Source organism: Centropristis striata, chromosome 3 (assembly GCF_030273125.1).
Source record: "Centropristis striata isolate RG_2023a ecotype Rhode Island chromosome 3, C.striata_1.0, whole genome shotgun sequence".
Classification (NCBI taxonomy): Eukaryota; Metazoa; Chordata; class Actinopteri; order Perciformes; family Serranidae; genus Centropristis; species Centropristis striata.
In genome coordinates, this window is record NC_081519.1 from 12,101,444 (window position 1) to 12,172,963 (window position 71,520).

General features: G+C 38.4%; 4 protein-coding genes and 1 non-coding gene across 8 annotated transcripts; 2 read left to right on the forward strand and 3 right to left on the reverse strand.

The window, feature by feature from the left end:
- Positions 1-2,918: 2,918 nt before the first annotated feature.
- Positions 2,919-9,226, reverse strand: mdm4 (MDM4 regulator of p53). Of its 3 annotated transcripts, none has more exons than XM_059329239.1 (11): positions 9,037-9,226; positions 7,662-7,749; positions 7,480-7,554; positions 7,167-7,300; positions 7,014-7,063; positions 6,508-6,572; positions 5,220-5,316; positions 4,977-5,137; positions 4,615-4,797; positions 4,401-4,469; positions 2,919-4,311 (listed from the first exon to the last, which is right to left on the reverse strand). In XM_059329239.1, the coding sequence occupies exons 2-11, from the start codon at positions 7,731-7,733 to the stop codon at positions 3,742-3,744; spliced, it is 1,476 nt and encodes a 491-aa protein (XP_059185222.1). In that variant the 5' UTR covers positions 7,734-7,749; positions 9,037-9,226; the 3' UTR covers positions 2,919-3,741. The 3 variants fall into 3 exon arrangements, with proteins under 3 accessions (XP_059185222.1, XP_059185220.1, XP_059185221.1); XM_059329237.1 differs by having other exon boundaries at positions 4,615-4,812; XM_059329238.1 differs by lacking the exon at positions 9,037-9,226 and adding an exon at positions 8,881-9,029 and having other exon boundaries at positions 4,615-4,812.
- A 3,819-nt stretch (positions 9,227-13,045) lies between these two features.
- On the reverse strand, positions 13,046-47,868 carry LOC131968427 (sortilin-like). The gene is made up of 20 exons (XM_059329305.1): positions 47,587-47,868; positions 36,665-36,727; positions 36,517-36,590; positions 36,323-36,425; positions 31,352-31,513; positions 31,145-31,218; positions 29,075-29,124; positions 28,870-28,997; positions 26,989-27,133; positions 25,837-25,992; positions 23,360-23,472; positions 22,612-22,714; positions 22,347-22,515; positions 22,053-22,237; positions 20,892-21,081; positions 20,690-20,806; positions 18,580-18,688; positions 16,743-16,855; positions 15,158-15,284; positions 13,046-15,069 (listed from the first exon to the last, which is right to left on the reverse strand). Exons 1-20 carry the CDS (start codon positions 47,821-47,823, stop codon positions 15,055-15,057), a joined length of 2,433 nt encoding a protein of 810 aa, XP_059185288.1. The 5' UTR covers positions 47,824-47,868; the 3' UTR covers positions 13,046-15,054.
- A 1,556-nt stretch (positions 47,869-49,424) lies between these two features.
- Positions 49,425-53,199, reverse strand: psma5 (proteasome 20S subunit alpha 5). 2 transcript variants are annotated; one of them, XM_059329333.1, is made up of 10 exons: positions 53,094-53,199; positions 52,759-52,809; positions 52,231-52,297; positions 51,973-52,099; positions 51,607-51,674; positions 51,415-51,522; positions 51,035-51,093; positions 50,819-50,921; positions 50,515-50,601; positions 49,425-49,818 (listed from the first exon to the last, which is right to left on the reverse strand). In XM_059329333.1, exons 2-10 carry the CDS (start codon positions 52,785-52,787, stop codon positions 49,741-49,743), a joined length of 726 nt encoding a protein of 241 aa, XP_059185316.1. In that variant the 5' UTR covers positions 52,788-52,809; positions 53,094-53,199; the 3' UTR covers positions 49,425-49,740. The 2 variants fall into 2 exon arrangements, with proteins under 2 accessions (XP_059185316.1, XP_059185317.1); XM_059329334.1 differs by lacking the exon at positions 53,094-53,199 and adding an exon at positions 52,890-53,034.
- A 575-nt stretch (positions 53,200-53,774) lies between these two features.
- Positions 53,775-53,846, forward strand: trnae-uuc (transfer RNA glutamic acid (anticodon UUC)). Its single transcript has one exon. It is a non-coding gene; the product is annotated as a tRNA-Glu (tRNA).
- Positions 53,847-54,892: 1,046 nt separating this feature from the next.
- On the forward strand, positions 54,893-65,940 carry LOC131962579 (matrix remodeling-associated protein 8-like). Its single transcript, XM_059327530.1, has 12 exons — positions 54,893-55,109; positions 55,823-55,849; positions 55,970-56,275; positions 58,326-58,427; positions 58,514-58,647; positions 58,771-58,950; positions 59,844-59,985; positions 64,193-64,351; positions 64,433-64,457; positions 64,935-65,032; positions 65,118-65,189; positions 65,280-65,940. The coding sequence occupies exons 1-12, from the start codon at positions 55,058-55,060 to the stop codon at positions 65,300-65,302; spliced, it is 1,320 nt and encodes a 439-aa protein (XP_059183513.1). The 5' UTR covers positions 54,893-55,057; the 3' UTR covers positions 65,303-65,940.
- Positions 65,941-71,520: the final 5,580 nt, after the last annotated feature.

Genomic DNA, 71,520 nt, shown 5'->3' on the forward strand with positions numbered 1-71,520 from the left:
CAGAAACAGCATTTTTGATGTCACCCCACAAGTTCTCAATTTGATTAAGGTCCGGGGATTGGGCTGGCCACTCCATAACATCAATGTTGTTGGTTTGGAACCAAGATTTTGCTGGTTTACTAGTGTCTTTGAGGTCATTGTCTGGTTGAAACACCCATTTCAAGGGCATGTCCTCTTCAGCATAAGGCATCATGACCTCTTCAAGTATTTTGACATATGCAAACTGATCCATGATCCCTGGTATGAGATAAATAGGCCCAACACCATAGTAGGAGAAACAAGCCCATATCATGATGCTGCACCACCATGCTTCACTGTCTTCACTGTGGACTGTGGCTTGAATTCAGAGTTTGGGGGTCGACTCACACACTGTCTGCGGCCCTTGGACCCAAAAAGAACAATTTTACTCTCATCAGTCCACAAAATGTTCCTCCATTTCTCTTTAGGCCAGAAGTAAAAAAAGACAGTGGTGGAAGAAGTGTTCAGATCCTTTACTTCAGTAAAAGTACTAATACCACACTGTGAAATGACCCCACTCTGCTCATTTTAACTACCTAATAAACTTTTAAGTGGTTTAATTTATAAAAATAGCTAATCATTTTAAATGTATCATATTTTCCATTTTAAATCTTCACCTGAAAAGTAAGTAAAGCTGACAGCTAAATGTAGAGGAATAAAAAGTACAATATATGTCTCAAAATGTAGTGGAGTAGAAGTATACAGTTACATAAAATGTACATAAAAGTACCTCAAAATTTTACTTTAAGTCCTGAGGATAACCCTTTAAGTTTTTATTGATCGGCCCCTAGGTGGCACTGTGGTGGCAGTCTAATTTCATATTTGGTACCGTGGCCACACTATAACACTTAAGGCAATGAAGTTCATATAACTTTTTATTATGAGGGTCCATAGATGCTGTGTGCAAAGTTTGGTACAAAACAATGAAATTGCCTAGGAGGAGTTTACATTTCGCGAATTTTGCGATATGGCCTATACTATATCACGAGATTCAGCACAACTCAGTGAACGCGTGGATATAAGGTTTTTGAATGTGCGATAAAGTACGTGGGAGTTATTAGCCAAAACACACATTCCTTTATTATAGCGCCGCCTAGTGGTGGAAATTCAGGATGACAATAGATTATAAAATATTTCGCCAGGTGTGACTTATATTTAAAGTTTCATGAGTTTTTGGGTATGTTCAGGCAGTGAAAAATGCGATCATTTGGGTGGAAGAAAAAATAATTCGAAATACAATAGGGACCCCGCAGGTTGTTGCCTGCTTGTGCCCTAGTAAAGAAATCTGAAATACAAAATTAATGAAAATGTCTGTAATTTAGCTAATTCTGCAGGCTTTAGTGAACTTGTGTGGTTCCAGATGGTGGAGGGCTGCACAGGGGACAGGGATCCACATTCAAAGAGTATTCCCTCATGGGTAATTATTGTCTATATAGTACCCTTGGGTTACATGGTTCGAGTTTTTCGCACAAGTTAGAAAGCAGAAGTGTTACAGCAACATATACTAGAGGATATGGTGTCTGTTCCAAAAATAAGGCGGACACAAGGAAGCAGGACAGTGAGTAAGCAGAGAATTGCAGGTGCTGGAGCCCAGTCAAGGAGAGGACACATGACAGCTGGCCTGTCATACAATGACTTATTCTTCAGTCAAAACACACACACGCACACACACACACACACAAACGGTACTAAACATCAACTTTCTCTCTGGTCAGCAAGTGAACTAAATGAAACAAATAATTCTTTATTGCTTTACAAAACAACTTATTTTATTTCAGGACATGACATGTAGAAAAAAAACTATATTAGCTGTACCATGTTTAAGCACATTACAGTCTTAATGTCAATAATTGCAACAAGTCTGTCATTCTGAAGCAGTATCAATCATATAATATGTACTGAGACATTTTTATGAGGTCTGTATCTAGAGAAAGTTTGGTTCTTTTGATGCACAATTATAGCAATAAATTCAAAAGGCTACATTAATCTTTCATAGCTTTTATATAGCTAGTATAGCTCTCACACCAGCTGAGAGCCGGCTCTAGTCACGACGGGAGGCATGCTCTATATATGTTTTACATATTATTACTGGTACTGTACGGCTTTGGCGGCACCAGATACAATATTGAGAATTCTCCCCACCTACTGGCAGAAAGATTTAGCACATGTAAAGAGCAGATCAAAGCACTATTATATTCCCTCTACGCAAAGCAGAGCCAAGAGTTAAATGCTTACTGTCACTGAACATCTTACTTGTGAGTGTTGGAGAGCATACTGTATTAGTAGACAGCTCACAGTCACTGACAGTAAATTGTATCTACTCCAGCAATCACCAAATGACGCAGAGCCATCAAAATAAAATCTATAATATACAAATTAAAGTTCAGAGTCATTACGTGGCAGTGTAACGCTGAAATCAAACCTCAAACTCCCAATAAGTACTACGCAATCATTTCCACCAAGGTTACATTTAGTAACTTATCCCATCTCTCTAAAGACTTTCTGTACATCTTTCAGAAAATAATTTTTGCTTTAAAATTACACAGAGCTCTGTATCAAGTGCAGCCTTTTTCTGCTTCATTAGAGGTGGCGGTCATCTAAACAATTAAAACTGAATCATAAATAAATTAAATACAAAATATACAGATATTGTTCATCTATCATATGTTCAGGAAGAGATGTGGGGTATCCTTTCTGAATGACAACATTTTAACATTTACCTACAATTATATGACATAACTTACTGCAGGCATAACTGTCACCCAAGGCTTGGCAATTGTAAATACGGTATTGAATACATATTAACATCAAATTACTACCCCGAGAGGAGATTACAGTAAATACTTCAGCTGTGCATTCTCAAGCAGGATAAATTCAATTCTATATTTTAAAATACTATGTTGAGAGAAACAGCACTTAAGCCACCACATTTGTATTTTACAGTACATTCAATTATGCTGAAAAGATCTTTTTTTTTTTTTTTAAAGAAAAGCTTAGTAGGATACTTTCATGGAACTGCAGCTGTGGACATCTAAACCATGGTTTAAAACTATTTCATGTTCTTCCTTTAATCTTCATCACTCAGATCTCAGAGGCACAATTCCTACAGAACATAAGAGTTTGACTACAAGAAAATGTGGCCGAAAAGATGCTTAAAGAAACATTCTTGTAGTTCTATACCTGTAAATTCCATTTTTCCAGATGATGACTGAGGTGAACCTATGGGTAAAGAAAATCAAACAAAACTAACAAAAGCAAGCAACACAATTTAAAAATGGCACCAACCAAAGCAAAAAACCAACAAGAAAATTCACATAGCCTGGAAAAAAAACAAGCCTTCATGAAATCAAATAGCTCACAAACGTGTGCATCCTGATGTGATCGTCTAATAAATAAATAAATACTTCTGCCTTTATGTATGTCCCTTATTTAAATGCAGCACCAAAACCAACATCTGGTATGTCTCACTCTGTGTCCAAGGTTTCATCTAACAATACTTCAGAGGCAGTGTGATGCAGAATAAAACATGCAACCAAGAGCGAGCTTCACCAAGTGCTTTGTGTGTCTGTGTAGGTTCTGAGACTAAGGTGCACATTTTGTGTGTGTCTACAAGGAGAGTGTGTGTACTAGAGTGCATGCATCTGTATGGTTAAATGTGTTTCAAAATGTGTGTTGTTGTATCTTTTGTTGTTGAGGTCCCCAAAGTGGGTGTGTGCGTGCTTTTTAGAGAATGTATATTTTAATAACTTTTTGAATGATCTTCCCACATCCTGGACAAGGAGCCTGGAACTTGTGCAGCCTCCTTGCACACGGGAAACAGGTTAGCAGGTGAGCCGTGCGTCCGTGTATTATATTTCCGTTGCGTGGTCGCACTCGGCAAAGCTTGCAAGGCTCCAACAGCGCCTCAGGCCGTGCTTCTTCAATCTCCATGCCCAGATTTTCCTGACTCTCTCCTCCTGAGAGCTGCTCATCTTTGAGGAAGCTGGAGGGCCAAGGCCCCTTTCCTGTTCCTGACGCCATAGTGGGAAGTGGTCGGTCAGCTGTGGAGTGGGAGGGCAGGATGACTGGGTCTGAGACTGTTCTGCTGCAGTCTGGGACGTCGATGCCTGCATCACTGTCATCTTCCTCATCGTGGGTAGTAAGAGAGCTGCATGCTGGGATGTCAGGAACAGAAAGGGAATGGGCGAGTCGGGGGACATCTTTGTACCAGTTCTTACGTAGGGCCCAGCAGCGAACACAGTACCTTTGGAGAGGTGTGTTATACTTCCTGCACTCTGTGCACTGCCATGCATCCTGAGTTACAAAGTAGATACAAAGTCACACATCGGCATCATTTAAGTTTTAATCTATGGCTCATCAAAGTATGAAACAGATAAACAAACCTGTGTTGAGATCTCTGTATCCGTGTCATCGCTCAGACACTGCGAGTCTTCATCTGGCTCCTCCTGCATCTGGATATATAATAATATACATTTAGACATTTGGTCAAACATATCATGATAATATCCTCACTCCAGGCAAGTACATTTATTGTAGTAAGGTGGTTGGTTTGTATAAACCTGACCAATGGAGGCAAAATCCTAAGCAAACTCCTACCTCTCGATCTGCTTTCTCCTCCTTTCCTCCTCCATCATCATCGTCAGGTAGAGCCTCCCCTTCTCCTGCGCTCCCTTCCTCCAGTGCAGCCTCTTTCATTTCCACGCTCACCTGTTCACTCCCGCCCTCGGTCAGGAACCAGAGGTCGTCAGTCGTGTCTGACACGATAGCTGTGTCCTCCTCCTGTGCAGGAGACAGCTGACATATCAGTCAGACAACCACTGTTACGCTCCAATTTATGCCATTTGCCAACAAGTAATTATGACTGTTGGCATTTTTAAGCTTTAAATCTCCCAACTTAACCCTGAACCAGCTGTTGCTAGTGTTATTAGATGAACTTTCTAAGATGTGAAGTTTCTTACTTGGTTTGTGTGGATGTCTGTGGAGCCATTGCTCCTGCGGCTGTAGTTACTACGGAGATTACCCAGAAACCACCAGGGCAGGCCAGAAAGATCCCACTCGTCCAAAGTAACATCCAGTTTGGGCCGTTTGCAGGCTGATCGTGGCAGGCCTTCAAGGGAGTCTGGAGACGTTTTGGACAGTTAAATTAAGATATTGAGCAGGTATTTGGTCATTGCAGAGTATGTAACAAACGGTTTGCTTACCATCATCTGGCTCCCGAGGTCGTCGCTGGGAGGGGGTCTGCAGGAGAGGCCCATCATTGCCAGCCTCCAGCACTGCTTTGACCACACCTCCACACATCTAGAAAGGAAATGTGAAGGACAAAAATGAGAACACAAGAGCCATAACTGGGTACATGGAGGACTCGGAGCTCCTTTTCAAGATGGCCTTTGCTTAAAGAGTGGTGGTACAGGGAACAAGGGGCTGGGCAATTAGGGTGAGGGCAAGTGGGAAAGGGAGGTCCAAATTAATTAAATTATATTAAACAAGCATTTTATTGATAAAGTGCTTTTCAGGATACTCAAAGATATTTTACATAACATAAAATCAGTATCCTTTAGGAGCTAAAGGCTCCGATACCATGTAGAGCATAAAAACAGAGATAGAGAAAGATGAGGTCCAGTTAAAACAGTTTTAATGTGTAATATGTGAAAAATAAATCAGAGGAGCTAAGTAATGACATATTAAGATATGAGGATATCACTAAGATATGATCCATAGATATATAGTCTTCAAGATAAATGAGAAAGAAATCAGAAAAAAAAAAGAGGGCATCTCATATCTACAATTGGTGACTATTTATCATTAAGCCGATGGATAAAATATGTACTTTTGAAAGAACATGTTGGGAGTATGATCAGATCCTAAATTTTAAAACAATCTTGAAGTGGATTTAACGCATGCAGTCATTGGTAATACAGTAACTCAACCAGTGAGGACAGACCAAAACCTGACAATAGCTCATAAATGGTTTAAGGTGGATTTTGGAGGGCGTCGGAAAGAAAGGTGTAGGAACACGGGGCAGGGTTAAGAGGTTTGGGGTTATTGTTAGGCCCATGGCTGGATCAGGAGCTGCGATCCTCCAGTTTCGGAGCAGAGAAGAGAACTCTGTGACAGACAGAGAGGGTGACTCTGCCCCCCATCCACTGGGTGGTGCTGGTGGATTGCAAGAGAGTGCTGGAAAAGCCACCAGACCAAACCAAGGATGGGGCTGTACAGAGACGGTGCCACTCTGTACAAACAGCACACCAACGAAGACAGCAGCCCTTCCCTCCCCTCCTCATTACACACAAGCAGACTGCAGCTAATTTTATGGTCTTAGGGACTTGGTGATACACAAAGGCCCACCAGTCTCAATCCAGCACTGTGATAAGTGCATGTTACGTCCAATTACAAAAAACGTTCTGTCTCTTTGTATTCACAAGTGTTGTGTGCAATGAGGTGAGAAACATTGGGGTTCTGTTTCTTCTGAGCACCATGCTTCAGTTTTACCTGACCGCGATCCTCCACTCCGCCCTCTACACATTCACGGCCCACAGAAAGATTCTCTGCAGCGTCTGCATTTCAGATAAAACACAGTAACAGAAAAAGGACACCCCCACCCTTTAATTATAGCATAACACATTCTCTCACTAAGGCCTTCTTCTGTTGCTTTGTAGGACAAGCTGGAAAATGGTGTTTTTCAGGTCCCTGCATCCTCAAGAGATGCACATACTATCACAAGCACTCACAATTTATGAAAAAAGAAAGAATTCTGCATATATGTATAGATAGTCACCATATACCCCAGGTTCTTCACTTCAAAAAATATCATGTTCAAGACGAAAATGACATTTTCAATTAATCAATGACAAAGGGAAGAGGAAAAAGACAATTGGATTTAAAAGTCATCACAAATATGCAATATACTAACGATACAAAATATATTAATTCATGATGCCCACTGACAAAAACATTATTTCACATATCAAATTAATAAATCATAAAATGTAACTTACCAGAACAACCAAGCACAACTAAGTACTTCTTGAGCATTTCATACACCGGACTGTAAAATGAGAATAGTTTAGAATTAACCTCCTCATTTAAGGTGTATAGTTGATCATCAGTGAGTGTTTACCAGAAGCTCCAATTTTGCTGTGGCTGTTTACCTTGGGTTTTTGACAGAGAAGCTCTCCACCTCGAGCAGCTCTCCCAAAGGGTCATCCTGACAGTGGACGATGTGCTGCCTCTGTTTGTCATACAGTTGCTTCCCCATGATGTACTGACCCAAGTAGTGCATCACCTACACGGAATAACACCAGATATTAGATATCTACAGGGTACATTTTTACCAGTAGGAAACCAGGATAAAGGACTACTGAACTGTGGGAAAACCACTTCTCAGATAACGCTTCATCATAAGCTGGTAAAACAGGCCACATATTAGAAAAAACATACTTGACATTTCACCTGACAGCTCACCTCTTTGAGTGTGAAGACTTCTTCCTGGGCTCCGGCAACACGCAGAATCTGCAGGAGAGGGGCTTTTGGTTGCACCTGTGGGAGAAAAACAGTACCACCGCTTAGTGTTAAATATAAACTATATTTGTGAAATTGGATACTTGTACAGGCAAAGCAGCTGTCTTATTTTGGTGTAATGGTACCTGGTTTCCCTCTCCAGGTAGCGTCCTGCATGATGAGCTTGATGCCGGAGGCTGGGCTGATAGGGAGCTCATAGTAAACGAACAAAGTCTGAAATACAGAATTACACCCTGTAAAATAAACCAGTCTTCAAGTTCCCGAACAGCTTGTATCACATCGTCACCCTGTTAAAATGATCGCCAACTCATTTTTTAAAATTTTGCAGGAAACACAAAAAAATTCACCAAAAGTGTAATATATTAAATTTATTTATATGGTGACACTTTATTTTGAAGGTGTCTACATAAGAGTCACACACGCCTGTCAGAAACCTGACATGACAAGTATCATGAGCATTAATGTTACTTCAAAGTTTCATTAATGTTCATGACACATCCAATGTCATTTACATTTACATTTAGTCATTTAGCAGACGCTTTTATCCAAAGCGACTTACAGGAAGAGTAAAAGCAAACAATCAAGGTATACTGCAATAAGAGCTATTAGTGCGTCAATAAGTGCTGGGGACAAGTCATGTTTATGACACGCTCGTGTCACTCTTGTGTAGACACCTTCAAAATAAAGTGTTACCATATCTTATTTAAGTCACAAAGGCATGTTCAAAAAATTGCCTAAGTCACATTTTATTTTGACTCAGGCATAATAAATCCGCTTAAGTCACACACTTGACATAGGCCATTATCTTAAATGAGTAAAGTCACATGATCTGATCAACTGAGGATGTAGGCGATTTTTCCATAGGTGGCCGGTGTAATCAGGAGATGATTTTGGGGGGGGGGGGGGGGGGGGGGGGGGGGGGAGCAATTTTGACAAAAAATTGCTTGGCGATTATTTTAATAGCGTGACAGCATAACGCTGGTGTCTTGGTTTAGATCTTACACGTAATACCAACGCCCACGATGCTACATTGACTTATCACTGACATATTGGTAAGCTTGAATTATTTATTAACGTTACATTTAATGGCAACACCTAACGTTACGAGACCAAAACAATATATCAATGTCACATGTCGTTTGTCTAATTCAATTGAAGCTAAACAGGCTGCACCAAAAAGAGCTAGCTTACCAGACAGCTGCCTGGATGGTTTCCTTACTTTTTCTTATGTGACAGTTCAAATAACAAGGCCACAATGCACAGGAAAGCCGAGCTAGCGTTAACGTTAGATAAACGGATAAAATGTTAGTACAAGCAAAAAAAAAAACACTACTAGCTACTCACATGTGAACTGGAGCATCTGGGTAATGTTAGCAGGTGCAAATCTTCTATCGCTACTAGCAAACGTGTATGATAGCTAACCTAACGAAAGTGCTACCGTTAGCTCACTTAGCTGGCTAGCTATTTCCTGAAGAATACGTTCGTTGAAAAGGGTCTCACCGTGATGAGTTGACATTACTGCACCGCGGCTACATTGTTCCAGACGCACTATTGCCTTAACAACCCCCTGACATCTTGTAGATATACATATAGTCAATAAATCTATGGGTTTACAACTCTAGCTTGCTCTTACTAACGGCAGCCAGTTAGCATAGCTGAAGTACAGATTCAAACGATGAATATGGCGACACAACTTCCGGCTGCACAGCGACACAAGCCAAGAGTTGTGACGCCCCCTATAGTTCAATAAACAGCACACCCACCCTGTTAAAATAATCGCCTAACCTATTTTATACAGTCTATGCGCCTAACTCATTTTTTCAAGTTTTGCAGGAAACACAAAAAACTTCACCAAAAGTGTAACATATGACATTATTGATCATTTCACTCAAAAAGGATGTAACAAAGGATGGCTATTGGCATAGTAATAACACTGTGTGTAAATTATGTAACTTAAGAGAAATAAATGACTATGGCAAGATATGGTAACACTTTATTTTGAAGGTGTCTACATAAGAGTCACACAACCCTGTCAGAAACATGACATGACAAGTATCATGAGCATTAATGTTACTTCAAAGTGTCATTAATGTTCATGATACATCCCATGTCATGTTTATGACACGCTCATGTCACTCTTATGTAGACACCTTAGAGTAAAGTGTTAGCAATATTAGTGTCAACAATAAAAAACTGATAAACTAAACTGATAACTAAACAATCTCCCTCTAGCTCTTCTTTGCTGGCTTCTTATCTGATGGCTATGAATGTGGCAAATTGTCAAAGAAGTGATGATCTTAAAGGGGTAAAATCACATGATGATGTAGGCGATTTTATCATAGGTGGCCGGCGTCAGGAGGAGATGATTTAGGCAAAAAAAAAAAACAATTTTGACAAAAAATGACTTAGCCGATTATTTTAACAGTGTGACGATATAATACTATTTACAGGTACATTTAAATAAAAAATAGAATATTGTGAAAAAGTTCAATCTTTTTTGTCAATGATTTCAGAAGTTGAAACTCATATATAGATTGATTACACATAGAGTGAAATATTTCAAGCCTGTATTTCTTGTAATTTTGATGATTATGGCTAAGAGATAATGAAAACCCAAAAGTCAGTGTCTCAGAATATTACATCAGATCAATTAAAAAATAGGATATTTTAAACAGAAATGTAAGGCTTCTGAAAAGTATGTTCATTTCTATGCTTTCAATACTTGGTTGGGCCTCCTTTCGCATGAATTACTGCATCAATGGCATGGAGGTGATCAGCCTAGCTGCCTTCAGGTTACCTTTATTGTTGGTCTGGTGTCTCTCACCCTTCTCTTGACAACAGCCCATAGATTCTCTATGGGGTTCAGGTTAGCCGAGTAGGTTTCCCAGTCAAGCACAGTAACACCATGGTGATTGAACCAGCTTTTGGTAGCTTTACCAGTGTGGGCAGGTGCCAAGTCCTGCTGGAAAATGAAATCAATCTCCATAAAGCTTGTGGAAGCATGAAGTGCTCTAAAATGTCTTGGTAGATGGGTGCGTTGACTGTGGACTTCAGAAAACACAGTGGACCAACACCAGCAGATGACATGGCACCCCAAATCATCACTGACTCTGGACTTCAAGCAACTTTTTCACAATATTCTAATTTTCTGAGACACTGAGTTTTCATTATCTCTAAGACAAAATCATAAAAATTACAAGAAAAACAGGCTTGAAATATTTCACTCTATGTGTAATGGATCTATAAAATATATTTCACTTTCTGAAATGATTGACATGAGATGTACCTGTATATTGTAGTGTATTAGGTTATTCAATAAACCCTCAAGCATTAACAGAGGTGGGACAAAGTTATTATATTCCACTTTTTACTCACATTTAAGATTTATCTCTGATTTTGTATGGAAGCCCATTCCTGCCAATGTGATGGGGGTAAAAAGGTTTCTGTTTAGTTGTGTAGTTCAGGGGTCTGCAACCTCTATTAACAAAAGGGTCATTGTTGGCGAAAGGAGGAGAAAAAAAGTTAGAATTTGAGCCAGAAATTGAACCCTAAACCTTATTTTGAGCCTTACAATGTCTTATTAGTCTAAATTACCCTACCAACATGACTAATAGATGAAAATGAGCATTTATTAATATGATTTCTCCAGAATGCAGCGAGAACCCATGTGCAAATGGGAGGCTGCACACAAAGAAATATCTCAGGAGATTTGGAATTGAAAGCTAGCCTAACAAAAGAAACTTAAAACTAGACTTGAAGTTGGCAAAATTCAGAGGTTAAGGCGCCAGGCTGTAGACTTTCGTAAGCTATGATGCACATTTTATTTGACTTTAAATGTACAGAAATAACATTCATTCGTTCATTTTGTATCATTTTCACAGCACAAGGAGCCACTGCAGCTGGCCTAAAGAGCCACATGTGGCTGCAGAGCCTCAGGTTGCCTACCCCTGCTGTAGCTCATTATGAGAAACCTTCTTGAATGACTTAGTATTCCCAAAATAATGACTAAAGTTAGTTTCTCAAAATAGTGAGAAACTTATTAGTATGGTCCAACAAGAATATTAATTTAGCATTCTCTTAAACTGTCCTTATTTTGGTGAGTAATTTGTTTTTGCAACCATGTAATGTTAGCAACTCACTCATTAGCTAAATATATTTGTGTTATCAGAGGCCACTAATTCAGGCCATCCATGGACGCTAGCCTTCATAAATAACAGGTCCTTGATGTTGCGTATTAATACATTGCCATGTTTTCTACTGTGGCGATATCGATAAGCATGTTTTGTAAGATTAGTTGTGCATCGTATCACCATTCACCCCGAGAGACAACACAAGTAGTTAAAAATGTCAGTGTGTTATTTGAGGCCACTTTTACTTACTTCCTTCATAATGATTGTTCTATCATTGTTACATCGGTCAGTGTAATACAATGGTATGTTGTGATAGAGGACGGAGCACATTTTTTCCTCCTTCAAGTTTACAATAACACCAGCAGTATATTGAACAGTAAGGCCAATTGAAACATGCATTCCCCATTCAAGCAATTACAATAAAATAATGTTCAAGGTTATCACATCACCATAACATACTTTGTACTTTCAATTAGTCTATACTTACATGCTTTAAGTATTTTTTATTGACCTGAATTACGTATCATTACATTTGTAGAAATTGTACATTAACAAATCCCAAACAAAACTAAATGGGTGTAAGAGAGGTTGTGTTATTTCTTTCAATAAATGCAAACATTGTTACAAAACATTTGTGCTACAGAATAGTTTAATTCAGAGATACTCATCTCCGATTTTCTAGCAAATAGTCAAGAAAACAAGATGGAATGAAGATCACAACTCATGGCCCGACCCGGCAACTTCTTCACAGATCTGTAGATACAGTGCAAAAATAAATCATTAAATCCAGTAAATAGCTGGGTTTGTTCTTATTGACAATTGTGTAAATAAAGAAGCATCAAGCATATGAATTTGCTTTCATATCTGACAAAGTCCACCCAACAGTCCTTGAGAATATGCCTCTATATTAGGCCAGGTTATCACAATAGCTTATTGGCTGGGATATTATTGACTCTGCTGGAGGAAACAAGCATTGGCCCTGCACATGTCAAAAGTTACAGTTCTTGGATTGCAGATAATATAAATGGCCAATATCTACTCTTAACATTTCATACAACACAATGAATGTCTACTGGAGAAAAAAGATGTAACTCAGTTAACTTGATAATGTTTATGCTTGTGATGGCCACCAGAGACATTAATCCAACTAATTAGTTCTGTTATTGTAAAATAATCTGCAACACCTGTGAGATTATTCAAGTGATAGTTTGATTTTTTTAGTGGGGTTGTATGAAGTACTTATCCATAGTCAGTGTGTTACCTACAGTAGACGGCAGGTGGCATGTCCCCTATTTGGAGAAGCAGGCAGGAGTACTGACACGGAAGCTAAGCAATGTACTGCTGTTAACAGTGGCAGCAGCAAAATACATTTTGGCATATTTAACATATGCCAAAATAAGGCCCACCTATTAAAATCAGTTTAAATGTACAATATATTTAGAATATTTTCACTGCTTTACCTTGCTGTCAGGCAGCTCTTATAAGGAACTGAAGCTGTTTCCTTCAAAGCCACCAGACGTCATTGACAAACACAGTACACTTTGCTGCTGCCCCTGTGCACAGCAGTATATTACTGTAGGTAATACAATGGATAAGTATCACATACAACCCCACTTCAATAAATCCAAACTAACTTTTTAACTTGGGATGCACCAATACATCATGACACTGTCTAATAGAAGCTTTAAAAAAGCAGTAACAGTATAATTCTGGAAATGTCTGTACAGCTAAAATTCAGCTGTACAAATAGCATCTTGTGACTGTTTGTTTGCTGTCATAGTGACAAAATAAACCAGCTTGATATCATCAAGGTTATCAAGGCTGCTGATTGATATGCTTGCACCGGCATTAGGATCATTAGACAAATGCATAATAGTACTGGCTGACACGGGGACGATATCAGACAAAAAAAAAACCCCAAAAAACATAACAGCAATATATTGGTGCACCCTGTTAAGCAAAAAAACAACAACAACTCAGTAAGTTCAAGTAAAATGTTTGGGTAAGCATTACCTTCATACTTAGTTTATAATGCTGGGATAAAGTTAGGTTCACCTCTTCAGCCTCACCTCTACAATAAGAAAACTAAACAATAAAAGTGCTTTGGCAATAATTCAAGTCTTTCATTTTCACCACACATACAGGGGAGAAGAAAATATTGCTTGTACAAGTATGAAGCTGCAATGTATAAAAAATTAGTTTGCACTTTATATCTTCACAACCATGGCAGACTCTTATAACATTTATTTCAGAAGTTTCATTAGGCACTAAACATTACTAGCATTTACTTCTCGCGACTTATTTATTTTTCTTCTTGTCAGTCAACATAATTTGCCTGGTAGCTGATAAAATGTATCGAAAATTAGCACTCATAGTCCCTAATTTGGATTTTACTATCTAAAAAGTATTTGTGGGGGTAATTTGTCATGTTATGGTCACAATTACATTTAAGTCTGACTTGTCTTTCAATTTAAACAACTTAATAGTAATTTAAATGATTAAAAATCATACACATGTTAACATATGTATGAATAATAATATTCAACTAATATTTGCATTGATTATATATAGCCTATTGAAAAGTGAAAGTGGAGGGAGAACAGTAAATGGTTTAGCAGTTGTATAAAAAAATCATTACAGTTCACAACTAAAGTGCATCACTTTTCTGGTTCATTTCTACTAGCAATAACTATATAATGTGTCAGAAATATTGACATTAAAGGAGGCACTACTGCTCTTAGTAGATTGTATAAAGAAATAAAAAAAATGTAATTTCAAAAGAGCTAACAGCTAACTTCTAGTGAGTAGTGCTGCCTAACTTTAGTGACTAACGAAGCTGACAAAATTAATGTTAAAATAGCCACCATGCACAACACAACTGTAACTTACAAGTTTTAAATTTACAGAGTATAAAAACTACTAAACTGACAGCAAACATCTCTGAGCTAAAATACTGATTATTATTTTCTGTGTTCTGTTGCTTGGCTGTTCCCTAACCTCTATATCTATCCTCTGTATTGTACTTCTGCAGTGGATCACGATATGAAAGGCCATCTTTTCTCAGGTCAGCATAAAAAGGAAACATACAGAGCACGTATTGAGACTCAGTGGCCTTTACAGAACCCTTTGTGACAGAAACAACAAAAGCTCTCCAGGGACCCCAGAGCCTTTCTTCTGTTCTGCGCTGGGCTCGCTCCCTCCCAAAACCACCAGTTCATCTTTTTGTAGGGAACCCAACTGGTACAAGGAAGCAATGTGAGTTGCTGCTCAGTCCTCCAGCCACCGGGGGAAAACAAGAAGTGAGAAGCAGATGTTAATCAGCATGTAGGAGCAACAGGCACACCCAGGCATCATGAAAGACCTGTTAAATTTAGTCTTGAAGAGCCTCTTATTCTAAGAGGTCCTGTGGAGAAACATAAACAAGACAAATTAGTTAATTAATAATCACAAAGTTAAACTAAAAATAGGGCTTTTTACTGAGTATCAGATACCTGATCTGAGTCTTCATTGTACTGTGCTTTTCCTGTCTCCATGTAGTGAGTGTCAACATCATCGACTCCTTCTATTTTATCAGCTTCAACATGTTCCCTCATAACAGAGTACCGGTGCACAAGGAACCTGATGACGACACAAGTGCATATTAGAAACATGTTTATTCGTGTGTAATAATCTTTGACATATCCAAGAATGTGATAAAAACAAATGCCCTAGCCAAAAAGTATTTATTATATTAAAAAAAACTCAATTTTTGTTTTTATTTTTTTCCAGAAAAAACATCAGTGACATTGTGTAATCAAATTGGCATTTAAAGGGTTAAAATGCCTAACATGTTTAAACATTTGGTAGTTTTGAGCAGGGCAGAAGTTGTTCAAGGGGTTTATGTAAAAAAAAGTAGAAAAAAAATATTAATCTGTAAAGTTTTTAAAGGGTAAAAGGGATAGCTTGGATTTTTTTTTTGAAGTGAGGTTGTATGAGGTATTTTCCCACAGTCAGTTTATTCCACGTAGTAAATGACAGCAGTAAACAGACCGCTGACGGAGACTGTCACAAAAAAATTATTTTGACCACTTAAACAAAGGCCCACCCCAAAAATGTTCTACCCATTTATTTGAACACTATATTAATAATATGTCCACCGATTCTTGTTGCTGTCCACAGCCATTTCATTTAGCACTACTTTTTGTCAACCGTAGAACTTCAATGTTCCTACAAGTTTAGGCCCGAATCAACCAGAACCAAGTCCCACTCATGGCAGTAATAGCTCTTCGGGTCTGTAAGCATGGTGGCTTAGTTGGTAGAGTGGTCACATACCGATCGGAAGGTTGGTGGTTCGATCCCTGACCATGGCAGCCTACATGTCAAAGTATCCTTGAGCAAGATACTGAACCCCAAATTGCTCCCGATGCTGCGTTCATCGGTGTGTGAATTAATTCCCAATGGTGGCAGGTGGCACCAGTGTGCCCTGGTAGCCTCGGCCACCAGTATGAATATGTGTGTGAATGGCTGAATGAGCATAGTGTGTAGTGTAAAGCGATTTGGATAAAAGCGTTATATAAGTGCACTCCATTTACCACCAGATTGTGTATAACCATGCACCTTTTTCCATCACCATGCAACGTTTTCTTTCACAGGATGTCGGCTCGATCAACAAGCGTCAAACCAAAAACTCGATATGGAGACAAAAAGCTAAAATTTAATGAATTAAGTTGGAGATAAAGAAACTGGAGAATGATGTAATAATAACAATAATAATACATTTTATTTGGAGGCGCCTTTCTTGGCACTCAAGGACACATTCATTCATTTGGCACTACAAAAGTAGTGCCAAATTAAACGGCTGTGTTAATATGTCGTACACATAAACGGGTAAAACATTTTAAGGGTGGGCCTTTGTTGGTGTTATAATACATTTTGTGTCGGACCCCGGCTGCAGCAATACATTCGTTCTTTTCCTGTCTGGAGCGCATCTGCTACACAGAATACATTGACTGTGGGTAAGTACCTCATACAGCCTCACTTCAAAAAAGCTGAACTATCACTTTAAGTGTGTGGAAAGATGAAACATAGTTAACTGACCTTCCCCCACAGACGTATTTCTTAACCAGCCAAACGCCTCCAACAGCACTCGTCAGAAGCATCGCTATGACAACCATCACTATGACAGCGGCGTTGGGTGAACTGTTTTCAGTCTGTTGGAGTTACAGAAACAGAAAGGGCTGAAAATCATACTTTAAAAAAAAAAGTATATTAATTAAAAATACCTTTAATGATTCATTGTATCATTTACATGACAGAAGCTTTACCAGATTACATTTCTCTCAGCTGTAAAGATGCCCACATTGAATGAACTGGCAAAATATGCAGTAACTGAGATTATCTTGGACATGAGGACCTGAAACCCTGCAGATGTTTACAAAGTCCCACACGCACTGTCACACCGCGGTGAGGTCGTGTCTTATTTTGTGTTCTGGTCTCGTTATTTCCTGTTTAATTTTGAAATAGTAACTCTTCTCTCGTTTCAGGTCACTTGCCCTTCCCCGTGTGTCCTCTGTCTGATTGTCTCCTCTAATCACGATTGTGTTCACCTGGTGCTCCCTTCCCTCCATGTGTTCAAATAGTCTGCGTTTTTCCACAGCTTGCCTTGCCGTGCCTCATTGAGTTTTCCTCGCAAGAGTGATTTTTCTTTGTAACTTTATAGCGTAGCGCTAGTGTTTAGTTTCATAGTTTTTCTAGATAGACGTTTTGTTTTCCTCCGGTTGGAGTGATTTTGTGTTCTGTTATTTTTTATCCCTTTAGTCCCTTCTCCAGGTTTTTCGGAGCGTTTTGTAGATTCTTTATTTTTCCCCCCATCAGGAGCACGTTTCATTTGTTAGTTTTCATTTCTTAGTTATCCCCTTGTTAGATTAGATAGAATTCCCCATTTTCATACATTAGGATTTGTTAGTTTATTTGATTAGTGTAGTTGGGTTTCCAGTGCCTTTCCTCCTTTTGGAGCGACTTTTATTTTATTAGATATCTCAGCTCAGCTTCAGGAGTTTTTGTAGCACCTTGTTTTTTCACTCTGTTGAGGATTTCTCTTGTTGCTTCCTAAATAAAGAGACTTTAAGTACACCTGCTCTTGTTAAGGAGCCTGAAGTTGCCTGGTTGTAAAAAATCTGAGCTACATCTGTCTGTAATTAACATTATTATTATTATTATTATGACTTATATTTCCCAGCAAAATCTGTAATTTCAATCAAAGTAATGGTCTGTTTCATTGGTCGCATATCAATGGCATCATATGCCTTTTCCGCAATGTCTCATTATTGTGGTTGACTTTTTATCAAGTTTTATGTCACAATTTTATGACACATTTTCTAGATCTTGGTTAATTTTAAACTGGATTCTGGATTTTAGTCTCCGGATGTCTGGATCTTAAGTTATCAAAGAAACAAGCAGAGCAAATGTTAGCTTGGTGAAGCTGACTGAAGTTGACTGCAGGTGCAACACGTCACCACTGAGCTATTAAAACTCTTGTCTTTTGTTGCTTATTTATTTTGACCCCAAGCTGCTGAAGATTACATATTGTCCCTTTAATCTCGCAATCTCATTGCAATCTCTTTTACTACAATGGTGTAATGGTATCCGAGTGGAGACTTAGTGCCACCAGCTGTTTATCTTGAAGCACCCAACTCCTAATAATCACACTACAGTTAGGGCACTTTATTACAGAGTTTCGAGAAATGTAGCTAAGATTTGCACTACACTTGATTGCAAATTTGGCTTATGTCTAACCACTTCTCCGTTATGCCCATTCATGCCTTCATGCATTCATCCCTTGTTAACCGTGCCCTGTTGACTTTAAGGGTGATGGATAATGTTCTACTTTGTAGCTAGCCCACCTAGTCTCATCCTCAGTTTGAGCAGAACTGACCAGAGAATTTGGATAAAGGGCGTTGCTGGTGCACGTCCTCCTGAGGTCTGTCTCCTTCCTGTCCGGCTGGAAACCTCCTTCACACTGGTCTCCTGGAATCTTCCGGTACCTTGACGTAAGAGAGACAGAGAGACAAATCTCAATTTAAGGGAGAGAGAGAAGAATCAGGATAAGGATAAAGATGGAGACGGAGACGGAGCTCCTCGTCATCTCACCCCGTCCCACATTATATCAGCCTATCAATCTTCAGCTTGGATCCATGCAACTTGTGCCCATAAGCTCTGCACGAAACTTTGGTGTCATGACTAGTGACCAACTGACCTTCAAGGTTCATGTGTCCTCAATTGCCCAATCTTGTCGATTCGCCCTGTACAACATCAGGAAAATCAGACCCTACCCGACTGAGCAATCGACACAACTTCTTGTTAAAAACCCTTGTGATAAGAGCCTGCCTTTTGCCTGACTTCCAGTTTTTATCTGATAATTAATTAATTTTTATTCTTTCACTCTGTTATGGCTGCCGTCCTAGTCTTCACAATGCCCATGTTCTGATTGTTGGGACTCTTTTTTATTTATTTATTTTTTTTATGCCAGAGATCCAGAATGTTGGTGTCATGTTCTTAAGGATTTACACAGAGTAGTTTGAGTCTTTTTTTTTCTTTTTCTAAATTATTTGGTTATGTATATTTGTTTTCCTTTGATGTTCTGTCTGCCTGTCTGAAACGTGAGTGTTTAAGTGGATGTGTCTGTGGGGATGCCACCTGGATGGGGGGGGTTTCACAACTTTTGTGAAAAATGCTTAACCAATGATGTCAATGTTTTCAATATGAAAAATAGTATATAAAGTTGTAAAAGAAAAACAAACAAAAAAAAACCCTTGTGATATTGTGCTTAGACATCTGCAACTCTACTGGCAGGTCTCCCTGCATGCACCACCAAGCCTCTGCAGATGATCCAGAACATGGCGGTGCGTCTGGTCTTCAACCAGCCCAAGAGAGCACTTGTCACTCCGGTACTAATCTCTCTGCACTAGCTCCCGATCCCAGCCTGCATCAAATTCAAAACCTTGTCTCTTGCCTAAAGAATAGCAACGGGCACAGTCCCTGCATATCTGAACTTCTTGGTTCAGGTCCACAAACCCTCCCACCCACTACACTCTTCGAGTGAAAGGGCTCTACATCTCAAACTAGACTCTTCTCCTCTGTAGTGCCCCGGTGGTGGAACGAACGTCCAATTTCCATCCCGTCTGCTGAGTCCCTATCAATCCTTAAGAAGAGACTAAAGACCCAGCTCTTTTCTGAACACCTTCACACTTGATCTACACAGATGACTACCGTATTTTCCGGACTATAAGTCGCAGTTTTTTTCATAGTTTGGCCGGGGGTGCGACTTATACTCTGGAGCGACTTATGTGTGAAATTATTAACACATTATTACCGGTATATCATTTCACATGTTATTTTCACACTAAACCGCAAGAGTGCGCTCTAGGCCGAGTATGAGGATGAGTCTGACATAAGCGACGTAGAAGAAGAAGCGCCGCATCTTCTACCTCCGAAGTTAGCGGAGTTGTTTAAAAGTGACACCGAGGATGAAGATTTCATTGGATTTTAGTTATTTGGAGTGACACGGATGGTTTGGTAAACTTCTTAGCATGTTATTTATGCTATAGTTATCTGAATAACTCTTAATATGTTAACATACCAGGCACGTTCTCAGTTGTGTCATGTAACGTAAGCATACTGTACAATTATTCAGCCTGTTGTTCCCTCTATTCTATTTTTATTTTAAAATGCGACTTATACTGCAGTGCGACTTATATATGTTTTTTCCTTCTTTGTTATGCATTTTATGGCTGGTGCAACTTGTACTCCGGAGCGACTTATAGTCCGGAAAATACGGTACTAAGAATCGCACTGACCGCTCTCGCGACCTAAAAGCACTTACGTCCTAATGGACCCAAACTTAACCCACGGCACTTACTCTTGCTATGTTTCTTGACTTCATCCTTGCTCATGTTGTCTCATTTGTACATTGCTTTGGATAAAAGCGTCTGCTAAATGACCTTGTAGAATTGTAGAATTGTAAAGATAAAAACAGGCGTCCTCACCCGCTGGTCTGTAGCTGTTCGGTGGTCCCGTTTAAACAGAATTCCAGAGGACGTCCCTTTACCTCCTCCTGCTCCACACACTCTGAGCTGTTCTCTGGACGGTAATATCCAAAGTCACTGTAGGACAGAGCGGAAGCTCACAAGGCATTCTTACAAAGCTACCAAGACATACTGTGTGAATCTGTTCTCTTTAGTCTCATACCAGTGATAGTCGTCTGTTGTACATGCACAGGGGGACAGCTTCTTAGTGATGGCGAAGTCCCTCCCGTTCCAGCAGACAGAGTCTTTCCTCAGGCGTAAGAAGGTCTCTTTATAGCCCAGCACACAGCCGTCATTAGATCCATTGGGGTCTGCAGAGTGAGCCAGCCACTGAACATAGTCCCCTTCAGTACCTGTAAAAAAATATACACACACTCGGTAAGTAGCGTAACTGTATCCAAAATCGGACACTGTTCGACTAAGATTCTATCAAAATTTCACATTAACTACTAATATAAATGATCATGTTATGCTTTCAATTAATTAAATGGCATGAAACTAAAGTCTAACTTCTTATCTTTCGAAACGTGTATTGTTTTAACCGTGTATGTTAGCCTCGGGTTTACCAGAGGACGCTAACGCCGGTGAATTAGCCGTGCGCTAACTGTATCCCAAATCGGACACTTGGATCTCCTCGCTGTAAAACAATGGGGGCTGCTGAGTTTTAGGGGGAAACTGGATGTTTCTGGGTAAGCCAAATAAATAACACCGTTATCAACCATCGTTATCAACACACCCGGACCGTACTTCTGTCCTTCACAATAAAATAATATAAATATGATTTATAAATGATGATAAATCATTTTCCACCCTCTGTCTTCTTATCTCTTTCCTATCCACTGTATTGTTGTTTTTGAATATTTGTATGTATGTATGTATGTATGTATGTATGTACTGTATGTATTGTACATTTGTTCACTCTGTGTTTTTTGTAAAGCGTCTTTGTGTATTTTGAAAAGCGCTATATAAAACTGATGCATTATTATTATTATTATTAAAATACAGTACAGTAAAAATAAAGATGTACTTTTAAGATCGTCGCCTGAGTGTCGCCCAGGCGTTCTTACTGCTTTCCCTCATCAGAGTTAGTTTCGTATTGTAATTAGACATGTAAATCTACATATACATAAATTAAATTTCACACGTAGATTGTTAAATATGTACAAATCAATTATACCTACACTGGTGGTGGCGATCTTATTCGAAATGACTGTGAAAACACCAGAAAGTGTGGCATTGCAGATGTGTCCGATTTGGGATACAGTCTCTATAAGTCAAAAGGTGAAAGGCTTTCAATGACACCCAGATTTTCTGACATACTCACAGTCTCTGGTGAGGAGCTTCCTGAAGTCTATCGTTATCACCACCCATTTACTGAAGTCGTTCCTGTAACCCCACAGGCTGACGTTCATGGAGCGAGAGCCGGGCTCACTGTCCATACCGCTGAAGTGAAGCGGGTCGCTGGTGAAGTTATATGTGTGCCAGCACTGCCCCTCATCTGTTGAAAACCTGAGGATGTGGGGGATAAAAGAGTCCTTAAAGCAAAAAAAAATTAACTGTATAACTGACAAATGATTTTAAAAAATAAAAACAAATCTCATCTAGTATACTCATTCACTTGATCTGGCTGACGGGTGAGTTGGTGTGCTCCAAAGCCACAAGCAGCCCCCCAGAGTCCAGTATAGCGTAATGATGGGGCCCCGTGAGAGCCAACAGCCACGAGTAGCCCCCATCATCAGACACGTACACGTCAGGGGAGAGAGCCGACTCTCCGTCTCCAACGCTGCCTGAAGAAATATAGGACAACAGTTTAATGAGACATTTAACCACACAGTGAAATGATTCAGGGTTAGGACATATTTGTGTTTGTTTTTTTTTTTTACCATGAGCCAGAATGAGGCCCACAGCACTGGGCTGTGAGAGAGGCAGCATGGGGACGTTCATCTTCATGGTGGTGCTGTAGGAGGCGTGGATGTGAAGTCTACACTGTAAAGACACGATAATAAGAGTAATGTCGGCACTAAGTCAACAACTCATATTGTTTAGTGTTGATGAACGAATTCAATATAAACAAATAACAGGTTTAACTTTCTGGACTGGAAGCGGTTTCAGGACGTTTTTTTGTCATATTTTACTTAGGGTGGATTTTTATGGCAATTAATAGTATATTATATATATATATATTATATTATATTAGTCCTGCACCTCTTTGGATATAGCACAATAACACGTCAATCAAAAACAAAGAAATGGACTTCTCTGCAAAATCTCCACTGTCCCTGTACATCACTGTTTTACCTCATTAATTACTATGTCCAAGGGCCCCCCTAACATAGTCACTTTATTTAGCCCATTTTTAATATCTAATGCTGGTCTTTTAATTCTGTTTTTGTCTTATGCTTATGCTGTGTGTTATGTGGTGTACACTGGGTGTACATTTACGTTTGCATTTATGTGTATGCTATGTGTTATTCCTAAGGTACTTGGAATCTGAATTTCCCCCTGGGATAAATAAAGCTGATATTATACTATATATCATCTATCACATGAAAAAGCACACCAGAAACAATGAAAGCAACATGCACAATGATTAGAAACATATGATGCATATAAATGTATTGTGTGTCTCACTCTGTTCGGCCTGTTGGTAGACGTCTCAGTGTCACAGTGGCTGTTCTGTGGTCTGCGCAGCGTCTGCCATTTTGCTCCCTGGTCAAAGGTGATCACTGTCTCCACTGCACCATCTGCAGTCAATAACAATCACTTGGGTAACACTTTACAATAACCATCATTTATAAATGGTAAACAGATAGTTTATTAATGTTTAATCATCATTTATAAACCGTATATAGGCCATTTAGAATGGTAAATAGAAAATGTATTAATGTTGAACTATAATTTATGTTTTTAATAGATGGTATATTAATGTAAATTGATAGTTACTTTACCATAAACAAACAATTACATTATAATTATTAGTTTATTAATAGTTTTGCACTCATTATAACATTTTTAACACCATATTGAGTATGTAAATTATTTCAAAATGATTCTTATACCTTTAAGAAATTGTTTGGAAACATTTAAAGATTAAATATGTATAGAATTTTGTAAATGGTTAATAATTGGTTTAGTGTTACCATCACTTGAAATACCATCCAGATCTTTATTTACATTTATCGCTATAGACTGCACACAATAATAAACAAAGTTTACATTGCTCTTTTAAAACATTTTACCATGTTTCTAAAATGATATCCTGACTTGCACGCGGCAATTTGTTCTAGTTGATATCACTATTGTAAGAAAATCAACTAAAACCATCAAATTTTGAAATTTGCTTGAGACAGAATATCAGCTGCAGTGAACATTTAGTCTGCTTTATCTTATCTTATCTTATCTTATATATTCGTTAAAGTTAGAGGGGTTAGCAAGGACTGTTTAAGAAAGTGGTAAGACATGGGAAATAGGCTCCAGGTTGAAAAATGCATTCAAAGATCTAAATGTAGACTGCCAAAAAGAATAATTAAGTCTGAAACTTTGCAGCAGCTCATTCATGCTTGGATGCTGGAGTTTCCCACATGTGCTGTGCATTAATGCAGCATTTATCCTCTTGCAACTGACTTGATGCATCAATAATATAACTTACATGTCATGGAGATATTTGGAGTGATAAATTATCTGTTCCACAGGTGTCAAATAAATTTTTTCACTGATTGAAAACCAAAAAATCAACTAATTTCCAGATGTTTTATGATTATTTTTTAGTTTTATTTTTCAACTGTTTTGCCCCACTTACATCTGACCACATTAGACGTATATTAGGCATTTTGTATCATTTCTATATTATATACAGTATGTCATATGTTTATTTATGTACTGTATGTGATTGTATGTCTATTTGGACGTTGGAGTCTGCAATAAGCTTTTGATTGATTGATTGATTTATTGATTGATATGCCACAAGCCACAATCTCTGCATATATTTAAATGTATTTATTCATTGATGTTCATACTACTATTACATGCAACAACTTATTTTACCTATTTAACATGCTAAAATATATTTTCTCAAATGTGCAATACCTGTAAAATGCAAAGTACTTTCAGGAAAACAAACAAACACAAAAAATATATATTAATAATACATTATATATATATATATATATATATATATACAGTACAGGCCAAAAGTTTGGACACACCCATCTCATTCAATGCGTTTTTCTTTATTTTCATGACTATTTACATTGTAGATTCTCACTGAAGGCATCAAAACTATGAATGAACACATATGGAATTATGTACTTAACAAAAAAAGTGTGAAATAACTGAAAACATGTCTTGTATTTTAGATTCCTCAAAGTAGCCACCCTTTGCTTACTAGAATATAAGACATGTTTTCAGTTATTTCACACTTTTTTGTTAAGTACATAATTCCACATGTGTTCATTAATAGTTTTGATGAATTTACAATGTCAATAGTCATGAAAATAAAGGAAAAACATTGAATGAGAGGGTGTGTCCAAACTTTTGGCCTGTACTGTATATATATATACACACACACACACACATATATTCTATCCATATTATATAATAATAAAATAATTATATAATATTCTTATTCTGTCTTCTATATCTATGTGTCTGTATCTTTAGCTGCTGTAAGTTTCCCCACTGCGGGATAAATAAAGTCATATCTTATCTCATGTTTTACTTTGTGTTGAAATGCAAACTTTTTTCCCCATGTGACCTGATGTAGGTTTGTAGATGATTACACTGACACATTTATCCATAGTGAGTGTATTACAGACATAGAATGTATGTACATGTCTTAATTTTTATATTCTAATTCTGTCTTCTATATCTATGTGTCTGTATGTTGACCTGCTGTGACAACTACATTTCAGCACTGCGGGATAAATAAAGTCATATCTTATCTCATCTGATACAGTCTAGTCTAATATAATAAGTCTACAGACTTATATGAGGATGTAATGCAGTTTAAATGAAACTTTCTGTGATTAAAATTAAAAGATAAAAAAACACATTTACCAAAAGAGCTGTCTTCAACATGTAAGTACACAGTGCTGGGTGTGCGGACCTACCCTCAGTGAGAACACTGGTCATGTAGACACCCCTGAGTGAGGTAATGGCAGTGAAGTCAGTGTCACTTCCTGTGGTCGTGTAAAGATGGCGCTCCAGAGACTTGGAGAACACGGCTCCTCTGTCATCTGACACGTAAATGGTTCCAACACCGGAGTCTAGTCAACACAGTGCACACATATAAATAAGTACAATTCTTTTTGTTTTTGTGAATCCCTCAATCAATCAATCAATCAGACTTTATTTTTAAAGTACTTTTCATTCAAGAGAAATGTAACACAAAATGCTTCACATAAAAAAGGAAATAATAATAATAATAATAATAATAATAATAATAATAATAATACCCTCCACCCCTGACCCTCCATCCCACCAATCCCATTATAAACAAAGCACAAACTGAGGAAGCACCATCTCAACGTTGAGCAGTGAGGAAACACTGGAGGCAGGTTAGAAATTAATTAGATAAAATAAATAAAAATAAAGTAAGGTGAGATAAAATTAAATTAAATTTAAAAAAAAAAGTAAATAATAATAATAATAACAATAAAAAGTAAAAAAGCTAGATAAAAAAGATGAAAATAATAAATAAATAATTAAAAAGTAAAGCATGATCAAATATATATATATATATAAATATATATATAAATATATATATATATATATATATATATATAAATATATATATATATATATATATAAATATATATATATATATATATATATATATATATATATATATATATATATATATATATAAATAATAGCAAATAAATAAATAAAAGAGAAGATGTTGTAACACTAAGATGCATGAGCAGAAAAATATTTAAAAATGGTTCAAGTAAAATTAAAAAGTCTTAAGTTTGCTCTTAAAAATATGAACAGTCTCTGATGCTCTCAGGTCTTCAGAGAGGCTGTTCCACAAATGGTGGAAGTGAGAAAACGACGCCTCACCGTGGGTTTTAGTTCTAACTTTTGGTATTATTAAAAGGCCACTCCCAGAAGACCTGAGGGTCCTCAAGGGTTCATAGGATAAAAGTAAATCAGATAAATAGACTGAACTAAGACCATTAAGAGATTTATAAACCAGTAAAAGAATCTTAAAATCGATTCTGAAGTGTGTCACCACTATCAGCATCCTCACTGGTTCTGACCTCCAGGGTCGTCCACATGCATGAATATCATGTCCTGATTGGCTGCCAGGATGGAGTAGAATTGCTCGTGGTTGACTGTAGGAAGCTGAGCCATGTTCCACACTTCACCTCCGTCCACTGACACGTGAATCATACGCTCTGTACCCTAACACATAACACAAAAATGTGAACAGCTTCTCCTTTATAGCTGTATTATTTAGACATAAATATTACATTTGGAGCCTTGGAAGAGGGCCAGTGCACCCAAACCAAACCAAGTTAGCAATCAGAATTCCTTTCACCTGCACAACAATGGGGTGGTTGCAGGTAGGACTGTCATGATAATTACAATATCGACTTATTGTTCAATATATAAAAATGGAGACGATAGGTTTTTTTTCTGGACTCAATATATTGTCGTTTACATGCGTGACTTTTTGTGCTTTTTTGTGTTGTGTTTAAAGTAATGGTCAAATGTATGACAGGCAGTAAGAATTGCTGGAAAAAAAACGATATTTCCCAAGCAGCCATTCCAACTGTTTATATGTTATTTTAATAATAAAATAATATGATACATAATGATTATCTCAATGCAATGTTTTGTTAACAGTGCCTGAAAGTCTATTTTATTTGTTTTGGTAGTAGTTTATTTATTTATGTTTTATTTATCTAGGATATTTTAATATTTCTTTTCCACATTTCAATTCCAATGTATAATATTCTCGAGATTTAAAAATTCTTTGTTGTGGAGAAGGACGTACTTATTATGCTCTAATTTCGTTATAAAACAAAAAAAAATGATGCAACAATACTATCAATTATCGTGATAGTTTCTGGGAAAACATATCTGCCTAAAAAATGTGTTATCGTGACAGGCCTAGCTGCAGGATTTTAATATGTACAATTCCTAAGCATATAAAAACAATTTACCATGTACCCCTGGCATCAACATGTGATCTATATCTGGGTAGAACATCTGGACGACGATATGCATTTACATCTGGTATAAATGGGATTTTTGTTATTTCGATTTTACCTGCAATCATGATCAGATCATTGAGTTTTGCCAGGAATAATTGGCTCGCCACAGCCACTAAAAACAACTCTGGCCTCGCAGGAAGAGGCAGAGTTCGGTGATTTTGTTTTGTCTGTTGGGTTTCTTTTTGAAGTATGTGGTCATGCTGTACGAATGGCATTATTACCTGGCTGAGAAATTACCACATTATAAGCCAAATCACCTCCAGATGTGGTCTGATTGATCACAATGCATATTGTATTTACACCGTACATTAAATGACCCCAATGGTCAAAGTTTCACTGGTTTCATGTCACGTCTCAGCCTAGTCATTTAGTGCTTCCCAGTAGCACTAAAGAGTGCAGAAATTCATGTTTTTTTTTTTTTTGAAAGATCTGGTTAGTGCAAATGTTTTTGGTAATTGAGGCACATAGAATAAGAGTTGAAGAAGAAGTGTTTCTGAAGAAATATCACTATTTTAAGCATATATTTGGTTAGCTTCCCTGAGGGAAGTATTGATCATACATGATTAATTTAAAGACCGATGGAAATTTGAAAATCTAAGGATTTTTTTCAGTTTTGGCTTTGATAAATTGTGTAATTTTCACATTTTCTATAAAGAAAACATGCCTCAACCAGCAGCAGGTTGTTGGGTTCTGAGTTAACATGTGTTTTTCCTTATCCAGATACTGATCGCATGTTAATGCCAGTTGAAAACAGGGTCAAGAAATTCCTAGATACCACTTGAGGTAAGTGAAAAAATATGTTTCTTTGTAATTTGGGTGTGAACAGATCCTTTTGAGTCTTTACCTCCTAAAATACACAGAGGGAGGTAACTCTATGTAGTACACACACACACACACACACACACACACACACACACATACCGTGCCAGTCATGATAGAGGCAAAAACAAAGCGCCCTCCCAGTACAAAGGAGTAAACTCTTGTTGCAATAGTCTGGCAACTTCGACCGTAGTCTGCTGTCTTCCTTAACTCCAGCATTCCTTTTTCATCTGAAAGAGCGAAAGTGAAGTTACTAGACGTATGGCAGGATTATAAATATATGGATGACTGCACTGTCTTCACTTACTGCATGATCCATTGTAGTTTGTTGTGAAGTAAATACTGTTTTTTGGCCCCCTGTATGTGAGAAAAAGAAGCGGTGAAGGAAGGAGAAGGAGAAAGGAAAGCTCAAATTGTGCTCAATTTTTTTTGACATCTGAAAGTTGTCTGAGTTCAAATTAAATTCCACTTTTGGAATTTGTAGAGATCACAGATTATGGTTGTGGTTTTTTTCTAAGTACTGTGCGAGCAAGGAGCACATCGACCCCCGGGCTGCGCTCCAAGCCCTCTCTGGCTTTGTTTGCTGCCAAAGGGGACGAAGGTTTTCACACTGCAAAGATTCTGCCGGTTCAAGGACTGTGGGCTGAATAAGAATGCTGTTGCTGACTCATGATTCACTCTGACAGCAGCCTCAGCTCCCTCTCTCTCTGCAGTCAATTTAGTTTGGGGCCTAAATAACAGCTGTGGTCACGCAGAGCTATCACAATGTTCCCACAATGCAGCGCTAACAACCGCAGGCTGACACCACAACCTCATGTGAACCCTGGTGCCCAAATGAAGCCATAGTCAGGAGAGGGGTCCAAAGTTTGGTGAGAAAAACAGCTGGAATAACAAAAAAGAAGAATAACACACACACAAACACACTCCTGTTGTTGCAAAAACAGGCAGTGTCAAAACAAACATGGACGAAGCTGTTCAACACCCTGTCAGTGTTTTATGTGCCACTTTTATTAATTTAAAAAATGTTGGTGTTAAAGGTTGCTGAGGTGTGCTACTTTGATGGGCAATAAGTTAAATGTATATAACATAGTAAAATCTATTAAGGGAACTATTAGGGCGTTTAGAGAAGGATAGGTTTTTTTTCTGTTGCTATAGGGACAGTAGTCTGATTTTATTTTTGGAAGAACAGGAGCGGGTGTTGAAGATTTTCTCCCATGCCCCGGATATTTTATTTCATCCTATCAGAGCAAGATTTACCGTTTACTGATTTACAACTGGGTGTGCTCCATGTATCATAAATATATATATATATATATATATATATATATATTTCTCATTTTAATCACACTTATTTTTGCACCGCGGAACGTTTGTCACTGGATGAGTTTCAGGCGGACCGATTATACTGGAGCACCAAGTAGCGTTGATGAGTTCAGACAACAATAAACCACAGTGAACAGGAATGAAGAAGCTAATAAGACGCTTTGGTTGGCCCCGTGGATGATGGGACATTTTGTTACAAAAAATGAACGGATGGAAACGTCGATAAGAGCATGGTTGTGTTGCTATGCAACAAGGAATTCACATCACCGCAGCACATCCAGCCTCAAGTATCACCTCAATGCAAAACATATAGCAGCTAGCTATAAGGCCTACCTACCTATAGGCTACCTGAATTTATGTACTATATTTCTAAATGTGCTATTGCTACACTTAATGGTAAAAATTGCACTGGTCTGTTGGAATTGAACAAAAATAAACAATATTTTTGTTGCTTAAGCTTATGTAATCTGTCATTATTCAATGGTATATTAAAAATCCATGTGAAAATATATATAAAATATATATGCGATTAAAATGCGATTCATTTCGATTAATTAATTACAAAGCCTCTAATTAATTAGATTATTTTTTTTAATCGAGTCCCGGCCCTAATATATATATATGTATAATCACTTTTCCATATGCAGAGTACATCAAATAAGTCTCTGCATCAAGGCCAATATGAAGCTTTTGAGTAACAGCAGATGTGGATCTTTATATAAGCACTTGCTGTCTCACTCAAGAGTGAACCATTTTCAACTGTCATCTTCACTTTAGTCTGTATTATAAAGTAACAATAAAGTGGAATGCATCATAAATAGTTAATCTATGATAACATAAGGGTTGTCAATGGGAAGGTGCAAACAAATGATCAATTACATATGGTTCAGGCCCCCTTCCCACCCCAATTTTCTGTAATTTTCTTACAGCCCCATACATTTCATTTGGTTCTCTGCCATCCGTTACATATTTAGTACCAACAACAGCCTTCGTCTCTTGTGTGTATTTATAATTCATTACAAAACTGACAAATGATGTAGAGGACATTTCTCACCATCTGACCAAACAAACGCTGTCATGGATCTTCCTCCAGGTGGCACCAAAGTCCTCAGACAGCCACAGGTCCAACTGGAGGGAAAAGTCTCAGTCAGTAAAACACTGTTCACAGACTTTTTAGCATTCAGTTATGCTTAATCAATAATTTAGTAGCTTGAAATAGAAGTCCAGCATCCAATTATGGTGGAAGAATGAAGGCAGCTACCGTGATACTGAGCGTCAGCAGTACGTTGCAGTCTCCGGGGTTGTACAGCATCTGAATGAGCGGCTCAAACGGCAGCTCGGTTGGAACAAAGGTCAGGCCGTAGTCCTGTGAGCGGAACAGTTTAAAACCCCCGATTTCTGACACATCGCCAGTGAGCATCACCTGAAACCAAACACACAGAGAAGTGTAAGGAAGATCTTTTAATATGCTGCTCCCATCCGGTCGGCGCTATAGGGCCTTTAAAGCGCGCACAACAAGGCTGCAAAAAAGCTTATTTTCTAGGGCCATCAGTGTGGTAAATAGATACTGCCCTCTGGTGCCCAGTACATAGTTGTGAACCCCTTGGGATTGCGCAATACAGGGCTAGTAGCTGGGGTCAGTGCAATATAGTTTTATATTTAAAAAAAATCAAATTATAATACAGTACAGGCCAAAAGTTTGGACACACCCATCTCATTCAATGCGTTTTTCTTTATTTTCATGACTATTTACATTGTAGATTCTCACTGAAGGCATCAAAACTATGAATAAACACATATGGAATTATGTACTTAACAAAAAAAGTGTGAAATAACTGAAAACATGTCTTGTATTTTAGATTCCTCAAAGTAGCCACCCTTTGCTTACTAGAATATAAGACATGTTTTCAGTTATTTCACACTTTTTTGTTAAGTACATAATTCCACATGTGTTCATTAATAGTTTTGATGAATCTACAATGTAAATAGTCATGAAAATAAAGGAAAAACATTGAATGAGAAGGTTTGTCCAAACTTTTGGCAAGTGCAATATTTAAATGTTTCTCTGATGCTTCTCCTGTGCTCCCTGGTGATGATGATGATGATGATGATGATGATATCTGAGGCTTCAAATTGATGTTTTATTTTTTTTAGTTTTAGTATGCTGTATGTATTTTATTGTCATGTAGAAGTGATTGTGTTGTGATTGCGTGTACTGCATTTTTTTAGTAGTTACACATATGAATTACGTCGTACTGCTGTTATAATGACATTAAAGATTATATTCTAGTCTATTCTATTCTATTCTATTCAAAAGTAGACTGGAGCTTTAGGATTTTTTGTTTTATTATGAGGCAAAAGTGTGTACTTTTATACAAATGAACCACAACAACACACACTCCCCATGTAAGGTATTAGCAGGGGTCCATGTGTGTGAAAGGTCCTGCATCTTCAGCACAAGATGTTCAGTTCTGCCGTTCAGGGTCTCTCATTAAAAACAGTAACAGAAGACAAGTTTTGTGATGTACTGAAGTAGTGTGGAACCATGTTGTCTTGAAAAACCATTGCTGTCATTGCAGTAAGCTTCTCCCATTTAGGATTCTTTCAGTGATCGTTGTTCATTTTTACTGTTCTCCTCCTCTCCAAAACAAACAGACCCTTTGATTTAAACCAGTAAAACACTGATTGTGGTGGAATTCTGTAATCTTAAAGTTATTTGTATTTGTGTCTGTACACTGACATTTCAATCAGAGAGGGCCTTGGTATAAGATTAGGCACAGATCTGCAAGGTCAATCTTAAGGCCTCTGGCCTCGCTAAGAGTAGAATAACCTTTCCTGCTGTTAGCTGTAAACACACTGTTTGTGTCATACAGCAACCAGCTGCACTGATAGGGAACGGACCAAGGTTATCTCACAGATACTTCTAGTTTATCTGTATGTTTACAAGTCTGCTTCTCTTACAAGACACACATTTGTGGTGTCTATCGTCTCTTGAAATAGCCATATATGGTAAAGTCACATGCCTCAACCTTTTGTGTTATCTTATGGGATAGTCAGGCGGCTTGGGACCAGATTTGAGAAGAATGGGGACACGCCGGACAAAAGCACCAACATTTTTCCACTTACTCTCTATCACCATAGGTTTCCATTTTTGGCAGGAGCCACTTCATCAAGATTGTGGATCGGAGATGGCAGCCATATAAAGTCTATGAGAACCAATATATCTTTCAAGCCACATAGAATGTCAATCTTGGTGTCAAAATCTAGTCAAGTCAAGTCAAGTCAAAGTTTATTTATAGAGCACATTTAAAAACAACCTCAACCTTGACCAAAGTGCTGTACAGTTATTCAAATAGAATAAATCATACACAAATAGGTATAGATAAAACAATAAAAACAATGAAAACAATAAAATACTAAAAACAGTAAAAACAATAAAATAAAATAGAATAAAATAGTAATATAAACTCAATCCAGAACAGTGTTAGAGATAAAAAGACAAATAAAAGGGTAAAAAAGTAAAAAAGAAAGCCAAGGATTCTTGCCTAGCTGGGACTGAACGCCAAGGAGAATAAATAGGTTTTTAATAATGTTTTAAAGTGCTCAACAGACTGTGCAGCTCTGACCTGGAAAGGTAGGCTGTTCCACAGCTTTGGGGCCGCCACAGAGAAGGCTCTGTCCCCACGAGTATGGAGTCTGGACTGCGGTACGACCAGGAGCAGCTGGTTAGACGACCTAAGTGCTCTGGAAGTACTGTGGGGTTTTAAAAGCTCTGATAAATAAGACGGTGCCAGACCATTTAAGCACTTAAAACAATTAATAAAACCTTAAACTGGATCCTAAAATGTACAGGTAGCCAGTGCAAAGATGCAAGGATGGGGGTTATGTGGTCACGCCGTTTCTTCCCAGTCAGCAGGCGGGCGGCTGCATTTTGAACAACCTGTAAGCGGCGCACTGCTGACTGGTTAAGACCAACAAACAAAGAATTACAATAGTCTAGGCGTGATGTGATGAATGTGTGGATGACTCGATCAAAATCAGTTGTGGGGAGATAAGTCTTAACTTTTGACAGTAGCCGTAGTTGGAAGAAGCTGGTTTTAACAGTGGAGCTTATCTGTTTGGTAAACTTGAAGTCAGAGTTTAGAATAACCCCAAGGTTTCTTGCAGAGGGTTGACACAGAGATTTAAGGCTACCAATGGCGCTGTCATAGCCATCTAAAATATTTTGTTGGCCAAATAAAATGATCTCAGTTTTGTTTTTATTTATTGACAGAAAGTTTGCTGCCATCCATGACTGGATGTCTTTTAGGCAGTCTAATAAGACCTGCACAGAGGATGGGTTATTCATTTTTAGCGGTAAATATATTTGTACATCGTCCGCATAGCAATGAAAAGACACATTATACTTTTTAAATATTAATCCCAATGGCAACATGTAAATAGAAAAGAGGAGGGGGCCCAAAATGGAACCCTGGGGCACCCCACAGCTCAGGGGGGAAGAATCTGAGGAATACTGGCCCAGCTGCACAGAGAAGCTCCTATCTGACAGGAAGGACTCAAACCATTTAAGGGCAGTGCCTTTAATGCCGACACAGGTGCTTAGGCGAGACAGGAGAATGTTGTGATTGACTGTGTCGAAGGCAGCTGTCAGATCCAGAAGGACCAGGACCGCAGGGTTACCAGAGTCTACTGTTAAGAGAAGCTCATTTAAAATCCTTAAAAGCACCGTTTCTGTGCTATGGCGTGACTTAAAACCAGACTGGAACTTCTCGGAGATGTCATTAAAATCAATAAAAATTCCTTGACATTTTCTGAGTCAAGGAATCATTTAAAGCTATTGAGAATATCACTAGATGACTCACTGTAAATAATTTGTTGATCAAGATCTGACATGAGATGAAAGCGCACATTTGATTTTTTTTGAGGAGTGTACATTGCAGCTTATCAGCACTCTCCTGTGAACATAGATTCCAAACATTTTCAACTCAGGATTCCCTGCTGCAGCACTTGAAGCGAGTTGCCTACCAGTCTGTGTGAAAATTAACTTGATCAAATAATCATCTAGTGATATTTTCAATAGCTTTAAATGATTCCTTGACCCAGAAAATGTATATTTTGACACCAAGATTGACCTTCTAAGTGGCTTGGAAGATATAGCGTTTCTCATAGATTTTATATGGATGCCATCTCCGATCCGCAATCTTGATGAAGTGGCTCCTACCAAAAATTGAAACCTATGGTGATAGAGAGTATGTGGAAAAAGTATGGTGCTTTTGTCCGGCGTGTCCCCTTTATTTAGCTAAGCCGCCTGACTAGGATAACAATCACGCCAGGAGGTTGGTTTGTCTTTCTCTCCTCTTGCATCAAGTTCTTGTTGATTCTCCTTGATTAAGTTCACCATTAACTATTCCAGCATATGCCATCTGAGTCTCCTGATTCTCCACTGTTTGAAAGTCAAGATCAATCATTTCTATAATGCACTTTCACCTTAAAAATCAATGTTTCTCTGACGTTGTTCAACTGACAGCTGCTGCTAACTAACCTTCATCCAGTTAAGGTATATAGTGAAAAATGACCTACATCTAAAAGGTGGGCCATAAAAATTTTGGCTTGAAACAGGATAAAAAAAATCAATTTATGATGCTTCTGGCAGAGGCATGTGCAAAGGGGATATAACGCCATTGACCGGTAACTTAATCAAAGGTAACAGAATATTACACAATTATCTGGGTTTGAAAGTTGTTAAAAACATTTAGGATAACGCAAGAACGCAGCTCAACAACATATACAGTCATGGAAAAAATGATTAGACCACCATTGTTTTCTTCAATTTCTTGTTAATTCTTATGCCTGGGGAAATTAAAGGTACATTTGTTTGTACAAATTTAATGATAACAACAAAAAATAGCTCATAAGAGTTTAATTTAAGAGCTGATATTTAGCACTTTTTCATGGTTTTCTTGATAATAACCAAAATCATTATCAAGAAAACCATGGAATATGGCTAGATATCAGCTCTTATATTAAAATCTTATGAGCTATTTTTGTTGTTATCATTATATTTGTACAAACAAATGGACCTTTAGTTGTAACAGGCAATAAAATGAACAAGAAATTGAAGAAAACAATGGTCTAACTTTTTTTCCATGACTATATATAACATTATAATGTGGAAAAGTGATATATTATACCTTTAAAGACTCTATAGACACTATAACACACTTCAGCTCACCTTGCCGGAGTGGTCGGGGCTGATGGCGATGCCAAACTCACTCTGTATGAAGGTGTGGTTGATCAGGTGAGTCACATCTTTGAACGTCTTCCCATAGTCTTCACTGACACAGTGATAAAGTTGCAGTTAGACCCTCAGACCACAGCTATGACAAATTATTTACTGCTCCATTAAGTGTGCCAGGCATTCCTCACCTCCTGTAGAGGTTAGACTGTCCGAACCGCATCATGAACAATGGCACCTGGAATGTCGTCAACACCAGCAGCACCTGGGAGAGAGAGATGGGATTACACAACCATCTCTACAACATCCTTATTTTCTCACTCATGTAAACAAACTCACCCCTGATCCATCTCCCACCCAGGCCAGTGACAGCGAACCCATGGTCCTCACTTTAAAGGTGAACTGGAATGGAAGAAAAAAAAAGGAAAGCAGAATTTCATGACACATGAGCCATTCTTGCAAAATACTTCTTTAGGAGAGTATTTGAAATATTTCTGAGTCTCATGTGGTAATGTTTGCTTAATACTGTGTCAGGAAATCAACTAAAGAACACATACACACACTCAAGAGTCCAGAGTTCAGTCTGAAAAATACAAAACACAAGAGAGTGTGATGTGTCAGTCCCTGAACGAGAGGACAGAATGAATTGTTCTTACTGTCCAAAGTAACTCGGCCATTTAGATGCACCCTGCGTGTGTGACCTACATTCCCACCGAAATGACAAAGCCAAGGCCAGAGAACAAAACAATTACCGATGTCCCGAACACATCAAGAACACACACACACACACACACACACACCCCACACACACACTCTGTACTGTAAATGTAGGCTTGAAGTTTTCTTTTTCCAAAATAAAACAAATAAAAAAAACCCACACATTCCACACATTCATGAATACATCTCTGAGGCTACAGAAGTTAAAAACAAAATCTAAAAAAAGTGTTACACAATATTAAAAACTAACGGGTAAAAAAACCAAGAATTTTATTTCACAACAAGTGCCCAGACTGGCAACAACATTCTAGTCTATTCATCCAGAATGCAGTTCAACATATTTCTCCCCTCCTCTCTTTTTGCTGGCAGGGCAGAGATGTTTACAAGGTGAGCCCAGCCCCGGAGAGTCTGCCTACAGCTCTATAAAGCCACAGAAGACGGCCAGGTCCGGCTGCTGGAAACTCCTTGTAAATATGTACAGTGGAAACTGTCCGGACCCGACCGTCCAAGTGTGTGAACGCAACTTTCCTACACATAAATATTTTTTTCACACATCCTCCCTGCTTCCAACTATTTTTTTTCATAGTTTAATCAGTTGATTGCTTCATAGCTTAGCCTCCTCTCCAGTCAATCTATTGATCAGCTAAAAAATATGAAGCATATGCAGCCATTAAACCACAGCACTTTGGCTTCAAATCTGTCTAGGAACATATATGTCTTGTTAAATGTCACACATAAAAACACATATATATATACATATATACATATATATAAATATATATCAGACGCACAAAAATCAAGTTTCTCTCATAATACTTATGAGACACTGATGTCAGTGTCATTGAATCTCAGAGGTAACCAAAGAGCTGGGTCATAACAGTGTGGAAGGTGGCTGTCAAAACAATTAAATACAGCAAGATTATATAATAAAACAAATAAAAATACATTTAACTGGTATACTATGTGAAGTAGGAATGTTGCATGAAATATTGAAAAAGACTTCCTTGTACACTTTGTGCTAAAGCCTAACATCAGCATGCTACAAACTGAACATGTTCTGTTTTTAGCAGGTACAATGTTGACCATGTTCTAATCTCTATAAACAGATACTTGCAGATGAATGCAGAAGGCAACAGGACAAGATTTTGGTACTGGAGGCACTCTGGTTTCCATTTGCAGTCTGAGTAGTATTGATCAGTCACATTAGAGCTGGCTTTGGTTGCATGGAGGGGAACAGTCAGAACAAATGAAGAGGTCGGAACACATTAACCAAAATCAAGTAGCAACCTCCAGGGCTGAAAAGGGAAGTCAACGCAGAAGTCGGCCTGTCACGATAACAAATTTTTCAGGACGATATATTTTCCCAGAAATTATCACAATAAACGATAGTATTGTGGAGTACATCCTTTTCCACAGCAATACATTTTTAAATCTCAAGAATATTAAACATTTGCATTGAAATGTGGAAAATAAATATTAAGAAATCCTAGATAAATAAAACATAAATAAAAAACTACAATCAAAACAGAAAAAATAGACTCTCAGGCTCTGTAACAGAACTTGCACTGAGATAAATATTATATTATTATATATTATAAATAATATATTAACAGCTGTTATGGAGATTTTTTGTTAATTCCTACTGCTTGTCAAACATTTGCGGTATTACTTAAACAGCACAAAAAGTCTGCGTTATAATGCTTCCACTATAAGAGTGGCGTGGCTCCTTTAAGAGGCAGGTCAGTTAGTGATGCACAGCAGCATGTGTTCACTTAGCGACCTCTGTTTCTTTACAACAAGCACCGGACACTCTGTGCACAGTTAGTGATACCGGTTAATTTACTATCAGCGGCGGACACTTTGTGTACAGTTAGCATGCCGGTTGTTTACAATAAGCAGTGGCCGCAGTTGTTGTGTAGCTGCTGAGCTGAACAGTGAAATCCGAAATGTTCCCACACCACATTGGCTTTGGCAACAATTCCATTTATTCCACCAAATTTTTATTCAGTTGTGCAGCCATCGGGAAACTTAACTTCAACACACTCACTGTGCTTCTGCTGGCTAGCGTCCACACTGTGTGTGTGAGCCGCGCCTCCCACAAAGAGTAGGCTGAGCGTCAGGAGAGGGACAGAAGCAGCGCGACTCGCGAAAATGTTGATGGCTTATGTAAACAACAATTATTGAGTCGACAGAAACTATCGTGTCCATTTTCATACACTGTAAAAAAAATCTGTTTAATTTACGGTAAAATACCGGCAGCTGTGGTTGCCAGAACTAAAAATTACAGTGAGTGGATTTTCTATTCTAAATTTAAATGTAAATATCAGCAAAAACTGTAATTTAGACTGAGTATTCCTGTTATTTTTAGGGTAATTGTGTCATTCATTCACACATCATGGTATTTCTCCATAAATTTTTTTACAGCAAAACTGTGTGTTTCTTCCACTTTATGGCAGAAAAAAGTAAAAGTTTTGTGCTATTCTTTGATTTGATTTTGATTAATTAAAAGTGTCTAATATGGTGATATACCATTTTTTATTTTACGCCCTATTTCTGATGTATTTGACAGTGTTTTACTGTTATTTTTACAAAGATTTTTAACAGTGTATATTGGATGATAGCTACTGTAAGTAATTATCGTGACAGACCTACGCAGAAGGGCCAATTGCTCTGCAATTCCTCGACCAGCCACTTGAGGCTGACTCCTAAAGGGAGTAGAGATAAATGTTCACCACCTGGTACAAAAAACAGATTTTTTTTTAAAGATTATTCTCCATCATGACGACTTTAATTTGTATTATGGCTAAAAGTCATGCATATTGAAATCCCTGGCTGCTCTAAGTGACTAGCGGCTCCCCTCACAGGTGGCTTATCCCTGCATTCATCTGGCCTTGGTTCAACCACGCTCCACCTTTTTTTGGATTAACCAGGAGTTAGGAGGAGTCAAGTGCTGCCAAGACGTTGACGGCCAAAGTAACGGAAGGCTGCCAGCCCAAGAATAGCGTGTGTGGTAAACACTGTTAATACAAGTTGGATTTAGCCCTGTGATGCCAGAACATGTTACAATGACAAATGCCGGTTGTTAAATGAGTAACGTTCAAAATATTGTAATCAGGTTTTTGAAACACAAACATTGGTTCATGTAGTGAAGTGTATTGTCTATGTGCTTCTGTTGCTGAGGTTTTTTTCATTGTGTTTTCCACCTTTCCTCTCCTCACGTTGTGCTGCATTTCTTTTCTTTCATCTCTGTCTCCCTGTCCTGTCCACCTCTGTCATATTGTATGTGTGTTTTAAGTATACGTTTGGACGGGTTGATGGCTAATTTCATTGTCCTAGTACTTGTCCAATGACAATAAAGGAAAATCTGAATCTGAATCTGAAAACAGATGTTTTATAAACCCTATACTACACCAGGTGAAACCCATTGAATCTGGATGTGAAGAGAACGCAAACAATGACAATAGAAAAAAGTACAACCCCACAAAACAGACACCAGTCACTTTCAGGGTATGCTAAAACTCATGGGGACGTGGCCTGAAATCTTGCCACAATGACAATTGCCACTAAGGTCAAAGGTCAACAGGTTTAATGTTGCTTGTACACCTGTGTTAAATCTAACCAGCGGGGTGTTTTCCCACATCTGTTCCTCTGAAACCCCTGACTGGACAAATGCTGAGTTGACCGGCTAAACTTCACCAAGACTAAACCCAAACAATCAACGATTGCATTACAGAGTAGGTCAGCTGAAGCAAATGGTGAGAAAGATTTGTCTGAGTGAAAACCGCCACTTTGTAACAGCAGAAGGGTAAAGGAAAAGGGAATCAATGAAAACCCTAATGATCACTCTGTTCTGGTCTGTGACAGGTAAAACAGGAGCATAGACACAGACGGTGAAGAGAAGACGCTCATAGTCAGCGAAAGAAAACGAGAGATAAATGTCTGACTCATCTGGACATGGCCTCACAAACCAGACATGACCTCATGCTGTATCATATGTTGAAGGGTTCACATCTGCTCTGAAAAGGATTCTCTGAGCTCCCTCTGCACGATACTTTGTGACACTTAACATGCATCGGTAGATTGAACTTTGAAAGGTGAAAAACAATGATGCACAAGTGAGTTTCACGGACACAGCTTTACATGAACAGACACACACATATGTCCATGCAGACTCAGCACACTGTTGGTGGGCGGGAGCACAGTGAAGTCTTCTCTCAAGAGGTCAGACGGCAACACAATGTGCTCCTTATTCTCTCTGCTCTGGGTTTTAACCTTTCTGCTTGAGTTGTGTTTACACATATAAAACTTCAAAGGAGGAGGTCAAACACTCTTTGCTCTGATCTAACACATAAGACTGTGTATACCCGGCTTTTGATGTAGGGCTAAGTTTTGTACACATAAACTGGGTTGTAGTTATGTCTGTTATTATTGTAAAAAAAATAATTTAAAAAAGGAAGAAAAAGAAGGTAAATATGTCCATCACAATTTCAATCTAATACTGAAATGGATTAGTTGCTTAATTTATTAGTCTATTAACAGAAAGTTATATTGATGATGTTTTTAGCTTATTTTTATGTGTTAGGTGTAAATAGTATGCTAGCATGCTAAATTAAGATGGTAAACATTATACCTGCTTAATATCATAATATTAGCACTGTCTCTGTGAAAGGAAAGGAAATACTAGGCAATATTGTTAACACGATATAAAAATGTGTATTTTGTGCTGTTTTGCTAACATGAAGTATGGAGTTAGGCCTGGGCCGATAATCAATAAATCAATTAATCGCACGATAAATTAAATGAACTCAATAATTTTGCCGGCCTCGGTATATCGCCATGCGCATGCGTGTTTGTTTTCCTCGTCTGTTGCCTCCAAGCAGGCTGGATGACAGGAGGGTTCACTCTGTGCTCGATCTCAGCACCTGGGCGCTTTTGTTCCATAGCAGAATGAGCGGAGTGAACCCTCCTGTCAGTCATCCAGGCTCTTTGTCTCTGTGGGGAAGGCTGGGCCGCTAGCATTGGCTACACACAGAGTGCAGCAGGTGAGCCTCGTGCGGAGCAATGCCAGGAAAAAAGATGATTGCAAAGCCAAATGCCACAGCCCCGGTGTGGGAATATGTCGGTTTCAAACCGAATGAAAAAGGTGAGCCCATCAACACACGGACGAGCCTGTATGCCGAATTTGTTCAAAAGTCGTGGCAACAAAAAAAGCCACCACAACAAACTTGCATGCCCATCTAAAGCAGAACCACCTGACCCAGTTTTCCCAGCTGGGGAAAAAACTGCACCTGGAGATGCAGAGCCTTCGTCCCGACAGTCAACACTGGTCGACAAAGTCAATATGAACGCTGTGCGCTCACAGAAAGTGGAGTTTGCTACATCGCAAAATAAATGCTTTTAATCCTTTTAAAAAAAAAAAAAAAGAAAAAAAAAATGTAGAAATAAAAGTGTATTGTATTTGAAAGGGTGTGCATTATTATGATATATTATCATGTTGACAATAATATCGTTTATCGGGAATAATTCGTGGGACAATATATCGTCCAGCAAAATGTGTTATCGTCCCAGGCCTATATGTTGTTTACAAAAATGTGCTCTTGCAAACTTTTTTATTTTGTTAATAAACAATTTTTTAGGCTACAGTTTCACTAGCTTGTCAAAACCGCTGGTTAGCTTTTCTGAGACCGTTTTAAGCTTTACGTTAGTGACGTTGAAGTCATGCCACTGTGGTGTTGTTTGCTATAGCCTAACGTTAGCTTTTCACTTCGGTCGGCTGCATTAACGCTTCAAACAACATAAAAGTGGTGCTCATTTGTGAAGATTATCCTGCTAAACAAAATATGTCAGCATTAGAAATGTGTGTTTGCCACAGAGCTTATTTTCTTCAATGATCCAAAATCCAATGCAAAAATCACATAGGTGAATTCTCAATAGAGCGCATGGCGATGCTAATAGTGATGTGTCGGTCGCGAACGAACCGGTTCCAAGAGCCGGTTCCTATCGTTCACTGAAAAGAGCCAGCAAGCCGTTCTTCTTTTTTTCTTCTACTTTTCTTGTTAGGAAAAGTACCTGTGGGTGCTGCGGACGCTGACTACGGGTGTCATGTGCATGCTGTGCGAACCAATCATGTGAGGATTGACAAGGATCATACCACCAAGCTGATGTAAAAGCTAGGATAGGTAAGGCAAGGACATCATTTCTACTTCTCAAGAACATCTGGAACTCTAGAGAGATACGGGAAACGACTAAAATCAGAATCTTTAACTCCAACGTAAAATCCTTCCTGCTCTATGGGGCAGAGACATGGAGAATTAATAAGATCACAGTAAATAAAGTGCAAACCTTCATAAACAAATGTCTCAGAAGAATCCTGAAAATATACTGGCCGAACAAGATCAGCAACAAAGATCTGTGGACAAGAACAAAACAACCCCCAGCAGCAGACGAAATTGGACGAAGAAGATGGAGATGGATCGGGCACACATTACGCAAACCAGTGCCAAACACCACCAGACAGGCTCTGACCTGGAACCCTCAAGGAAAGAGAAGCAGAGGACGTCCTAAAAACACCTGGCGCCGGGACCTACAGGCAGACACAAAGAGACTGAGAGGCACCTGGTCGCAGATAGAAAAGAACGGCAGTGACCGTGAACTCTGGAGGTCCCTTGTCGACGGCCTATACCCCAGTAGGGTGTAAGGCAGAGAGAATACCACCAAGCTGGGAGGGACGGGGGTGGCTGCGCTGAGACAGTGACAGGAGGAGGGGGAAGGGGATACGCGCAGAAGGAGAGAGAGGAGTGAAGACTAGAGAGGAGTGTGGTGCAAAGATGAGTGAAAAATGAAAAAAAGTAGCATTTGGATGCATTTTGACACAGCGTAGAAGTTGTAAAGTGCAGCTCAGCTTTGTGTAGCAGAGTGGTTCTTCAAGCAAGTTAGAGAGTTACAAGGGATTTTACAACTGTAAATGCAATTGGCTACAGCAGTTTATTGAAATTGAAGTGATATATGTGTTCAAATACAAATCACAAGTCAGAACAGCGCTAAATTTGGCTGAAGTATAAAAGGTATAAGTGGTAAAATGAAGAGCCATTTGGGAGGCTCTTCTTGGTGAGCTGAGCAAAATGATCCGGCTCATTAAAAAGAGCCGAAATTCCCATCACTACATGCTAACTTCCTGGTTGGCCAAAAATAATATACATACATCTATATACATCTGTGGCTGCAAGTTCCTCAAATGGCCACTTGAGGCTGGCTCCAAAGGCAAATCGATCCCCATAGAGCCCCATGTATAAATGCCCAACTTTACAGCAGAAATAAACATGTTTACGACTTGGTGCAAAGAAGGGTTTTTTGTCTCTATTGCTAGTTTTGCCACTCATGACATATTTAATTTTACATAAATCAACTATTTATTTAAGCTTAAAGTTATGAATAATTAAGGGTGTGGCCACTGTGAATGACACGTAGGTGCCATCACAGGTGGTGTGTCTCAGCAACACGGCCAGGTTGCCCATTTTTAAATAAGACATGACTTCAGAATCCTGTTGTCAGGGAGACAACATCCATATTTCATACAGTCTATGGTACTGCCTCACAGAGCTGCTAACATGGCTGTAGCCTAGGTCATGTTTGCTGTGTTTTTGTATTTTACAGACTAAACAATTCAGTGATTAATCTAGAAAATAATTGTCTGTTTATTAGTTTCAGCTCTGATTCAATGTTGATACAGAACAGAAAAAAAGCAGCAAGTCCTTACATTTGAGAGGCTGGAAACAGCAAAGTTTGTGTGTTTTTTGCTGGATGACTGATTTGAATTTAAAGTCTACCTTCAAGTCTACGAGTAGCAACAAACACATACCTTTCATAACTCTCTCTCTCTCTCTCTCTCTCTCCCTCTCTCTCTCCCTCTCTCTCTCCCTCTCCCTCTCTCTCTCTCTCTCTCTCTCTCTCTCTCTATGTGGACATCAGCTCTGCTGCTTTACTTGGTGCTCCAACAGCTGGCTGAGACCCAGTTACGCTTCACCCTGAACACAGAACATGTTTTTTCTCTACGTTCTTTTGGCCAGAGGGGACAGAGGACAGGATGGAGTGAGAAGGAAAAAAAGAGCAACAACAAGCTAGTTTGTAAACCAGACAGAGTCAGCTAAGTGAACCTTACACAAACATTAAAAAAAAAGAAGATTGGGCTGCCTGACAAAATACATCCTGTTTCGTCTATTGGGCCCTAAAAATAGCATGGAAAGAAGTGTAGGAGTAGGATAGACTTGTCTGATCTGGTTAATAACACAGCAAATTAAAAAAATAAGGGGTGTATACTTTTGACCTAAATGCTCACACTACCTTGTCTGATCTAGCTTGCAGCTCTGATAACAGAAAGTCCACACTGGAGCTCCGATCAAGTCCAAAAAACGTGGGGAATGCGAGGGAGAAAGGCCCAGAGGAGACGGGAGGGGTCTGCTCTCTGTGAGCAAGCCGAATCGTTTTCATGCTCAAAAAACTAGCCCAGGTGTCTGAGCCACAGATATGATGTAACGTTCACTTTGTCTGCCACTCACACTCACACACTCTCACACACACACAAATACACAACAGGAATACTGTCCTGTGGCGCTCTGAAGCTTTGGACCAAGCTGTTATTCTTGAACATTCCTCTGGACATCTGGGTTGTTCTTGTTGTGCTTCCTATTACAACATGTTCAGTACTAAAATAACAGAAGGTGTCCTAAATATATGGGATCAGGGTTAAGATGAGAAAGAGTTCAAGCCTAGCAAGAAAAAAAAGATGCTCATACCATCACAGACACAGTTATCTGCTGACTAGACCTGTCACGATAATTACTATATCAACTTATCGTTCAATATATAAAAATGGACACGATAGAGTTTATTTCTGGACTCAATATATTGTTGTTTACATGCATTACTTTTGGTGCTTTTTTCTGTTGTGTTTAAAGTAATGCTGAAAATGGTTGATAGGCAGTACGAATTGCGGATAGATACTATATTTCCCAAGCAGCCATTCCAGCTGTTTATATGTTATTTTAATAATAAAATAATATAATAAATGATGTTTATCTCAGTGCATTTTTTGTTAACAGAGCCTGACAGTGTATTTTATTTGTTTTGGTTGCAGTTTATTTATTCATATTTTATTTATCTAGGACATTTTAATATTTATTTTCTACATTTCAATTCCAATGTTAAATATTCTCAAGATTTAAAAATTCATTGCTGTGGAAAAGGATGTACTTATTATGCTTTAATATCGTTATAAAATTAAAACGACATCGATACAACGACACTATCGTTTATTGTGATAATTTCTGGGAAAATATATCTTCCTAAAAAATGTGTTATTGTGACAGGCCTACTGCTGACCCTTCCAAGATCCTCTTGTTACCAGACTGCAGGAACACAACTAGGCCTCCATTTTCAGGAATTCTTGTGGTAACATCCTCATTCACCCTTGATTGCTAATTAGTAGTAGGACTAATGGATTGGCCTGGCCTGATGACCTACATTAATACAGATCAATTAAAATGATCGTCAGCAAATAAGCTGGCAACTATTTTGACAATAGTTTGTTTAAACAGTTTAAGGGATCAAAGCTTGTGGCAGTTCCACTTTATGCAATACATGCTAATTACATGGATTAGAGCTGCAGCAATTTGTTAGATCAATCGTCAATTATTTTGATAATTAATTTATGATTTTGATCATTTTTAAGCAGAAATGCAAACACTGACGATGATTTGATACTTTTGTGTCATATATTAGAGTAAATTGAATAGTTAGGTTTATTATGTCCTTTACACAAAGCAAGCACATTGAAGAAATTGCTGAGTTGCACTTGGCAGATTAATCACTGATGGAAGTAATCCTCAGTTGCAGCCTCGAATTGGATATTTTATTTGTTTTGTACTATCAGTAAGACAAAACAAGTCATTTGAAGACGTCACTTTGGGCTTGGCAATTCTATTTGCTAATACTATTTATACAGAATAATTAATTGAGAAAATAATCAACAATAAAACATTACTTTTACTTATATAAGATAATTATCAGTTATCCTTCAGATTATTTAATAAATCAATGAAACATCTGATCTTGTGTCAAAAAAAAAGTTACACTTTTTGTGTCTTAAATCTCTACAACCTAAATACAGTCATTCTGCCACAATGTGGGACACATGGAGAGGCATGAGGTCCATTGAAATCATTAAATCGATTATTAAACGATCCGTCGATTAATCGATTCATTCATACAGCTGGATTCACTGCAGGAATCGCTTCTCTCTTCATTCAAATCACGGAGAGCTGTCAAATGATAACTACGGCGAAATTCGTCATTTTGCACTGGAAAAGTGTTAAATCGTCTAAATTGTTCATCTGTTGTTTGTGAAATTGTTTACAGTGTGGACATTATGAGCAGCTCCATGTGCTGATGAGGGACCACCGACACATTGAAGCAGCCCTGCAGTAAGTCTACTTCACTCCTTCAGAGGGTTAAATGTTGTTTAAAAGAAACTTGAAGAGGTGACTTACAGAATGCGTGTTGTTCTGCAGGGTTGACTCTATTGCAGGCAGAGCTGTACAAGTCTGTTCATTGAGTCCTGCGCTGCGTTTTGAGACCTCCGACTTCTCTAAACTATGCCGCTCCTCATCAGTGCCAAACTCCCTCTGCAGCCTCCTCAAACCTGACAACTTTTCCCTAAAGTGGAAATCCGTGCCCAGCGCGGACCAAAACAACCCGAGCGCCAAAATGCAGGATACGGAGATCATGTTTACAAGAAGTCTGCCCAACTTTCGCGTCCGCGAGAAGACTTATGTCCCAACTGTTGGCTCCACATGCCCCCCTCATCACCAAAGGCATCTTCAATAACGGCCCATCCACCGCGGCACGAGATTGGTCAGGACCAGAATAACCTGCACGCTCATTGGACGGCAGGAATCTTCCTCCACGGACCTGTCAGGTGTTTTCTGGTGTTTAGCTGCCCCCTGGCGGAAAGACCGCGCAAAGACCAGGAAAACTTTTTTTTTTTTTTTTTTAAATGGAGAATTTATTCTTTGAATTTGATTTCCAAGAAACAGAAGAAAGGCAGTTCAAAACGTCTGGATGACAGGATTTCCCCCCCACAGTCGGATTAGTTTACCAACATATTTTTCTAATTATGCTTCCGCGGGTTTTGGGCCTGAATTCACTTTTATCTTTTATCACTTTATATAACCGATTTATGTGCAAAGACATTTTTCTTAACTTTTACTGTATTTTTTCCTCATACATAGATCATTTCTGCTCACTGTTATATAGCTTTTAATTAGTGTTGCCTACCATTTTTATTGTCTTCTAAAGCACTTTGTTACTTTGTTTTGAAAACGTCTGCATTTATAAAGTCTATCACATTTTAATCATTATTTTAGATTATCAAGCCATGAAACTGATCAAAGGATATGACAAAAGTATAACAGATCTTCTCTACTAACATAAGTAATAATAATAATGATAAGGAATACATAAGGAATAATGAATGAAATGTTAAACAAAACAAAGCTTTCTCATTTTAACCAGTCTCTTTTACTATTGATCAGTTTAATGAGTTTAAAATATATTTTATTCCATTTCGTCAAATCAAATGGAAATGTAGTGATGAATATAGGACATTTCATTATAGGAAAAATACATACAAATGGGATTAATGTAGGCCAAGAAAAATCAAGTGGTGTAAAAAGAATAAAGAATTCAAATTTCAACATCTAACTAGCTGGTCAAATATATAAATGTCTTGTTGGTTTTCTGAGAATCTACTTCACCTACTGGTACCTTGTTTGCCATGTAGCAATAATAAATATACTAAAAACCTGGATTAATCTGGTTAGTCACATTGGACTGCTATTAGTTTGAACACTACTGTGTGCGTGTGTATGTATATGTGTATGTGTGTATATATATATATATATATATATATATATATATATACACACACACACACACACACACACACACACACTTACTATCAATCAGCTTGTTTAATAAATGAAATGTATTCATTTAACTAATTTCTAGTTAAATAGAAAATGTGGTGAGGGAATGGGACATTTTACATTCAGGAAATGCATTGATTTGTATAGTAAAATATGTGCCAAACCTATAAAATGATTTGAAAAAACAAGGGGGGAAAGATAGGGGATGACAAAGGTTTCAGCATCTTAAATCTCTATAATTTTGTTTCTTAGAAATAACTAAAGACAAATCTTTGTGAGGACAGTTTTCCTAGTCTTCAACTCTATCGTTACACAAAGTGGCTACAAAGTACAATACTTAGTAACAATCATACTAGCAACAACAATTAAAGAGGACAAAAAAAATGCAGAGTCAGACCACCTACTGAATACAACAGTTTAATTGTAGAACTGATTCGTAACAAAAAATACCCCCCCTCCCCTACCGTTTTCCTGCCGCTCAGTTGTAAGCGCTGGTCAGGCTGCTGTACAGAGTTATACAGGTACTGAGAGACAAGGAATGAATTAGCACATTACAAAGAGAAACCTTATATGCAATCCAAAAACAATCTGAATGCAGCAAGGAGAATGTGCTGATGGAAAGTTGTGGTTGTGTTGTGACATTCAGCCCAGGTGTCCTTCCACGTCTTCTCCTCTTCTGCTCAGAGATCAAACAAAGACCTTCAAGTCTTTCCTGCTCTAGATATCTTTGATTACATCTTCCAGCTCTTCTTTGGAATACATGTGGAAGGTCTTCCCCGGCTCTACCGTTGCCAGCTACAGGAGAGATACAGAAAAAGAAAGTCTGCATGAAACCTGAGAATTTAAACATGGCAGTCATGTGCAAAATTACCACTGCTAAGTGTTTTTTAGGTTTGTTTTTTCAAGAGTCAAAATAACTGTACTTGGCATTTGTACTGATGTGGTGTTTAATTACACATTTTAATGGACAAATCAAACGTTTAATGGGGCTGGTTATCGTTAAACACCAAATACACTTCCCCTGAAGTAATACAGAGTACTTAATTTGATTTTTTTTTACTCAATACCAATCATTTGGATGGAAGCATTCAGTTGCATAAAATGTAACCTCCATTTTTGTACGTACACACTGAACTGCAAACTCTGTCAAAGACAGCACACTCAACTTCACCAAACCGGATGCTGTATGGGTTGTAGCTGCAGCAGTAATGGGCCAATTACATGTCACATCAACACTCGTGGTAAAAAGCTGCAAGCTAATCCTTCCAAAATAGTCACTTTTTCCTCTAGTACCTCTCTGGGTACAGGAATGTCAAATGCAGGTATCGTTTGACTAGAAAGTTTCAATACTACTTTGTACTTGGTTATTTAGGTTGATACCTCACAAGGTTTTGATACTCAATACCATGTGAGGTATCAACCTAAACCTTAAAGCACCTTGCAATACTAAAATCAATTATTCATAAACTGGGTCACAAACAATAAACAAACCTCAATGTTGGTGGCGTTGAGCTTCTCCTCCATCACCTGCTTCAGAATGGTGAGAGACGACTTGATGGCATCTTTTAATGTCATGGACTGTCAGTCACCCAGGTAGAGACACAAAAAGAGAAGACAACTCTTTAATCATTATTATTACGTGTTTTTCTTCTACTTTAGATAACTGCTGCTTATACTAGTTAGAAACATTCGTTGAATCTTTAAAAATATATATATTTACAAGCTAGCAGCTTATTAAAATCACAATTTGCTTGGCTGAGGTTCCTGTTAAATATAAACATTCAGTGGCAGGTACCTTGTGGTAAACCTCTTGCAGAGAGCTCTGTGCTCCCTCAGACGCTGAGCCGATGGCCCGGGCATCACACTGCACAAAGGTTCCTGATGGGTCCATGTGGTACCTGCATTCACAAACAAACAGTCAAGTCTCTGTGAAGTCAGAATTAAAGGTGAACATGCTTCTGTTTCTAATGCAAAAAGTGTGTAAAGTGCACAAATAGTAATCTTTACTCACAGCTGGGGTCCTTTTTCATCAACTCCTCCAAACAGAAGTGCAACACCAAATGGTCGACTCTGTTCAGATCATAGCACAGAGAAAAAGAGAGACAAGAACATTAAAACTATGGAAACCAATAACTCTGCCTTTCACTGCAACAGTTTTTAATGTTTTCTCAAGTGTTTTGTCTGTGCCGTTTGTTCTTCATTGTGTTTTTTCTGTACTCAACATCATTGTTAATGAGGGGGTTGCTCTCAATGATTCCTCGAGAAATAAATAAAGGATAAATGAAAATGAAATGCTAGTTTACTCAAATACCATCAAACATTCTGCCTATACAAAAAACACTGGCTTGAAAATATGAATATTTCAGCATAGAAATAGGCCAAGTGTCTGACCATGGCACCAGGATCAGCATCCTCCTCTCCAAACTGCAGCGCCAGGTTGGACACAGCCTGAGTCACACTCTCCACCGTCATCGTCTCGTTGTAAGTAAACCAGTGGTTCTGGGCAGAAATATACACAAGTTAACACAGGTTAAACACAATGGATGTGAACTGCTTATATTACAGTTTGTTTAGCATACATACCTGTGTTTCCACTCTTGCTTTGTCAATTAGAGTCTTGGCATCAGCTATTAAGCCACTCATGGCGCAACCTTTGAGGTAGAAAGAAAGACAATTCGGATACTGTAGGAGCTGCATGTGCTATAGCCAAAAGCAACAATCAGAACAGTCCAACAGGTAGAAATGTAATGTTATTATGTAGGTGGAACCTTTTTTCTTTTTAAAACATGCAGCAATAATACAGTTTAATTGAACTACCCAATCTAACTGGCTACTCTACTCTATGATTACAGAAGCCAGCAAATAACATTCAGTTCATACCCAAGCAAAGCAGTGGACTTAAGTTAGTATGTGTTTATTAAATCTACATCTGATTGTATTTCCACTTACCGATGTGACTGTCGATCTCCACAATCTTTTCAATGCTGTTGGGCTCCATCAGCGGAGAGGTGATCCTCTTCTCCACGGCCAGACACACACCCTCTGATGTCTGGATACCAATGGCTGTTGAGCCCAACTGGGAAAGCAAAGCCAGACCAAAGAAAACTTAACAGCTTTGAAGTGGACGCTTATTTTCAAGTTTAGCATACAATATCACAGAGAAGAAGTATATTAGTAAACTGAAGTGATTCAGCATGCAATACTCACTTTTATGGCCTCTATGGCATATTCAACCTGGAACAATCTTCCTTCAGGAGAGAATGTGTTCACACCTCTGTAAGACATGGGAATAATTAATTATTATTATACACAAATAGCGATTGTTAATTTTTTTTAATCAATTTAACATTAGTGGGAAAACAACTTGCGTTGCCAAAAAAAATGTATAGCAATATGTTGGGTGTAGGTTTAGAGTCACATCTTAAAACATAGAAGTTCAGCAGCCAGTCTTGCCTAGAACACCTTTGAACACAACATTTTAGTCTACATTATGTTGTACTGGTTTAATAACTGTTTTTAAAATAGCGATACCGAAAGTGAAAGCAAACTAACATGCAAAGTGAGTAGCTAGTTGCTAGCTAACTACAACAAACGAACAAGTTACAGCGAGAGTTGGAAACAAAAGTACTTCTGTCTGTTCAAAAAAACTTCTCCACACCATTCTGCTCGCTCAAATTTGTTGGTTCCCACTGAGAAGCGCACAATAAATGACAAAGCAGTTTGTGTTTCACCTACCTGTCATACTCCGATCTGGTCAAAAACATCTTTAAACGTTAAACACAGGACCTGCAAAAGGAGAAAGATGTATTGTGAGATTTATACACTATAAAATAGCTATATTAAACAAAGTAAGAACATGATTATACATGGGAGTTTGCCGTGACACCGGGTGATTAGCTAGCTAAAGTTAGCGGCAGTACCGAGGAAGCATGCTAGCTAACTGACGCAGCGGTTTGACGCGCATAGAAGTCTAACAGCAATATTCAGACATTATATTGATTATTAAAAGAACATATATCAACAATTCTGCCACATTCTTCCAAATAATTGCACTTCTTAGACTCATTTACCTCCAGCCACAAACCCTTGAATGAGTTCGCTTGTTTCGGGGGAAGCGTTTGAGGTGTAACACCAAGACGTGCCGGTTGTCAACAAATTGGAAACAAAGGTTCCGCGTTGGGAGAGCGTCCATGTTATAAACACAAAACTTAAAATACCAGTTTATAAAATATCAGCCACTCAAAATAAAAATATACTGATATAATACAAAACATATGACCAGTTCACATTTTCACATAATAGGGCAGATTAATTCGTTGAAGTCATAGACTGTATAGAGTTAGGTTAAAGTATATATTTTTTCTTTCTTTTTAAACAGAGACTTTAGCTGGAGTTTAGCTGTAATTTAAAAAACATGCCAAGCAACATTGGCTGGGATTTAATAAAACGATCCAGTTTTGTCTCTTGAAGTACTATTTTATGTGAATAAGCTAGCTCAAGAATATATTTCAATCATGTAACACAGATTAGAATAATCACAAAGGAAAATCCCAATAGGCTGTTACAGAGCATACACTTACTCGAAAAATGTAGAACAGCGGTTGTAGTGTTAATATTGTCGTTATTGCAAAATAAATATTGTCAGTAAATCATGTTGCACTTATTATATTAGATAAATATCTATTCACACTTCACGCAATGATACCTTGAGTGAAATTGTATGAATTGTCGGCCACGTTGTCATGCATCGGTCCCATATGGTCTAGCGGTTAGGATTCCTGGTTTTCACCCAGGCGGCCCGGGTTCGACTCCCGGTATGGGAACTACCTTTTGAGGTAAGGATACTCTAGGGTTTCCTAATGCTGTATAGATGAATCCATGTCTTATGGGCCATGTGTAAGACAGTAAAAGTACGCATGTATAGATGCCCAGGTTTTGATTCTGGCGCTACAGGCAATCTTAGTGAATATGAATATACTCAATGCTCAGTGCAAAAATAGACATCGCAATATTGACAGAAGAGCTCCTTAATGACGATACATGAATTGTGCATGTCATGGCACACAATCGTCCACTAAGGGTCGCTTTTGAGCTGAATAAGGAGAGGTATCGGGGGGATAGTGAGGTACTTTGCTGGATAAAAAGGCAAAATGTTAAGCTACAGTAAATGCAATATGATGCATTTTAAAATTACTTAAATAGGCATACACCTGTGGAGCATTAATTTACTGAAGTTTGATATGACCCATGACCATGCTCTACCACTCCTAAGAGTATTGCATGCAGAGATCAAGCAGTGGAGAAAACCGTATTTAGATACTTCAATACCCGATTTACTATTAGATTTTTAAAAAATGATTATATAAAAAAAACAACGAATTAAATACGTACTATAAGTAATGTGGGGAAAGTAAAAGTTCTCAAGAATGTCCGTATCTGTCTTATAATATATAATTTCATATTTGTAGACATGCTTTGTCTTTTATTCAATCTTTTAAAGGTTGTTTTCCTTTCCCTTCAAAGTTTTAATATTTAAGTCTTAAAAATTACTCATTTATGAACCGTGCAAAGAAAATTAATTTCCCTTGCATATGTAGGATATTATTATGTGGATGGGTATTACAAACAAAATCATCATATACTGTGGAATAATCCTTTAATCTAAAAACTGACTGGTAAACATAGTTGTCATACAAGTTAAGTACAGTTTGTGCCTTTTTAAATGCAGTAAAGTAGAAGATAACATACAGTATATTGCTTGCAAATCTCTTATAAGAGAAGTTTTGGGAGGAGAGGGGCTGTACATGCAGGCCGGTGGTGTCCGGTTTCATTTCCCGGGTGGGATCAACTCAGTTCGGTCCTGTTTTGGTTCTGTGTTGAAGCCCTAACGTGGCGCTGCCTGTTTACTGTGAATCTGACCGAATCAAGTCCTGCTGCTTCTGTGGATGGATAAACAACCTGTGTTTTATTACCCTCAGGATAGTCTGCCAGGTGCACAGCCTTGACAAGTCTCCGTACCTTTACAGTTGTCAACATGAAGCCCGAGAGACAGGACATCATTTTTCAGGCTCTGCTCTTGATTCACAGTAAGTAGTCTGGAGTTTGGTTTGTTAGGCATTGTTTTACAAAGGGAATATCTCAGGTGCGTGCGGAGTATGCATACAACTTATCATTCCTGTTTTAAAACAGTGGCATATTAAGGACCAAACTCTGCACCAGTGCTGGTATAAATTAGATAAAATGTATATTTTTGTTCACTTTTTATTTTTTCTTATTTTCTCTGAACAGATGAAACTTGACATTTTAATATGTTGAAATTGTTACACTTATTTAAAGTGTTAAAAAAGACTGACATTTAGAGACATCAATGATATATCTGAATATTTCACAGACTAATATAAAAGCCAGATCTGATGCTTTCCTCCTGCCTGCCTCAAACTTCATACACAGACACACACATTCTTGTCAGATGAGTTTTACTGACTCAGTGTCCAAAGCATCAAGAGTGTTAGACAGCTTCATGAAGGTAGTGAGGGTATACTTTCACTATTGTTTTGAATTAGACAAATTTAGATGTTGTTAGTTTTATAACAGCTGCAGTAACTTGTCTTTTGTTAATCTCGTTCACTGACCTTGAATAATTTAATTTATAAAGCCAATTTCAGTTGTAGTCTGATCTAAATTTAGATACCCTTCCAACATGCAGTAGCTATACATTTTAACACAACATGCAGTGGCAGTCTGACAGGGCCTGTTTAAGTTATTATCCTGTTCACTTTCCCCACTGTTTCTATTTCAGTCCCTGTGGCTTGCCTCTTCACTGCAGGTATGTTTCTCTTTGTGTGTGTGTGTGCAGTTATAATTCACATCTACATTTCTATTCAGGGATTTAGTAGACACTGAATGTCTCTGTGTGTTAACTCTGCAGTCTCTCTCTGTCCTTCAGTGTCAGCTCAGTCTGACAGCAGCAGCAGTGTGGTGGTGGCAGGCTATAATGTGAGCGCCCCCGCTGGGACGAAGGTGGTGCTGCAGTGTGTGAGTGGCCGCATGGTGTGGACCAGAGACAGGGTGAGGGACAGGCAGAGGGTGGTCCACTGGGACATGTACCGGCCCCGTCCAGACTACGCCAGGGAAAGAGTGCTGGACATGTTCTCTGCAGGGGACCAGAGGATCTACAACTCCTACAACCAGGGCAGGGTCGGCCTCAGCCCGAGAGCCTTCAGGGATGGAAACTTCTCCCTGGTCATCAAAGGTCAGGCTCATTCTGTTTGCCTCTCATGACTGTGGCTTTTGATGAATTAGTGTTATTATTGATTCATTTCAGCTCTGCTTTTATGGTATTTTCACAACAGACCTCTTAAACTGGACCAAAGTGCTACTTCTTAAGATTAAGGATCCATTTTTTACCCTCCAGTTGGCCATCAGTTTCAGTTCATAGCAGGACAAAATCAAAACCAAATGTGGAAACTTTTCTTGAGATGTTATTCATCAGGGACCATAAAATTGCCGTCACTCATTAACTAATTTCTTTGTTGAAGTAGCATTATTGCAACATTAATACAGTTGAAACGAAGGCCAGTTAAGGCCCCCCTCCCCCATGGGAATATTTCAGTAGGCTTGGTAAATAAGATCCCATTTCAGGAGAATTTTAATTCAACAGCCTACACAATAGCCATCTTTTAATCTTTTATTTCACAAGAATGTGTTTAATGCTTTGAGGTTAGCCGAGGTGGTCTTTGTTTTATGTGTGGCAGCCCCACTACTGCCATAAAACATGTGGCAATACAGCTGCTGTTGTTTTGAAAATATGGATTCAAGTGCTTGAGGGAAGATTGCGACATCCACACAATAAACAACAAATCTTCACGCTTAAAGGGCACAGTAAGTCGTTTTTGAAATGATTTCCAAAACAACATATATGAAACACATGGTTAACGTTGTGAAACAGAATTACTTGGTTTGGGTTATGAATAGATCATGGTATGACTTATGTATTTAAGTTAATTAATTCTGTTATTAAGTCTGTCACGATAATTACTATATCGACCTATCGTTGGATATATAAAAATGGACATGATAGTTTTTTTCTGGACTCAATATATTGTCGTTTAGATGTGTGACTTTTTCTGCTATTTTGTGTTGTGTTTAAAGTAATGCTGCAAATGTTTGACAGGCAGTACGAATTGGCGAAAAACATCTATATTCCCAAGCAGCCATTCCAGCTGTTTATATGTTATTTTAATAATAAAATAATATAATACATAATGATTATCTTGTTGCAATTTTTTGTTAACAGAGCTTGAAAGTCTATATTATTTGTTTTGGTTGTAGTTTATATATTTACGTTTTATTTATCTAGGATATTTTAATATTTCTTTTCCACATTTCAATTCCAATGTTTAGTATTCTCGAGATTAAAACATTCATTGCTGTGGAAAAGGATGTACTTATTTTGCTTTAATATCATTATAAAACTAAAACAACATTGATACAACGATACTATCGATTATCGTGATAGTTTCCGGGAAAATATATCTTCCTAAAAAATGTGTTATCGTGACAGGCCTATATGTTATATGACTTAAATCACACACGTAAATTCAAATAAGTCAACACTGACTTTTCACACAATACACAAACAGCAGCCTTCTGGCTCAAAGTCCTGTGCTTGTCTGACCCAGTGTCAGTGCCTGATTTATCCCTGAAGGTCTATTCATTCAACCTTAAATGGTTAAGGTCAGGTTAGCCTATTGTCCAGGGGGCAGGAAGCACATGCATAGATCGGATCAGGTAACCAGGACAGATTAGGCACTGACACAGTAGATGCTACCAAATGCTGGTTGTGGTCGTTAGGTTCAAGCATTAGGAGTGAGATGAGTTAACTCAGGTTAAGCCAATCAAGGACAGAGCCAAGAGTCATGCTATCAGGTAACTACATCCGGTAGGTACGATCTAGCATCGACCCACTATAAGCTGCTTTCGTAGACAATCGTAACAAGGACAGTATGGAAACTTGCAGCATCCACATGATAACGCAACTGAGAGTTGACTCTGTAGCAGCTGCAGTTTTCGTTCAAGAATTTAGATGATTATTTTCTTAACATCTGTGCTTGCTTGCTGCATGTTTCCCATGATATAATTTCCAACAGTTAAATGAAAATTGGCAGTCATGTGAAGTCTACATGATTTACAGAGAAGCACTGTAGCTTTTTGTATTATAGTCTCTTAGTTGACCAGATTGTAATGATTTTACCTGACATAATCAGCATGTTTGCATATTCTGTTTCTTCATGTGATGGCAGATGTGACGATGAACGACAGAGGTCTGTATTCTTGTAACCTCCACCATCTCTACTGCCACCGGTCCGAGACAATCAGTGTACAGCTCAACGTCACTAAATCACGTACGTGTCACACTGTACAGACTAGTTGCATTGTTGATGCATATCAACCTTAAAGCTGACCTGGTTTGTCTTTTTCACACATAAAGGTCGTAAACAGCAGCGCTATTGGGATGGACAGAAGGCGGTGTACGTGGTGCTGCTCGGTAGCACTGTGGTGCTGCAGTGCGTCAACCGACATAACGTGTGGACGGACTGGAGCGAGGAGGAGGAGGACCAGCAGGTGTGTGGAGTGCATGAACTTGTTTGTAGGTTTCAATCTCAGTCTGGATGTACTTTTAATTTAGAGGGATTATGTGATATTTACTAAAAAATGTAACTCTTTTCCTGCCTTGGTGGCTTCCAGGTGGTCCACTGGGACCGCCAATCCCCAGGAGTTAGGCGGGACCGCGCTGACCGGCTGGTGGACCTGTACGCCTCTGGGGAGCAGCGTAGCTATGGGCCGCTGTTCCTCCAGAGGAAAATGAACATCAGCAATCAAGCCTTCTCAGAGGGAGACTTTTCACTTTCCATATCTGATCTGCAGGTGTGTGTGTCTCTTTCAAAAGAGAAGTAACTTAACAGAAAACACCACAGGAGCTTGAAATTTCAATACACAGTAAAAATATACTGCCATAGCAAAGGGAACACTTCCCACTGGAGTCCCCCTCACTGTCTGTGTACATATAAACAGTGTTTCCAGAACACATGGAACCTTCATCAGTAATACAGTGCTTGTCAAGTCAAACTTTATATCTCTGTTGGGAAAATGACGTTGGCAGTCATAGTAAGTTGACATAATTTAAAAAAAACAAAAACAAAGTAACATAAGAAACACTACAAGATGTTTCCAAAAGGACTTCCTACCAGTCTTTTCTGTGCCATTTGTAGTGAAACAAGATGAGAAAGGTTTTCACATTTCAGGAATCTCAGGGGTCCCGGTGTTTTGTGATAGAGCTAATAAATCAGAACATTTAGGTTAAATACAGGCTCAGCGGGCCCCGAAGCTTAACGACCACGGTGTGGAACGGGGCCAATTTTCCAGTCAGCTACATGCAACACTCAGCTGACTGAAGAATAGCTTGCTTTAAAAATATATGGGTATACAACTTAGACTCTGAAATATGCCGTTCCTCTACCTTAAAAGCTGTTTGACAGTCAGTGTTTGACATAATTTAAAAAACTTTATGTCCACATTTATCATGAGAAGGAAATAGATAGTAATTGAGTCAGACCACCCTCAAGATGTTTAAGGGTTAAATTGATTATGTAAACACATTTAAAAGCACCAAAATAGATAAATAGATAGACATAGAGTTTTGTGTTAGTGTTTGCATTTAAGTCCATCCATTCTGATGTTTTTGAACTTTTTTTGTCGGTGGTATTTACAGTTTATACGGTATAATGTACGTGTGTGTGTATGTGTGTGTGTGCATTCAGCCCACAGACCAGGGGATGTATTCCTGCCACCTCCACCACCATTACTGTGGTCTACACGAGAGAAGAGAGTTTCACGTCACAGTTGAAGCACCCGTGATTCAGCCCACCCTGCCAGCCATAGCACTGCCCAGTGAAGACAAAGGTAACACACACAAATATAGAAATACACACACATTTTCTTCTACTGCTCCAGTTATAGTGAGTCAGTGAGTGTCTTAGCAGAGAGGATGTTTTAAGACTTAGTGGATTTGAACTATCATGTGTACAATTAGAATAAAAAGAAAAACACACATCTGTTCTTTCCGTCAATCCTCCCCTCTGTGCCTTCTCGTTTTGTCCTCATTCATCCTTGCCATGTCGTCTCTGCCTCAGACTCTCCACAGAGAAAAGAAACAGTAGAGGAAGAGGAGATGAGAGGAGGAGAAGAAAAACTGTTACTTCTGAATTTTTCTGTTTGTTTCATGAGAGATTTCTTTCTTGCTCTGTCAGCTTGTCTGACGCCAGACCCCTGAAACCACACACACTCTCTCACAGCCCAGTCCTCCAAACCTCGCCCTCATCGCCTCTCAGCCAAAGAAGTCCTCAATCGAAGGAATTCTTAGCCTTATCATTTAGTTGATTTAACCGACTGGATCGAAAATCTCACCTCTCCACAAAGAATCATGCAAAAGCATCACTTTTAATCTTCTAATCTAAAAAGCATTAAAATTGCCTTAAAAAAATGAACAATAACGACAGATCAACCAAAACACAGGCGGAATTTTGCCATTATGCTGCTACTCAACAGACTTTTTTATTGCTTTCTTACCTGGCATGTATATGTGCTTGGGTGAGGGTCTGTAGACCCTCATCCACTTTATTTTCTGCCTGTTCCTCCTCTCTCATTTGTTCATATCCCATTCCTCTGTGCTTTGAGTGGCCTGAAAACTGTCTTTATTAGAAAGAAGGAAAGAAAAGGGCGAAGAGGAGAGGATTGGCATGTTGGCATGACAGCTGCCTACCTCACATTCTTGTAGAATGAGAGAGTTTTTCTCGTTTCCGTGTTTCCAGTCGGCAACTGAAGAAGCAAAGCCGATAATGGCAGACGTATCAATGTGGGAAAATCATTGAGAGAGGTTCAGAAATGAGAAATGCCTGTGGTCAAGTCCATCTGTGTGTGTGTGTGTGTGTGTGTGTGACAAAGCGTGCCAAGTCCGCTCTCATTTCGGTGGAATCTCTCGGATACAGTCTTTGGACTGAAGTCCAGCTCTGCCCACACAATTAATCCTTCACTCCCAGAGCTGTAATAATACAGTAGGATTGCACCATGGGAATTTTACTGGTCAGAAAAAAAATGCAGAAATTATTTATGTCAAGTGCACGAGTGAGTTTGTATAGTTTCTTCCTCTGTGCTCCCAGAAGTCCACTATCTTGTTATCTGCTCCCGTCTTACCCTCTCTGTCTGTCTGCTGCCCTGTTGACTTTGGCGCTCTCCTGACATTCTGCAGAAGTTTCACTCTTCCTTCTGTCCGACTTTCTTTCTGTTTCCCTCCCCCCTTTGAGAATCGCACATACTCAGGTTTGCTTATTTTCCCGACGCTCCTTTCACTTGCCCTTTTCCATCGCCTTCCCCTTTGAAGAAAAAGAAGTGTTTTCTGGGGTTTATATGGACAAGAGCAGGAAGTTTGCTTCATCTGTGCGGCAGCTGGCGACACACAGACTGACACACAGGTTTTTGAGATAGAGGGAGATACACAAAGAGAGAGGGAAGGACGGGGGCGAGGAGTCTGTTGATGAAAAGGGGGAGAAGAGATGTAGGTCACCCCTCCCTCTTTCCCTCCCTCCCATCAGAGTTATTTCTCAGAGCAGGGAGAGGACAGGGCAACCAGTCAAAACACAAACACATATGTTCCCATCTGGGCACAAGTCAGCAGAAAATGGCTCTCAACTAAATATAAGGATCAGAGGATTTGTAATGTTAATGAACATGTTGTTTTCATGTACTCTGCAGCTGTGTATGCATGTTAAGTTTGTTTGGGATCAAGGTCTTTTCTAGCCTCATTTTGCGAGTCAAACCTCTGGAGAAACATCTCACCGTCCCCTTCCTCTCCCTTGGCTCTCCTCCTCCTGTTCCACCCCGCTCTGTCCTTCCTTCACTCCTCTTCCTCTCCTCGTTTTTCTGTGTTTTACTGCCAGGAAAAGTAAATCACAGCATGACTTTCTGTCTGGTTCTCATTTTGGCTCAAATATGTTGAGTCTGAGGTCCACAGCTGCTTCTTGCCTTGCACATTTTTAACGATGCAAAATGAAACCAGGCTTTCCCTCCCCCCTCTGCTTCTCGACACTCAGCAGAACCGCACACATCACCTAATGCTTAATTATTTCCCTGGAAATGTGTTCAGCAGTTTGTTAGAGCCAGGAAATGTCATTGCATGTAAAGCAAACCAAAACAATTAGCAAGGTGTTAGAGCTTATGTGGCATCATGCAACCTCACGCACACACACATGCAACAACAAATGCACACACACAGGCAGCCACATGCACAGACTGTAAATGATTATTGTTGGGCTTGGAGCCTCCTAGCATTAGATGTAGTGTGCCACTGCAAACACAATGAACACAAACCACAGAATGTCCTGGGAATACAAGATTAAGCTCAAAAGTCCAGTCTTTAGTGTGTTCAGTGTCCAAAACAAATTAGTAACAAAAATTTGGTTATGAAAGACAAAAGGACATTGGGCCTTTGAAAAATACAAAGCAGATGAATTATAAATACAGTGAAATAGAATATTTTCCTTCTTCTAGTAGTTAGCTGGTCACTATATCGCAGAAGCTTATTTTCATCCATGCTAGCTTCTAAGTGTAGCTGCATTTAGCACTCGAGCTAACACATTGACAATGACTATTTTACCATCCTGACGGTTAGATGGTAATGTTTTGGCCAAAACTGTTATCTCCGTGAAGTGTGTGTGTGTTAGCATGCTAACATTACTGAAATATACTGTATACTATATATATACCTATACTGAAATATCTGACAATTTAAAAGTTTTACCCAATGAAGGCGCTAGATTCAGGGATGAACTTTGGACCTTTGGTCATGAAGCTACATTTAACCTGAGGGGGGATATGAATATATCCCATATTTTTTGACAACACATCAAAACAAAATCCACATATGCCAGCCTTGTGGTGGTGCTACAGGAAAAGTCAGGGGATAGTAATTTACGATTTATCATCAGGGAGCCATGAATGTCTGAAACAGTTGTTGCGAGAAAATCTTGATGGAAACATCAAAAGTCGATAAAACCATCGAAAATGCACATAATAGTTTTTACGCTCGATTGTGACATTTCAAAATTTTGTGCCAAAATTCTATTTGACTTTAATGGAAACACGGCTAGTGAATGCACATAAAAGGTGGACATAACCACCGTGAAGTCATCCATCTTTTAGTACAACCAAACCCTGAACAAGACATTCTAAGGTGACCAAAATTCAACAGTTAACTTTTCCGAACTGAAAACACACTGGTAAATGATTAAAGTTCTAAGAGGAAAACATGGACACATGAAAACAGACAGTACACAGGCTCCGTGGTAGCGGCTTGTCAATCACAAGTCAATCTCTAAAGCATATACTGCTTTAATGTCTATTTTTCTCAAAATAGGATCGTATTTTTTTTAATGAACATCATGTTGTATTGAATAAGACTTGAAACTAATAATTGACACCAATAACACTTTTGGACAATATTGACTGAGATGATAAATTAAAATGAGAAGGAGGGTCATTTTCTCATAGACTTCTATACAGTCTGTCTTCTTTGTGTAGAAGTGGAGTCGCCCTCTGCTGGCTCTTGGAAAGAATGCATTTTTAAGGCACTTTGCATGGCTTCACATTTCAGACCTAAATGTTTCCCCTTCGATTGGACCAAAGTCTGCACCAATCAAAGGAGATGTTGCAATATTTCAGTGGATAACTGAAAACAGTGGCCTGCTACTGGGGCTAGAGAAAAAGTGAGAGTATCACCAAAGTCTTTAGGATTGACGCTCTAGGCACAATGAATATCCGCGCCGAGTATCATGGCATCCAATAATGTGGATATATTTTCATCTGGACCAAAGCAGTGAACAGATTAAAAATGTGTCTATGACTGTGAAAGAGAATTGTGAACCTGTACTCCACACAGAAAGTTAAATGGCAGTTCTGTGTTATTCACAAGGTGTGTAATGCCTGTTCAATCCAAGGTCTGGAGTTATTTATACATGTGCAAACCTCACTATGACACATTGGTCTGTTTAGCAGAAAGAAGATGAAAAACAGAGCAAAACTAAATGCTTACTGTTGTGATCTCTTTTTGACTCAGACACCACTAAGGCTGAATCACCGCGAGTCATCAATGTTATTCTGCCCGACCAGAGACACCACTTTCTCCTGCCGTTGGGTTATGTCCTCACCTCCTTCCTGCTCCTGGCATTCATTATCCTCATCATCATCCTCGTCACACGCAGACGTGGAACCAAAGGTCTGACCTGCAGTACCTCAGTCTGACTGCAGATTTACTTTGCAGTTTCCGAATCTTACCTGACTTTCTTGTGTTTTTCAGAGTTTTATCCACGAGCTTCCATGAGGTTAGAAGACACACTCACACACACACACACACACACACACACACACACACACACACACACACACACACACACACACATACAGGTGCATCTCAATAAATTAGAATATGATGGAAAAGTCCATTTCCAGTAGTTCAAGTCAAATAGCCCCACTTATAGCCACTTTTCAGAGGCAAACATTTCTATATTAAACTTTTTAAAATTGGTCTTTTGGAATATTACTTTTTTTTTTGAGAAACTGAATTTTAGGTCTTCATTAAATTTAAGCCATTATCATTATAATTAGAAGAATTTAAATAAATTAAGACATGAAAAGTTTCATTCTGTGTGTGATGAATCTATATAATGTGTTTTTTCCACTTTTTGAAATGAATTACTGACATAAATAAACTTTTTCTATGATATTCTAATTTTTTGAGATGCACCTGTATTATCATTATCTTTTCCCAAATCACACACTCGGATGTATCTCCATTACAGTGATAGGTCCAGCAGATGTCAAAGCAGTTCGGAAGAGTTTGAAATTGAAGAAATTGAAGTTACTGAAGTGAATGTATTGAACCAAGAGGAGAGATTTGGTGAGTCAGAAAAAAGAGAAAGAAAGTGGATTTTTTTTCCCTCTGCTATTCGTTTGTGTTTTGACTTACTCCTGTGTGGATTTAGACTACAAGAACAACCTGCTGAAAGAGAAGGTCCACGTGAATACTCAGCCTAAAGTCATTGATCTTGACAAAGGTAACACACAGGCAGCAGAGTCAGCTATTATAAATTGTCTAATTCACATCCCTCTGAACTTTAATTTTATGGTACTTTGCTTCTTTGCAGAGATGCAAAAATTTTCCAAGTGAGGAAAAGACAAAGAAAAAGTGAGTCTGGAGTCACTGGCTGGTCCAGAGGCTGCGCTCCAAAATGAACACCACACTGCCTTCTGTCCCGGCAGGAGAGACTGCAAGAGATAAAATATTGTGAAATTCAGAATACCAATAAAAACAGTTCACACTGAGGTATTGTATTTTCAAAAGCCAGTATTAGATACAAGAATGTTGTTTTCTTGATTTACACTTGATCAAAATAAAAAGATTTGACTGGGACCAACGTACACGGCACGATAGCGCCACCCAGAGGGGAGTCTATTCTAAGCCTCGACAGCTGAATGAAGGAGTTATGTGTGTATAAGTTGCATAAAGTTGTGATTGAGTGAATTTTAATTATCAATTATAAGAGCTTTTACCATTATTGCTCAAATTTAGCAAATATTTTCACCTTGTTCTTTGTTTTACTTACATATCGATCTTGGCTTAACTGACTGGACTGAAGCACCGCTACTATCAGTGTATACTGCTTCCTGTAGCCTATATGATTAACTGTATGCTTACCGACCAATGAAGCAGCGTATGTAAAAATGTTTTATTTCGATGCTCGGACTGTATTTTTTGTGGAATGTGCCTTTTTTTAAACATGTATTAAATTCAATGTTTTAGGCTGATTTTTAAATGTCAGTTATTTGTGATTGCTTTAAGGAGCTCGCCTGACCTCTCTGCATTCAGATGTCTTAAATATTATTACTGAATAATGTGGATAATTACTGAAATGTGGATAATAGAAGTGTTTGGTTATAGGGAAGTCTACGGAAGAGGATTGGGGAGAAAAAACTTTTTGATTTAGGTAAAGTTGGAAAGATATTCATAGATTTGTTATTCCCATGTCAATGAGTCATCAGAGAAACTATCTGACAGTTAGGTAGACTGCAAGCTACAACCTGATTTTCATCAATGTCATAAAATAAGCAATAAGCACAATATTTAAAGGCGTAGTAGAACTAAAACCCTCAACACATAAATGAGCTGTTCTTGGTAATAGCTACTACAACTATTGTTTTGGGGAAATCTGCTTTTATGTAATTTATTTTCATCCATGCTAGCTTCTAAGTGTAGCTGCATTTAGCACTCGAGCTAACACATTGACAATGACTATTTTTATTGTACCAAATATGAAATTAGACTGTCACCACAGTGCCACCTAGGGGCCGATTAATAAAACCTTAAAGGATTATCCTCAGGAGGGCATTGACAATAATTGTACCAAGTTTTGTATAATAATGCACAAACTATCCCTTTAATCCTCATACAGTGTCTGAAGGAGGACTCTTAACTGATATGTATAAGTTAGAAGAGGCAGGTAGCAATGGTGGAAAGTAACTATGTACATTTACTCAAGTACTGGACTTAAAGTACAATTTTGAGGTACTTTTATGTCCATTTTATGTAACTTTATACTTTTACTCCACTACATTTTGAGGCATATATTGTACTTTTTACTCCTCTACATTTAGCTGACAGCTTTAGTTACTTTTCATGAAAAGCGTGATACATTTAAAATTATTACCCATTTTTATAAATTAAACCACTTAAAAGTTTATTAGGTAGTTAGAATGAGCGGAGTGAAGTCATTTCACAGTGTGGTATTAGTACTTTTACTGAAGTAAAGGATCTGAATACTTCTTCCACCACTGTCCTTTTTACTTCTTTTTTTTTTTTTAAACATATGTTTATTGCACATTTTGTTAATTTACAAACGGTGAACAACATAGAACAAGAAGGCACATACAAGAAAAAAATAATAACAATAATGATAGCAATAATTATGATAAAAAATAAATAAATAAATAAAAATAATAAATAAATAACTGGGGAAAGAAAGAGAGAGAGAGAGAAAAAAAAGGGGGGGGGGGGGGCTTGAAAAAATAAGTAAATAAATATATACATACTTATATCTATACACACACACAGATACATATACATGTCCGTAAAGCTCTAAATGTGTATGCTAAATCAAGATAAAATAAAAAGATAAAAAGATAAAGATAAATAAATCTTCAGTTCAGCTCATCATTCCAGCCATCTACTTCAATATCATTTTTCTCAAGGAAATTACAGAAAACCTTCCAGATTTTCCAAAACTTGTCAAGCTTGTTTTTCGAGGTGTAGCTTATTTTTTCTAAAGCCAAGTAGAAAGACATCCCTGTTAGCCACTGTGACGTAGTACAAGGTTTATCCTTTTTCCATGCACAGGCTATACATCTTTTAGCTTCCAGAAAACAAATATTGAGTAAGGATTGTTCATTTTTGGAGGTCACAAAATTGTCCGGGTAAATATTCAGTAAACATAATTTTGGTTTGAGAGGTATTTCTTTTTCGATGATTTGACTGGCCAGGTTCAACACTTTTCCCCAAAAAGAAAGTATAAGAGGGCATTCCCACATGCAATGGAATAAAGAACCTATTTGTTGCTTGCATTTAATGCAAGTATCTGGAATATTTGGGTTGAAAAGGTGCAGCTTACTTGGGGTTATATACTGTCTGCTTATCCATTTGTATTGTAATAATTTAGAGTTTGTATTCACTGTTTGAGTTTGAGCTGTTAAACAAGCTCTACCCCATTCTTCCTCTGTTAGATTTTCTTGCACATCGGATCTCCATGATTGTAATATGTTTTGTGATGACTCTTTGGATTTACTTACAAACAAGTTGTAAAGAAAGGACACCTGCCCCTTGGAGTCTGAAAATCTCATTGAAAAATCTTCAAGAGTAGACAGCCGGGGAAGTTTCAACCTATTACATTGCCTAGACAGTATGAAACTTCTCAATTGAAGATATTTAAAGAAGTGTTTTGAGGGCATTTCATACCTGGCCTTAAGTTCTTCGAAAGACATGAAAGTATGATTGTCTTTAAAGAGGTCAGCTATTTTAGCTACACCTCGAGATGACCAGATTTTAAACCCGCTGTCTGCTCTTCCAGGCTGAAACTCGTCATTACCAAAGATAGGAGAAAACTGTGATAACTTGGAAGTCTCTCCCAAGTATTCCAAAGCACTGTGCCAAATCATTACTGTATTTTTGAGGAAGGGGTTTTTGGTCTGTTTGACTAATTTGTTTTTGTTGGCTGAATATAAATACAAATTCAAAGGAATATTAATTGAGTGAGATTCTAATGAAACCCAGGCTGGGGGATGGTCCTTCACAAAATAAAATATTCCCGCTCTGATTTGAGCTGCCCAGTAATACCACATAAGATTTGGCAGCTGTAACCCACCTCTATCATATGGTAGATATAACAATGTAAGCCTAAGCCTGGGACGCCTGTTGTTCCAAATGAAAGAGGAGAAGAGCTTTCCAAGTGACCGGAAAAAAGAAAGTGGGGGAGCAAGTGGAATAGATTGGAAGAGATACAAATACTTGGGTAAAATTGACATTTTCAAAACATTGATGCGCCCGAACATAGACATAGGTAATCTCGTCCACCTGTTTATGAGCTCTGTAACTCTATCTGTTAAGGGATTGTAGTTCACTGGGACAATTTTGTCAATGGTAGGAGTGATCATCACACCCAAATATACAAAGCCTTTCAATGAAACCATAAAAGAAGTATGAATTGGAGGGTTGATCCTCTCATTTTCATTCATAAATAATATTACTGATTTGGTGCTATTTATTTTGTAACCTGCAAAGACCCCAAAAGTATTTGTGAGAGAAAGTAAAGTAGGTAGGGTCTGTTTCAAGTTAGAACAAAACAGAATAACATCATCTGCATATAAAGCTATGCGATGTTCGATATCTCCTATCTTTATTCCATTCAGGTCGGTGCTTTTTCGAATCGCCATAGCAAGTGGCTCGATAGCAAGGGTAAATAACAGGGGCGACAGGGGACAACCCTGTCTTGTCCCCCGGTGTAGTTCAAAAGGTGTTGAAAATAATCCGTTTGTTAAAACTACGGCCTGTGGAGCAGCATAAAGAAGTCGAATCCAGCGAAGAAATGTACCCCCTATACCAAACCTTTGCAGAGTCTCGAATAAATACAGCCACTCCACCCTGTCAAAGGCCTTCTCGGCATCCAATGACAGAATGGCAGTGTCCGTACAGCCAGATTTGTTAAACACTATATTAAGTACTCTACGGATATTGTGAAAGCCCTGCCTTCCCTGCACAAAGCCATTCTGGTCAGAGTGAATTATTTCCGGCAAACTCAGTTCAAGCCGCCTAGCCAATACTTTACAAAGAATTTTGAGATCATTATTAAGCAATGAAATTGGTCTGTAAGATCCACAGAGAGTGGGTGTCTTCCCTGGCTTCAACAACAAAGTAATTACCGCAGTATTGAGAGAAGGAGGAAGGGATCCGCTAACTAAAGACTCACGATACATATCAAGCAAAGGTGGTATTAGTTTAGTTCTAAAGGTTTTATATATCTCGATGGGAATCCCGTCCGGTCCAGGGGTTTTCCCCCCCTTCATGCTACATATAGCCGCAGACAATTCTTTGGCCACTAGGTCTAGCTCTAGAGCAGCCTGAGAGTCTTCCTTTAAGGGGAAAAAGTCTAATAAATCAAGAAAATCCTTTTGTTTTTGAAAAGCTAAGGTTGAATAATCCGAACTGTATAAATTTTCATAGAAGCTTGAAAAAGTCTTATTAATTTCTTTAGGGTCACTAGTTACCAAGCCTTCATCTGTTTGTATTGCATTTATTGCCCTTTCAGTTTCCATCTGTTTAATACGCCAAGCTAGGAGCTTACTAGCTTTCTCACCCTGTTCGTAATAGGACTGCTTCAGTTTCATCAAGTTTTTAGTTGCCTTATTTGTAGATAAAACATTGTATTTAGCTCTTAGCTCATTAAGTTCCACAAATAAGTGTTGAGAAGGATTTGCAAAGTAGTTTGTTTCAGTATCCTTTATCTTTTTTTCCAGTTGTTCCATCTCCAATCTAAATTGCTTGTGTTTAAAGCTTGTGAAGCTAATCATCTGGCCCCTCAAAAAGGCCTTAAAAGCCTCCCAACGTATAGCAGCTGATGTCTGATTTGTATTAATTTCAAAATAATAATCAATTTGTGTTCCAATAAATTCTATAAATTTTGGATCCCTAAGCCAAAATGCCTGGAGACGCCACCTTGGGGAGTAATTCAAAGATTGGGGCATGTTCAGGATAAATGAAACCGAAGCATGATCTGAAATTATAATGCTATCATACCAGGATCGTGAGATTGTAGATACCAAGGAGGCAGAAACCAAATAATAATCGATCCTGGAGAATGTCTGACATGTACTAGAGTAACAAGAGAAAGTTAGTTGGTCAGGATGGTTCTTTCTCCAAATGCCAATTAAATTAAATTCTTTCATATACTGTAGCAGCTCCTTTCTTGTCTGATTATGGGAAACATCGATTCCAGTAGATCTATCCATTCCAGGCTGTAGAGCGCAATTAAAGTCCCCACCTATGATAAAGTTGCCAGGTAAAGTGGCCAAGGACAAAAACAGGTGTCTAAAAAAAGACGGATTATCTTCATTGGGCCCATATATATTAACCAGATTTAATCGAACTGAGAGAATTTCACACTGAATAATGAGGTATCTGCCTAATCGATCTTCATCCACACTAATAAGGTGAAAAGGCACAGAATTGTGTATCAATGTAATTACTCCACGTGAGTGTGAACTGAAAGAAGCTGAGAATACTCGACCAGGCCACCTCCTCCTCACTTTGATTACATCTTCAGGGGTCAAATGCGTCTCCTGAATAAAAATTATTTTAGCTTTTAAATGTTTGATCCTACTCATAACCTCTTTTAGCTTGACAAGTTTGTTTAAACCTCTTACATTCCAAGATGTAAACTGAAGTTCAGATGACATATAATGACAAAGAAATTGGCTGTAATAAACTCGGAATGACTGAAAACTAAAGGCAAAAGATAATAAATAAATGAAGTGAAAAATATGTGCCTTATAACACTATGAACATAACTGAGTGTACATCCCCAACTGAGATACACCCATCCCTCCCACAATACACACATCCAAACCATGGAGCCTAACTGGTCCGCCTGCGTCCACCGCGCAGCGAGGAACAGCATGCCCAACAACCGTAGCAGAGCTCCACATGAGATATTATTGATATAGGTAAAACTACGTTTATAGCAACCAAACAGCTATTTGCACGATTTAAACAGTGTTTAAATTAGCTCCCTGGGAAGTCAGAGAGCGTAGTTCAGTGACTTAAACAAACATACCAGCCATACA

Coding starts and splice junctions, on each gene's coding strand:
- mdm4 (XM_059329237.1), bottom strand. CDS start 7,733: ATGAGCTCCCTATCAGCCCAGCCTCCGGCATCAAGCTCATCATGCAGG. Junction 5,317..6,507: donor GAGTGGAGGATCGCGGTCAG/GTAAAACTGAAG, acceptor TTTCCTTTCTAG/ATGTGTGGAGGTGTGGTCAA. Junction 4,470..4,614: donor AGGAGAAAGCAGATCGAGAG/GTAGGAGTTTGC, acceptor TTATATATCCAG/ATGCAGGAGGAGCCAGATGA.
- LOC131968427 (XM_059329305.1), bottom strand. CDS start 47,823: ATGATCTCCGTATCCTGCATTTTGGCGCTCGGGTTGTTTTGGTCCGCG. Junction 28,998..29,074: donor AAACTACAATGGATCATGCA/GTAAGTGAAGAC, acceptor TCGCTCTTTCAG/ATGAAAAAGGAATGCTGGAG. Junction 20,807..20,891: donor ACAACAGACGACTATCACTG/GTATGAGACTAA, acceptor TCTGTCCTACAG/TGACTTTGGATATTACCGTC.
- psma5 (XM_059329333.1), bottom strand. CDS start 52,787: ATGTTTTTGACCAGATCGGAGTATGACAG. Junction 51,094..51,414: donor ATGCTGATCCTGGTGCCATG/GTCAGACACTTG, acceptor TGATCTGAACAG/AGTCGACCATTTGGTGTTGC. Junction 49,819..50,514: donor TCAACGCCACCAACATTGAG/GTTTGTTTATTG, acceptor TCTCTCCTGTAG/CTGGCAACGGTAGAGCCGGG.
- LOC131962579 (XM_059327530.1), top strand. CDS start 55,058: ATGAAGCCCGAGAGACAGGACATCATTTTTCAGGCTCTGCTCTTGATT. Junction 56,276..58,325: donor CTTCTCCCTGGTCATCAAAG/GTCAGGCTCATT, acceptor ATGTGATGGCAG/ATGTGACGATGAACGACAGA. Junction 58,648..58,770: donor AGGAGGAGGAGGACCAGCAG/GTGTGTGGAGTG, acceptor GGTGGCTTCCAG/GTGGTCCACTGGGACCGCCA.